At 42.7% G+C, this 72,089-nt stretch overlaps 1 protein-coding gene across 1 annotated transcript; it reads right to left on the bottom strand.

Moving 5' to 3' along the window:
- Positions 1-18,419: 18,419 nt before the first annotated feature.
- Positions 18,420-49,267, bottom strand: LOC149466461 (catechol O-methyltransferase-like). Its single transcript, XM_089672473.1, has 5 exons — positions 49,162-49,267; positions 43,261-43,448; positions 30,264-30,457; positions 26,248-26,379; positions 18,420-18,733 (listed from the first exon to the last, which is right to left on the bottom strand). Exons 2-5 carry the CDS (start codon positions 43,415-43,417, stop codon positions 18,548-18,550), a joined length of 669 nt encoding a protein of 222 aa, XP_089528599.1. The 5' UTR covers positions 43,418-43,448; positions 49,162-49,267; the 3' UTR covers positions 18,420-18,547.
- Between the last annotated feature and the right edge of the window lie 22,822 nt (positions 49,268-72,089).

The raw sequence follows: 72,089 nt of genomic DNA on the forward strand, positions 1-72,089 counted from the left end.
CCTCCGTTCACACACATGTAAGACATACAAACAAAAAGAAAAAGGAAAATGACACCCCTCATTCTCTGGTGTAGCTGAGAAGCTTCTTGCAGTGGCTTGCGTGCACCCAGTTGTCTCGTCCCTCGAGCTTGAGTGAGGTAGGTGTCGTCAGCTGGACTTGGTATGGTCCGGTGAACCGTGGCTCGAGTCCGGTTCTTTGATGTTTCTTTAGGACGACCCAATCACCTGGCTCAATAGAAAGAACACCTGTTATTGTATTTGGATCGGGGAGCGATTCGCGAACCCGATGGTGTATCTTCTGCAGCTCCCGTTGCAGAGATTGCACATAACCTGTAAGCTGTGAATGCAAAGACAACAACTGTTGAGGAAAGTACAACCCTGTTTTGGGAGGTCCCCCAAACAACACCTCGTAGGGTGACAGCCCATGTGGTTGCCGAGGGGCATTCCGGATGGAATAGGGGGCAATGGGGAGACACTCAGGCCAAGGTTTTTGGGTATCGGAAGACGTTCAACCTTACCGCTACTCTCGGGGTGATATGGGGTGTGTCGCCGCTGACTCCAGTTCCACCAAAGAGATGCAGTCGTGTCCTTTGGAAGAGAGATTAGTAGTGGACAAAGAAGACATGTTAGCAGAAGAGGTGTTAGTATTGTTAGTCGTGTTGCAAAATTCAGCACTGTCATTGTTGTCCTCCCCCCCTTCTCATCTTCCGACACAGGAAGAAGAGAAGCTGGGTTAAGAATAGTGCATCGTTTGATAGTGAGGTTAGTAGGGGTTAGGAGGGCTTTCCCCTGAGAGGGGTACCTTGCCTTGGATGTCCTGTTTTCGCAGGACCGTTCTTGCTGCACCGGTGTCAGTGAGGCAAGGGAGGGGATATTTTAATTCCTCTAGAAAAAGATGGATCTGGGCCGACACCGATTTGTCAACTTCCTATGAGAATTCATAGGAGTTACTTACCATGGTGGTCATAGGGGCGGAGGACTCATCAGGAATGAACTGCCACCGACCTTTAGGTAATTGGGGACAGCTCCTCCTCATGTGCCCCGTTTGGTGGCACTGGAAGCACCTGGGTGGGGGCCTATTCTTCCTGTGACCCAGATCCCTTGGTTTTTCGTGTGGGGTCTGGGACATAAGAACTTTGGCCTTGTCTTGTTTTCTTCTATCCATTTCCCTCTCTATTGCCGCAAGAGTGGAAAGGATAGCAGGGATAGACATCTCATTATATTCGGGTCGGGCCAGAACCAGCCTTTCCCGAATTTTAGTATCGATGCCTTCCAAAAATTTGGCCCGCAACAGAATGTGTGTCGCGGTCACCTTTACCCCTTCAGTTGGAGCATCAGGTCCAACTTCCAGATCCGCATCCAGTGCCGTCTGCTTGAGACGGCGCCAGAAGCAGGCGCTTTCCTCATTAGGACCCTGGGTGAGCTTCATCATGTCCGTAGTAGAGGTAGCACCATACATTTCTGGAAGCTTTGCCTTTAGCTGTGTACAGAACTCTTTGCCCCCTGAAGTCATCTCCTCATGCGTGGTTATAGAGCACCCTGCAATCACTGTACTGGCCACTTCCATGCCCACCTTTGCCCGTAGGATCTGTGCACAATCTGACCCGCTCATACCATAGCTGAACTGGTTTTGTCCAAACATTCAAGCAAATCCTCTCGGATTGACTCGATAGTCCGGGAGCTCAGCCAGAATAGTGCGGATCTCTGCCGGGGTGAAGGGGACATGCCAAACTACCCGTTCCCCTAAAGTCCGTTCCCCCTGTTCATTGGGAGGACCTTCAAATTGCTGCACCCTGACTGGATAGGCCTCGGTCCGGGAAGAGTGCAAGGGCTGGCCCAGCATCATCGGTGGGCTTAGATTAACCACCTCGCTTACTGCACCTTCAGGTTTGAGGTCCCTCAGATCAGGGTATAGCTGGGGGGGCAGGGGTCTGATCAGTGGTTCGTAGCGCTTTGATGCAATCCGCCCTGTTTTTTAACCGGGTGTCTATTCCCCTTGATTCACAGATAGTCTGCAAATCGGCTGTTGAGTAGGCTTCATAGTTGGAAACAGAAGGAGCTGGGGTGAAGCAGGGAGAAGGGAGAGGTAGAGGCAGAGGCTGAGGCATAGAGACAGAAGACACAGAAGGTATGTCAAGAGTGACGTCACTAACAGAAGAGACAGGTGCAGTTATACTTATCTCAGCCACTGTTGGTTGTTGGGGGACCCCAGCAGACCCTGATCCTGCCTGCCTTAGTAGAGTCAGCCCTGAAAGAGCTTCTTCCACCTCTGACACTGGATCCTCCTGTTTTATTCCCTCTGGAGGCCAGGTATACATCACCTGGTTCTTCCGGACAGACACCAGTTTATGTATGCCTTGCTTCCCTAATCGGATTGACCTGTGAAGCCATAGCTGTGCGATCTCTAGTTCTGACGCCTGCATCCGTGGTCCAAATTCAGAGATGAATTTTTCCCACCTCCATGCGTCAAATGTACCTTCCCGGGGAATTTCCCATCTGGTACCCTTCGACCATTTATTCCACCTTTTGAGGGGTTCTGTAGACTTCCCCCCCAAACTCACCTTCATCAGTTGTGCAGCTGTCCTTACCCTGAAGAGGGCTGGTTCCCCCTCTCTCTTCATGGACTGACTACTGCCCATCGTGACTAGTCACTGGTATATATCCCGCGTCCGGGTACCTGTTTACCCCCTGGGGCACTCGGTGGGATCCTACCGAGAGGCCTGATTCCACCACTTTCCCAGCACAGCGTAATTTATGTGATACTTATCGATCACCCGAAGCGCATCAAGTGGCGGTCAGACTGAGAGCACACCTCCCACTCCCACAGCGCAATTTGTGTGATCCTGACCACCCGAAGTGTTTGTGGTAACCAGGCTAAGCGTTACACTTCCCTGGACCGCCCACTCGCACAGCGTAATTTATGTGGTTCTCATCACCCACTGTGTTTGGCAGGCCACACCGCACAATGATGAAAGTGGCTTTTCTCTCCCTGCACACAGTAGCTAACACAAGTCAAAACAAAAAGAGGGGTTCTTGGATGTTACTTAGGGGTCACTGGTTGGGCAGAAACCTGCTAACTGACCTTTAGGAAATTTGTGTAAAGAAAAAACTTTCCTAATACACACAGAAAAAAAACTCTTTTCAACCTGAAAAACTGTTAAAAAGGACAAAGTGGATCCTTATGAAAAACACGGGACGTTTCACAGTAAAACAATTACACAGAGGTAAACCGAAAAACTGCGCCAAAAGTAACCTTGTTGCTGACGCAAAAATCACTCCTATCAGCACCGCTAAACGATCCACGTTATACACGCAATCTTTACTGCAACCACCTAGAACCGTTTACACAAAAAGTCTGCTGGACGCGGAACACGCGACACAGCAGCTTAAAACAAACCCGCTTTACAATAAGGAACTACTTTTAACAGGAAAAACACAAGAAAAACATAATCACTATACAAGAAATCTATGTGCAAAAACCCAGACTACACCGCGCTCACTAAATGTGGAACACGTGAAGGGAAAACTCGCTTAATACACTTTAAATTGGCTGGCAATACGCAAATTTAAAGCTAAAAGCAAACAAATGAAACTGTAAAAAATTTGGATTAAAAACACAATATGGGTCAAATGCATATAGGAAACTTCATGCACATTGCATAGAGATTACTGCACATTTGGTAGCCAACAAAATGGCCACCAAACAAAAGGAGTCCATGTGGTTTCGTCAAGAAAATGACCCCCCACAGAGAAGCACATGGTAACACTAGGATGACCCCCCACAGGGAAACACACGGCAGACTCTAGCCTCAAAATTGCCTCTTACATAAAACAGACTTTTAGACAGAACATACACTGGACAATTACACAACAATATGAAGTACACATACAACACAATTTGGCACAATCACAGAACGGACATAAAACACCAACATATCACACTAACATGCACATGTAACAGAAAGGACCCCCTGCTGCATGCTTGCTGGGAGCAGTAGTACCACAAAACATTGTACAGACCACATAACACAGATCTTACAACAGTTAACAATTAACCTAAGCCTTTCAGCACTGTAATAATTACCTCACGTGGAGGGGGGTAGAGCAATTACCACAGTACCTACAGCCCACAAATACTTACCTAACACTATGCAACAACTTTTACCCACTAAAACATATACCCGTTTAATTTTTGGTTGGAAGATTTTTAAACTTGACCAAATCCAGCCAACCAAAACCCACCCCTCTGCTGCTCTCCGCAGAGACAAACCCTTGTCTTTCACCCACAAATCAAGAGTTTAGGACAAAAAACGAGGTCCTTGTTAAGCGGTATTTCTTGTTAGCTAACAGAGAGCGAAATCAGCCACACGAACACGCAAAAAGCGATCCTCTTAATGGCAGAGAGACCTGAAATGTGCCGGCATACTTTTTGCTAGTTCATGATAGTTCATTTCCCCCCCGTTCTTTGTTAGCTATGCAATAATACGCGTTAGTATCCACCAGGCTCGCCAAACTGTCTTGGAAATTCGCTTTAACGAATTTCTCCTTACCGTGAGTACTCGCAGTTGGATGCGCAGAAATCCCCCATAAAGCTGTGCGAATCTCGCTTACCACGACTGCAGCCAAACTACACGATTCCTGCCCATCCAAATACTTTGGTTCTGTTGAATTTGTGGGTGATTGGAGCTCCGTTACCCTAGAATGATCACACGACACTCTAAGGCTGGTTGCAATCCACATAAGGGCCGGCTTTAGGCTCAGCTCTCTGTTTTATTAAGAATACACACATGCCCCCCACATGAATAAAGTCAATCCCTCCCACCGAACAATACAATGGGGATTGCCTATACAGAGGATGTACATTCCAATTGGAGCATAGCCTTTGCTATTATCTATCACTGGTCCTCCCCCATGAGTCTTCTGAGGTCAGCAGACTTCCTCCCCTTCCCCCCTATGAGCCATCTGAGGTCATATTTCCTGTCCTACTAGCTTCTATTGGTATGCAAAATTCTCTGCACAAGCATCTCCCTAAAAATATCAGTCTGTACCTGGATGGGCCCGATACGATCTTTATTAAAACACATCCATCCCAGATACAGTTCAGATTAGTAATGGGTTGTAAGATATGCATAAGCCTACACGTGGAGTTCACACCGCTTGCGCATTGCGTTATGAAGCCCACGTGGTACCATGCTGCTGATATGCAGATACAGGCCCACGGTCTACTGACAGCAGCATTCGCATGGAATGCCGTGGTGGTATACACGCCGGTCTATAAGCGCAGATCTGCCATCTCATCCACTACCAAGCTGAGTACTGTAATACATACATTGTACATGCGCATGGCCCAATTGCAGCCTTCAGAGCTTTAATTAAGCCACACGAGAGACATATGAATAACACGAATATATGACACATTTAAAGTTCGACCAACAATACAAAATTTCCATGACAACGTTAGGTTTGCCATGTTGAACTTCCAGTGACCAGTATGAGAGAGTGAGAGTGATAACACCAAATTTAACACACCTGCTCCCCATTCACACCTGAGACCTTGTAACACTAACGAGTCACATGACACCAGGGAGGGAAAATGGCTAATTGGACCAAATTTGGACATTATCACTTAGGGGTGCACTCTCTTATGTTGCCAGCAGTTTAGACATTAATGGCTGTGTGTTGAGTTATTTTGAGGGGACAGCAAATTTACACTGTTATACAAGCTGTACACTCACTACTTTACATTGTATCAAAGTGTCATTTCTTCAGTGTTGTCACATGAAAAGATAGAATTAAATATTTACAAAAATGTGAGGGGTGTACTTACTTCTGTGAGATACTGTATGTCTGCATAACCATCTGTACCAGATTATTTGACATTTACTACCCTTGATGTTTGGCCTGGAATTGCAGGGGTGTCACTAGACCTAGATATACAGAGCATATGCCCAGGCCTCTGACAGGGTGTCCTTGGTGAGTGGCACCCAGCCTGATGCAGTCAATGTCATGTGGATGTATTTCCCATCAGAGCCTGCCTGCCTTTTGGTGCAGATGTCATAGAGTGTATCTTCTCATTTCTCAGGTAAGTAACCTGCTGACACCAATTTAACAGTGTCAGCAAAGGGTCTTCATCCCACATACACTTACATTTGGAGTGGTCTTTAACCTACTGACACTAATATAAGAGGTAAGAGTCTTTATGCCACTAACCACTGTATGCTATGTTGTATGCTGCATACTCCTAACCACTGCACTTTATGCACTGTGCTGTACATTACATAGTCTTGAGCAGCTAACACTATGTGCTGTGCGGTATGTTATATACTCATGACCACTGCATGATATACAATGTGCTAAATATTACATACCCATGATCATACCACTTTATATACTCTGTTGCATGTTACTTTCTCCTGACCACTGCACCAAGTAACCAATATTGTATGTTAGATAGTCCTGACCACTGTGCCATATAAACAATGCTGTACATTACACATCACTGAGCACTGCACTAATTATCCTATGTTGTACATTGCATTCTCCTGACCCTATAATGCCCATATAATGCTAAGTTGTATGTTACATACTCCTTTTTGACTGCTATACTTTGTTAGCTTTACTGTGACATACTCCTGACCATTGCACCCTATATGCTATGCTGAATGATACATAATCCAGACCATTACACTCTATATAGTATGTTGTACATTGCATACTTCTGACAACTACATATCACATGCTATATGAAACTGTAAAAAAAAACTTAAAACGCCACCCCAAACAGAATTAACAATTTCCACCTGGTAACAAAAAAATGTTATTGACAATTGCACTGCTGCTATTCAGTAAACCAATATTTAATGTGCAACACACCCATATAAATAGTGTGATGAACAGCATTGTTGTGACAGATTAATTTATGCCACCACAAGGTATTTTGTCACATAAATATTTGGATTCAACATGCGGTTTTTTCTTGTGGGACTCTTTTGAAAAGGGTGTATTCATGAGGGAATTTGTCAAATAAATATTTGTATCCAATGTGTGTTTTCTTGTGGGACTTATTTGAAAAGGACTTTATATTGCACTTACCTCACAGTTGTTTTCTTTTATAAATGCGTTTAAGGCATATGTGATTAATAAGCTTTTTATTGTTATTTTCACAAGCATGTGCACTGCATTTTTATTAATAGTGTATTAGAAATATTATATGCCATGTTGTATGTTGCATATCCCTGACCACTGGGCACTAGTTAAATAGTCCTGGCTATTAAATGTTCCTGTGCACATTTTTGTTGTCAGTTCCTGGTTTTTAAATATTCCCTGTGACCTGTCTATTTTATTGATGTTCTCCTTTTAAATTTAAGCCCATCTTTCTGACCATGATTCATGTTACACCTATATAACCAGGCCATTTTTTTGTGCTACTTTAACCACTTGCCGACCGCGCATAGCCGAATGACGGCTGCACCGCGGCCGGCTAGTTCTGGGTGGACGTCATATGACGTCCTCCCAGAACGCGCTCTCCTGCGCGCCCCAGGGGGCGCGCACCCGGCGATCTCCGTGATCGCTGTGTCCTACGGACACAGCTGATCACGAGATGTGGTGAAAGGCCGATCCCACCGGCCTTTTACCACGTGATCAGCAGTGTCCAATGACAAGCTGATCACAGGAAAATGCAAGTGCCGGTTCTCGGCTGCACTTTCCTCACGCTGTCAGATCGTGAGGAAAGTACTGCCGAGAACCGGCAGTTGTCAGAGCGGGGATCGGCACCGATCATCAGGGCACTGATGATCAGTGCCCTGATGATCGGTGCCCAGCAGTGACCCCCGCAAGTTCCTCCCAGCAGTGCGCCCACTAGCCCCGCCCACCCATGCCCAGCAGTGCCCCCACCTGTGCCCAGCAGTGCCCCCACCTGTGCCCAGCAGTGCCCCCACCTGTGCCACTCTGCAGTGCCACCTACATGTGCCCAGAAGTGCCACCTACATGTGCCAGCAGTGCCACCCACCTGTGCCCACCCACCTGTGCCCACCAGTGCCACCCACCTGTGCCCACCAGTGCCACCTACCTGTGCCCACCCACCAGTGGTGCCCACCAGTGCCGCCCACCAGTGCAGCCCAGCAGTGCTGCCAGTCAGTGCCACCAGTCAGTGCCCAGGGGTTGTGCCAGTCAGTGCCGCCAGTCAGTGCCCAGAAGTGATGCCAGTCAGTGCCGTCTATCAGTACCCATAATCAGTGTCACCTATCAGTGCCGCCTATCAGTGCTGCATATCAGTGCCGCCTATCCGTGACCCCTAATTAGTGCTGTCTATCAGTGCCGCCTATCCGTGCCACCTCATTAGTACTGCCTATCAGTGCCCTTTAGTGCTGCCTATCAGTGCCCATCAGTGCCGCCTATCAGTGCCCATCAGTGCCGCCTCATCAACGCAAATCAGTGAAGAAGAAAAAATACCTGTTTGAAAAATTTTATAAAAGAAACAAATAAACTTTTTTTTTTTTTTCAAATTTTTTGCACTTTTTTAATTTATAGCGCAAAAAGTAAAGCGCCCAGTGGCGATTAAATACCACCAAAAGAAAGCTCTATTTGTGAGAAAAAAATGATCAAAATTTCATATGGGTACAATGTTGCATGACGGCGCAATTGTCAATCAAAGTGCGGCAGCGCTGAAAGCTGAAAATTGGCCTGGTAAGGAAGGGGGTATAAGTGCCTGGTAGGCAAGTGGTTAACTGCCAATTGCTCAGGCATGTAACGCTGTGCCCAAATTTATATAATTCATTTTCACACAAATGGAGCTTTCTTTGGGTGGTATTCAGGGGCGGACTGACCATTTGGAAACTCGGGCACTGCCCGAGGGCCCGGGGTCAGTAGGGGGCCCCATGAGATGCCCCTGGTACCTTTTTCATAGGCTTTTTTGAGGTTGGCCAAGGACACAGGGGCCCCATGATCCCCTATTGCCCGGGGGCCCCATGAGTTGTCAGTCTGCCCCTGGTGGTATTTGATCACCACTGTTTTTTTTTTCAATTTTTATTATATAAATGAAAAAAGACCAAAAAAGTAGAGGAAAAAAACCTATATTTTCTATTTTCTATTGTCAAACATATCCAATAAAACCAAATGTCTTCATAAATTTAGGCTAAAATGTATTCTGCTACATTCCAATAAGTGTATATTAATTGGTTTGTGTGACAGTTAAAGGGTCTACAAATGATGATTTATACATTATATTTGAAAAATTATCAATCCAGATGTGCTGATGGCCTATCTAATTTCTTGAGGCCCTTAAAATGTCAGGACAGTGCAAATAACCCCAAATGACCCCTTTTTGAAAGTAGATAGTCTGAGGTATTCAGAGGCATGGTGAGTTTTTTTGAAGCTGTAATTTTTTTGTAAATTATTTTGGAAAATTAAGATATTTAATAATTTTTGTCACAATTTTTTTTTTTTACATATTGTTACCAGTGCAGTACAGTGTCCACATATGCTTGGTGTTGCAGTAATCAGGGATACTGACTAGTGACAGTATGTTAATAAATAAATAATAATAATATTTTTTTATTATTATGATTATTATTCAGGATTTATATAGCGCCAACAGTTTGCGCAGCGCTTTACATTATAACAGGAGACATTATAGCGACAATACAGTTCAATACAAGAGGGTTAGGAGGGACCTGCTCCTTGGAGCTTACAATCTAAGAGGGAGAGGCTAGTGGTACAAAAGGTAGTAACTGTGGGGGACGGACTGGTAGGAGGAGTAGAAGATTCCATTATTAGCTGAGGGCAGGATAGACTTCCCTGAAGAGATAGGTTTTCAGAGATAGCCTAAAAGTGAGCAGGGTAGGCGATAGTTTGATAAATTGGGGTAGAGAGTTCCAGTGGATGGGGAAGTTCTGGAGAAGTCCTGGAGATGAGCATGGGAGGAGGAGACAAGGGAGCTAGAGAGCAGGAGGTTGTGCGAGGAGCAGAAAGGACTGTCTGGGTGATATTTGGAGACAAGATTGGTGATGTAATTAGGGGCAGAGTTTGGCTTTATATGTTATTGTTAATGTTTTGAATTTTATCCGTTGGGCAATGGGAAGCCAGTGGAGGGATTGGCAGAGAGGGGTGGCAGATACAGAGTGGTTAGTAAGGTGGATGAGTCTGGCAGCAGCATTCATGAAAGACTGAAGAGGGGATAACTTGCAATGAGGTAGGCCAATGAGGAGGGAGTTACAATAGTCAAGGCAAGAGATAACAAGGGAGTGAATAAGTTGCTTCATAGTTTCCGAGGTTATGAACGGGCGTATCTTTGGAGATGTTGCTGAGGTGAAGTCTACAAGAATAATTTTTTATTCAATTTTTTAAAACATTTTCTTACTATTGTTTTCTATTTTTAAATTTTTTTTTACATTCTGTCATCAGAGTAGTTCAGTGTCTCCACAGTGACACTGTCCTACTCTGGGGAGGGGGATGATCAGGTTTTTTTTGTTTTTTTTTTACACTTTGATAGCTGTTACAGTAATGATCATTGTAACAGCAATGCTTTGAACTGTCATGAATCAGTTTCATTCATAACAGCTGTACTTACTTAGTATTATGATTTAATGGTACAGGGTGCAGTGATTGGCCCACTGTACCATGTTATAGCTGTGGGCCAATCACAACACTACAATACTAAGCACAACTGTTATGAATGAAAGCCATTCATAACAGTTTTGTTAACACTGAGATCATGTGATCACATAGCAATCACATCCCGAATGCTCAAAGCAGCCAGGTACAGCAATCTACGCCAGTGCGCATGTGTTGAGTGACGTAGGCCTCCTAGTGTTAATGAGGAGGTGGAGACTCAGCTCCTTGCATAGATCGAAAGGGCTGTAAGGACTGGGACAGTGATAATAATGGGGGATTTTAACTACCTGGAAATTGACTGGAGTAATGGCACTGCAGGAACAGTTAAAAGGCAAAAATGTATAAACCTACTACATGACAATTTTATGGTACAGTTCATAGAGGCCTCAACTAAGAATGATGCTCTGCTGGACCTGGTAATCTCAAACTGTGCAGAGCTTATTACGAATGTCCACATAAAAGAACAGAAAAGTGAAACTGCTCAACTTTAATTTTCCAAGGCTGAGAGCTGCTCTCCAAGACTTAGACTGACAGGGAATATAGGCATCGATGAACACAACACAGAAATGGGAGTTATTCAAAAAGACTGTATGTGAACACACTGCAAAATATATTCCCATGGGCAACAAGTTAAAAATCAAAGGCTAAAAATCACACCTATGGCCAAAGTTAGAAAAGCTATAAATAATAAGAAAAGAGCTTTTATTAAATATAAAAATGAAGGAATGCTATCATCATTTAAACCTTACAAAGAATATAACAGAATATGCAAAAAAGGAAAAAAAGGCTGCAAAAATTGAAAACGATCGACAGATTGCAAATTCACGGTGCCTGTGCCACTCCAAAATAACTCTTTACTAAACTAAACCAAAATTAATATGAATATTATAGTAATCAATTCACATTGCCTTTGCCATTCCAAAATAATTCTTTACTAAACTAACAGTGAGAAAAAAATGTATAATTATTACCATAAATTAAGTGTCACCCTTTCTCAGCAGCTACGCACCTATTGCCACTGTCATATCTTATAGCAAAACCAAATAATGTAACCAAAAATGTGCAGCACTGATTAACGGAAATAACTTAATCCCATATCACATAAAATAGTGTATAGACATTCATACAGTTGTGTTCAAAATAATAGCAGTGTGTTGAAAAAAGCGAATAAAGCTCAAAATCCTTCTAATAGCTTTTAGTTCCATACACACAAATACATTGGGAGCACTACACATTCTATTCCAAATCAAAACATGAAGAAAAATATATCAAATTTGTGTTGTTCCTCTAAAAAAAATTGAAGAAAAGTGAATATAAGACTGTTCAAAAAAATAGCAGTGTTTGTATTCTTCTTTACAAACTCAAACATTCACTATATAAACTGAAAAATGTTTGAAGATTTTGCTTTCCTTTGAATCACTTAATTAATATTTAGTTGCATAACCACTGTTTCTGAGAACTGCTGTACATCTGTGTTATATGGAGTCAACCAACTTCTGGCACCTGTGAACAGGTATTCTAGCCCAGGATGATTGGACTACATTCCACAGTTCTTCTCTATTTCTTGGTTTTGCCTCAGAAACTGCATTTTTGATGTCACCCCACAAGTTTTCTATTGGATTAAGATCCAGGGATTGGGCTAGCCACTCTATAACGTCAATCTTGTTGGTCTGGAACCAAGATGTTGCACGTTTACTGGTGTGTTTGGGGTCGTTGTCTTGTTGGAACACCCATTTCAAGGGCATTTCCTCTTCAGCACAAAGCAACATGACCTCTTCAAGTATTCTGATGTATTCAAACTGATCCATGATCCCTGGTATGCGATAAATAGGCCCAACACCGTAGTATGAGAAACATCCCCATATCATGATGCTTGCGCAACCATGCTTCACTGTCTTCACAGTGTACTGTGGCTTGAATTCAGTGTTTGGGGGTCGTCTGACAAACTGTCTCCGGCCACTAGACCCAAAAAGAACAATCTTACTTTCATCAGTCCACAAAATGTTGCGCCATTTCTCTTTAGGCCAGTCAATGTGCTCTTTGGCAAATTGTAACCTCTTCAGCACATGTCTTTTTTTCAACAGTGGGACTTTGCGGGGGCTTCTTGCAGATAGTTTGGCTTCACATAGGCGTCTTCTAATTGTAACAGTACTCACAGGTAACTTTAGACCTTCTTTGATCTTCCTGGAGCTGATTGTTGGCCGAGTCCTTGCCATTTTGGCTGTTTTTCTATCCATTCAAATGGTAGTTTTTCGCTTTCTACCACATCTTTCAGGTTTTGGTTGCCATTTTAAAGCATTTGCGATCATTTTAGCTGAGCAGCCTATCATTTTCTGCACTTCTTTATATGTATTTCCCTCTCCAATCAACTTTTTAATCAAGGTACGCTGTTCTTCTGAACAATGTCTGGAACGACCCATTTTCCTCAGAATTTTAGAGAGAAATGCAATGTAACCAGCATGTACAACATTTGCTGCCTTCCTTCCTTAAATAAGGGCAATAATTGCCACTTGTTTTTCAAAGAATGAATGACCTCACTAATAGAACTCCACACTGCTATTATTTTGAACATGCCCCTTTCAATTAGTGATTCAATTACACAGAATCAGCAGCATGCATGTCATGACTGTTGGGTCTGTTGGATTTCTATTACTCTACTACACCTGCTAGTAAATTTATTGCCATGTAGAAATATAATTTCTACCAAAAACAGTGATTGATCAGGTTAGTGATGTCTGACTGCTATTATTTTGAACACAACTATAAATGCTACTAGATCAAAAAAACATAAAAGTCCTTTGTTATAAATTAATTAAACTAAGTCCAATTTCTTAAATATGTGCCACTACTTTGTGCCAGATCCAATTACATTCAGTGACTGTACCGCCACTGCATAGTACTGTATTCTCAAAACATTTAATAAACTCTTTAAAATTGATCAATATGCACTCATTTGTTCCAGGTGCTAGATCACACCAAATATACACAGCATGTATTGTAAATCCGGCAATCTTGTGCAATAACATCTCACAGCTATATGAATAACGCACTTTACTGTTTCGATGAACATTGTGATGTCATCCAAAGGTCCTGCCCCTACGAGTTTCTTCACCACACACGTGACTTCTTATGATAAATCACCTGAAGAAGTCTCATGTAAACAGTAAAGTGGGGTATTCATGTTGCTATGTGAATGCTAGATGGTCTTCATTCCATTTTCCTTAAAGCAGAGTTCCACTCACACTGTAAAAAAGTCTGACTTATAAAAAGCAGCCATTCACCTGTCCCATAATCCCGCGGTGTCCTGCCCGCAGCCTGTTTCACTAGCCATCCTGTGTTCCAGGCTCCTCTTCAGTGCGGGCACCCACACTTCACAGGTCTTCACAGCCTGGTTCCCACTGCGCATGCACAAGTAGCGCTGTGCTTCCTGAATGGCCCTGTAGTCTTCTGGGACCTGTCACGTGTTCCAGAAAACTACGGGGAGTGAAGGTAGGAGGACTTCTGCTTCCGATTGCCTATGTGATCACAGCAGAAATGGAAGTGGGTACCTGTCAATTTCGAGTACCCTCTCCCCAAAGGTGCCAATCCTTAATGAGGAGCGGGGGGACCAGTCTTTAAAGCAGAACTTCCCCTTTTGGGTGGAACTTCGCTTTAACATAGAGATGTCAGCCAACACACCAGAAACAGAGGGTCTTCATCAGAAGAAAGGGAATGTCAACTATCTGCTTCACAAGATTCCAGAAATTGAAATACTGGATCTCGCATACCCTAATTTAAACTGTATATTTGTTTAATGGTAAATAATAAAAACAATTATGCCATGTATATTTGTAGATAGAAAAAAAATGTGTCTCCAAAGTAACTATGGTTTAAATAGGCATATATTCAGCCACAAAAAACTGTTATTCTGCATTCAATCCGTATATGAAATATACTATTCAGTTTTTCATTTTAGTATTCTAATCTGTCAATTTGCAAACACCTAATAGTTATATAGGATGGTTAATAGAATACCTCCAATGGTTTTTAAATAGCTTGCTAGTTCACAAGTATGTGGGTTTTTACAACTCAAAGCAAACCCATACATCCTGCGGGCTAAACAGATAAACACTAGCAAATTCCTTGACCCACACAAATAAGATGGCTGGAGGAATCCCCCCATCGGGACATTATATTCTGACAACGACACTATTATGAAAGTGGGTTTATCTCACAACCATACCCTATTTTCTACTTTGCTAGCAAGTTAGATTCCATGATACACTGTATTGCCAAAAGTATTGGGACACCCCTCCAAATAATTGGATTCAGATGTTCCAATCACCTCCATGGCCACAGGTGTATAAAACCAAGCACCTAGGTATACAGACTGCTTCTACAAACATTTGTGAAAGAATGGGTCACCCTCAGGAGCTCAGTGAATTCAAGCGTGGTCAGGGCCGTCTTTAAAGAGGGGCAAAAGGAGCAGCTGCCCTGGGCCCAGTCATAGTTGTGGGGCCTAAAGCAGCTGCTCCATACTTGACAACTGTCCCAGTTCACATTCCCTTGTCCCTTGAAGTCTTCATCCCATACTGTGTCCCGATATCTAAGTGTAAATGCTGTTACTTATGCTGCCCAGTTCTGCCCTATTGTCATGACTCACATGCAGAAGGTGTCAGCATTCACATGTAAATCACTGGCATTCATATGTAAAAAGAGGAAGGTTGCAGCATTAATATGTAAATATCAGTGGCATTCATGTGTATGTTATGCCCCCTCTGAGGTTCCAGCCACCATCACCTCTGTTGCCCACTGAGGAGGTAAACCGGGCATGCTTGAAAGTCCTACCTGCAACTGTGGTCACATCAGCCTGTTCTACAAAAGGTAAGCAAAGTGTGTGTATGTATATAGAGGTAGGCAGAAAAGGAATTACAGTTTCGGGTGCACAGGTGAGCAAGGAGGAGATGTACAGAGATGAGGAAGGAAGGAAGGTGCAAAGATGAGCAGAGGAGGCATGTGGAGTTAAGGTGTGTGTGGGGGGGGGGTGTTAGAGTGAAGAGGATAGGGGAGGTTTGGGGTGCAGAGGTTAGCAGGTGTCGGGTGATGTCAGGAAAGTGATTTTGCATACATTCCCGACATGCACAAATGTGAACATAGGCTAAATGGCCCAATTACATCAGTGGTCAGTGTATATCTTCTCATTACATTGGCGCTTGGTGTAGAATCCTTTCAATGACACTAGTGGTCAGTGTGAATGTCCCCCTTACATTGTTAGTCAATGTAAATCCTCACTTTGGTTGTCACTGTGAATGGTCCTTTTACATTTGTGGTAAGTGTAAATCCCCATTACATTGGTGGCCACTGTAGAAACTCCTCTTTATATTGGTAGTTGGTTAAAAACTCTAACTTGCATTTGTGGTCAGTGTCATATCCTCTTTTATATTGGTGGTCCATGTAGAAGCCTTCCTTAAATTGGTGGTCAGTGTAAATTTCTCCTTACATTGGTGGCCAATGTAGACATGTATTGGTTGTTGGTGTAAAGTCCCCCATTACATTGGTGGTCAGTGTAAATTTCTTATATTGGTGGTAAATGCAGAATTGCCCTTACACTGGTGGTCAGTGTAGATTCCCGCTTACATTGGTGATCGATGTAGAAATGTTACCACCCATCCCCTTCCTTGCACTGCCACTGACCCCGTCCACCCCAAGCACTGCCACTGATCCCATCCTCCCAAGTACTGCCACTGATCTCATCCCCTCACCAGCACTGCCACTCATCTCATCCTCCCACCAGCACTGTCACTCATCCCTTCTGTCCCACCACTGCCACTGATCTCATCCTCCCTACCACTACCACTGATCCCATTAAACTCTCAGCACTACCACTGACCACACCCTCCACCCAGCACTGCCACTGATTCCAGGAGTCCTAGAATCCTTAGGAGTTGTCTATTAGTGGGTCCCCTCACCTTCCCAGTCCATGGTGTACAGGCAGTGAGGAGATGATATGCTGTAACCTTCAGCAACCAATCAGTAAGTTGTAATGATGTGCTGTAACCTCTAGCAACCAATGGGTGAGCAGTTATGATGTGCAGTAAGCTCTAGCAGCCAATCAGTGAGCAGTAATAATGTACAGTACCCTCTAGCAACCAATCAGTTAGTGGAAATTATGTGTAGTAACCTCTAGCAACCAATCAGTGAGCCATAATGTGTGCTGTAATCTCTACCAACCAGTCAGTGTGCTGTAATAATATGCTGTAACCTCTGGAAACCAATTGCAATTGCTGCCTGATCTCCTAAAGAAGCTGATTTTGAATCTAGCTGCTATTTAATGTATGTCTCAGAGCAGGTGGAGAGCAAAATTACATGGGGGGGGGGGAGAAAGAAAATGTTTACCCAGGGTCCAATCAATATTAAAGACAGCCTTGAACGTGAGTACTACCTTGGCAAAAAGTCCACGCATGAAATTTCCTTGCTACTAAATATTCCACAGTCAACTGTTGGTGATATTATAACAAAGTGGAAGCAACTGGGAACAACAGGAACTCAGCCACGAAGTGGTAGGCCACGTAAGATGACAGAACAGGGTCAGCGCGTGCTGAAGCGCACAGTGTGCAGAAGTCACCAACTGTCTGCAGAGTCAGAAGTTAAAGACCTTCAAACTTCATGTGGCCTTTAGATTAGCACAACAGTGCGTAGAGAGCTTCAAGGAATGGGTTTCCATGGACGAGCAGCTGCATCCAAGCCTTACATCACAAAGTGCAATGCAAAGCATCGGATGCAGTGGTGTAAAGTACGCCACCACTGGACGCTAGAGCAGTGAAGACGTGTTCTCTGGAGTGATGAATCACGCTTCTCTGTCTGGCAATGAACATGTCTGGATTTGGCAGTTGCCAGGAGAACGGTACTTGCCTGCCTGACTGCATTGTGTAAATTTTGGTAGAGGGGGGATTATGGTGTGGGGCTGATTTTCAAGGGTTGGGCTTGGCTCCTTAGTTCCAGTGAAGGGAACTCTTAAGGAGTTAGCATACCAAGACATTTTGGACAATTCATGGTCGCAACTTTATGGGAACAGTTTGGGGATGGCCCCTTCCTGTTCCAACATGACTGCGTACCAGTGCACAAAGCAAGGTCCATAAAGATATGGATGAGTGAGTTTGGGGTAGAGGAACTTGACTGGCCTGCACCTCAACCCAACAGAGCACCTTTGGGATGAATTAGAATGGAGACTGCGAGCCAGGCCTTCTTGTCTGACATCAGTGCCTGACCTCACAAATGCGCTTCTGGAAGAATGGTCAAAATTCCCATAGACACACTCCTAAACATTGTGGACAGCCTTCTTAGAAGAATTGAAACCAGGTGTGGACTGACCATTTGGAAACTCGGGCACTGCCCGAGGGCCCGGGGTCAGTAGGGGGCCCCATGAGATGCCCCTGGTACCTTTGTTATAGGCTTTTTTAGTTTGGGCAAGGACACAGGGGCCCCATGATCCCCTATTGCCCGGGGGCCCCATGAGTTGTCAGTCCGCCCCTGGTTGAAGCTGTTCTAGCTGCAAAGGGTGGGCCAACTCAATACTGAACCCTATTGGGATGCCATTAAAGTTGTGCGTGTAAAGGCAAGCGTCCCAATACTTTTGGCAATATAGTGTAGAGCCCAAGCCTTCTAAACACTTTATTTGGCTATATTTGATTAAATCACACTTTTTGATAAACATTTTCTTTATGGGACCCTACCATCTGGTCAGTCCTGATAAAATGTGATGATTGGGAGGTATAGGATCAGCTTTAGAGGCCTGTGGAAAGGAAAGGAGTATTCATCTGCAGGAACGGTTTAAAATTTTACCAAAAATTTAATGATTTTTATTAAACAAATGTACATTTTATAAAAAAATTAACAAAAGTCATTTTTCCCCTGTCTTTATAACTTTGACTTAGCAACACAATGCACATCTGAGAAATTATAAGTAATCTCTAAACACAGCTTTCTCTAAAGCATCATCTACATTCATATATTGTGCGTGTGAGGGGTAATTAGTGCAGTCATATCGTCCAGAGGTTCTGACGTGTTCAAGAAAGTCTGGAATCCCTGGATAAACAACATTGTCAGCCAGCAAAACAGAGCCTTCCTTCAGCAAGCGACATTCCTGAAGAATGTAAAGAGAAATAAAGGAAAAGAATACATCAACAATTATAATTACAAAATGTTTATCCCAAAAGCAAACAAAGGCAGATCTTACGTACCATGTTCTAAGGTTGCCAGCCCAAAATGTACATGCACATCGAAGAGCCCTGGTAGGCTTTAAGTTCCAAACTATTTCTATTTTATAAATTAGTTTTTTTAACTTTTTACTTAATTTTCTAATGGCACATACTGCATATTATGTGTCTAAAGTGCTTAACTTTTAAATTTTTTTAGTGTCTGCTCTTTTATTAGTATTATTTTTTTGGGATGGTATATAAGACAATTGAGGCCTGGATGTCATTTTTGACAATTGCTTAAGGCCTTGGTTGAAATATGTTTACGATTTGATTACCAAATACATTTTTAAGCTTGTTTTATATTGACGGAACTCCTAATTTAACCTCAGACATGAAATATGAACAAAGCATATCCCTCTATAGTGTTTACTTGTCTCAATTAAGAGCACTAAGTGTCATTTCTGTCTGCTGCTTCCTTCCTCTGCTATCATCAAGAATCACTTCTGACAAGTTTTCCAGACACCAAGAGAAAAATGGTGATAGGGGAGGGAGCTCCAGCAGATTGACAACCTCAGCTCTGTTCCTGTGAGCTGTGTGAAGGGGGGGCGGGGTGTCTCTTCCCTCCAGTCAGATCTCAGAGCTCTTCAGAGTGTAATTTCAGCTCTCCACCCCCTTTTTTCTGAACCCTTAGACAAGCTTTATGAATTTAGCACCTTGAAGGGATGTAGATAAGAGAAGACTGAAGATAGACATGTACAATCTATGTAAGAGGATTTGTTTAATTTCTATCACCTGAGGCCAGTCACTTCACTGGGTACATATATGGATTTTAATCGCTTTAATACAAATATACCCTGTGATGAATTTGCATTAACTTACTCATAATATAGTGACAAACTTTAATAACCTGCACATCTATACATCATCATACATGTAGTGCCCATCTCCAGAGGGCTCACTGATTTGCGCTAGGTTCTTTTCCCCAGTCAGTGTAGGGTCAGCCAAGCGCATAGTAATAGTCACTCCTTCTGGCAAGAGCAGTCTATGGAGTGCTTTTTTACATGCCTTATTGCAAAATTAAACTTTGATAGGGAGACGGGAGCTGTGGAATAATCCAGCAATACTAGAAAGCAATAAGAGGGCACTCACTTTGTAAAGCTTCTTAATTCAGTCTCTATAGTAGCAACTAAGGGAATGTGCAACCCTGAGACGTCATAAGAAATGTCCCAGTTTGAGCAAGCTCTGGCTCTGATGCTCAAGGGATAGTAGCAGCAAACAGTCACTAGAATCCTACACTCAGGTCTGTACTTACAATGTCCCTGGATACTTGGATGTCTCCTTTCAATGTTATCCAGACATTTCTCCTGTGAATTCTCCAGACCAGATCCTCAGTGAAACTCCCTAATTAGTTCCAGAAAGTTGTTAGCAAGATATTCCCCCAGCTCTAGCACACATAGAACCACAGCTGAGGCTGCCCAGAAGCCCTTCAGACTGGGAATTTCTCCTCCTGGACAAAAACAGGGCTACCTCAGGCTGACCTGAACTTGTGATGCAAGGGGCATCCCTTTAAAGAGGACTCACAGTTACTAAACCTTGGAACTTTATATGCTGAGTATTATGGTCCTTTCAGAGAAAGCTATTTGATTTTATTATATGTTTATGTAACTGACATCATTGGTACCCCTTCGTAGGGGATACAATGCGAGACCTGTGGAGTGTGGTGGTTTTTGTTGTTTTTATATAGGTCTTTGTCTAGTAAAGGAGTTGTTCATGTGCCTTTGACCGCCAGCCCTATTATTTAATATAGGTATAACACAAAAACCCACTAATCCTGTTGAGTCCATAACTAATCGTTTTAGTCCATTTTAACTTTAGATTAGGAGACAGCCAGACAGATTGGGGTAGAGAGTTCCATAGGATGGGAGAAGCTCGGGAAAAGTCCTGGAAGCAAGCATGGGAGGAGGTGACATGGGAACTAGAGAGCAGAAGGTCTTGCGAGGATCGAGGAGAGCGGTTTGGTTTATAATTTGAGACCAGGTTGGTGATGTAGCTGGGGCACAGTTGTGGATGGCTTTGTAAGTTGTTAGTATTTTGAATTTTATTCATTGGAAGCCAGTGCAGGGATTGCCAGAGAGGGGTAGCAGACAGTGAACGGTTGGTAAGGTGAATAAGCTTGGCAGCAGTATTCATAATGGACTGGGGGAGAGGGGGGATAGTCTATCTAAAGGTAAGCCAATGAGGAGGGAGTTGCAGTAGTCGAGGCGAGAGATAACGAGGGAGTGAATTAGGAGCTTTATGGTATCATTGGTTAAAAAAGGGACGTATTCTGGAGATGTTGTGGAGGTTGAGGCGGCATGATTTGGACAGGGATTGGATGTGAGCCTGAAAGGATAGTTCAGAATTCAGGGTTGATAGTGGTGCTATTGATCCTGACCAAGAAATCAGGGGAAGAGGCATGTGGGGGCGGAAATATTATGAGCTCAGTTTTGGATAGATTGAGATTTAGGAAGTGGTGTGACATCCAGTCTGATATGTCTGTTAGTAAATTGGAGATATGTGAAGAAACTGATGGAGTAGAGAGATAGATTTGTGTGTCATCAGCATAGAAATGGTATTGGAAACCATGGGAAGCTATCAGCTGACCCAAGGAAGAAGTGTAGATCGAGAATTGGTGAGGTCCAAGGACAAAACCTTGGGGGACACTGACAGTAAGAAGAATAGGAGAGGAGGAAGTAGAGTTGTAAGTGACACTGAAGGTGTGGTGAGATAGGTAAGATTCGAACCAACGGAGAGTACAGTCACGGAAACCAAGTAAATAGAGTTTTTTGAGGAGGGGGGGGGGGGTGGTCAACTGTGTCAAAAGCAGTGCAGAGGTCTAAGAGTAAGAGTACAGAATAGTGTTCATTGGTTTTTGTAGTTGGTAAGTCATGGGCTGCCAGACAGCAGCAGCTCCTGAACTTCTGGAACCCTGCTCTCCATTGTTTCAAACTATTTATCTACGCCCTTCTGGAAAGTTCCCCATCCAAGGATTGGCTGGAACCTGATAAATATTCAGGCAGGGTGAATTGAACTTCTGCTCTAAGCTCTGGAAGCTTCTTCCAGATGCAAGGGAAAGCAATCAAACTCCCAGCCTGTGAGACCCTGAACAAGCCAGACTAAACAATTACTGCACCTCTAAATACAAAGGAGCCAAAATAAATTTGCCTAGCCACCTTTGCTAAGAGGGTGCTACATCAGTTTGGACCTTTGTAGCAAAACCCTGTGTTGGTCCATTTCTGTAGAACTGCCCCTAGCTTTTAGCAAATTGTTTACTCCTGATTTGTGCCCGCAGCTCAGAAGCCTTGGTAGAAGAGGATTCTATGTTATAAGAGAGTTACCTTGTGTTTTTACATACGTTTACCATGTCCCAATAGTGAGCTGCCAATTTGCAAGACACTGTCAGGTTGAAGAGAGATACATGTTAAAAGAGATTTTCTTTCTAGAAACTGATGCCACATTGTAGGAGACAGGTTACAGGAGACTGTTGCCATGTTAGAAAATACTGATTGCTGTCATGTTATAATTCACTTAACATGAGTACAAGCAATTTCCCAGCACTTTCTGCACATTTAATATATAGATTCCAAGTTCCAATCCTAAACTGCACAGTAATACTATGTAACTCCATTAATCAATTCTGATCATATGATCCCTAAGAGCATATGACCCACAGCAGAAAGTCACATATTATACTGTATATTTGGTCTAGACCTTTCTTCAAAGGAAAGGATTGCACATTGGTGAACAAGTACAACTGTGCAGATGCTGGTATTCAACATACTAATCAAAATAACTAGGTCTGTGAGGTCACTGCTCCATAATTTATCTTTACTTTTCTAAATAAAATTACCCAATATTCAATGAATAATTCTCCTTGCTCCTGTTGTCTGCAACATTTTAGGTCACTGTGGCATTTTTTTTCTCTTTCAATAGATTTTTTTATTGGTTTTCAAAAAAAATATTACAGATTATTTGTCATAGCCTTTTGAAGCATCACATCAACAAAGCAGCAAAAATCCAGTCAACATATTATCACTTTACCATAGTTAGGAATAAATGACATGTGCATTGTATCTGTCACCATTATAGCTCTGTCCTTTAATAAAGTTCTGTAACAACCAAGAAGAAAGTTTAGTCACTACCTAAATAGTGTTGGTTTTAAATTTGCTAAAATTCCCAATGTTATAACTGAGCTCCAAAAAATGCTCCTGAGTTGCTCATCCAATACTGCATATGAACTGAGAACAGGAAAAAGAAGACAAAGAATAGAAAGGATAAGACAATGTCATGGAGGCAGATAGAAGGGGGTATAGATTTTACAAAATCTTTAATTGTAAGTGTATTGTGCACCTTAAACTTATCTTCCCTAGAATTAAACTGCAGGGAGTTCTTTAACCAAACTCTCTATAATAATGTATTGACTAAAAAACAGGATTTTAGCCAGAAAGGCAGACAGAAATACAAAATCTGTGCAATTAGATTTATTGATGTTAAAGTTTTGGTAGTTCTGGGCACTGCAAAGATACTAATATTGTGAAATGTGATTACATACCACTAACCTAAAAAAGTCACAAAACACTGACGCACCCCATATCACTTGACCTTTATGCCCTACCTGAACACTAGCCTAAACCCTACAAAAATGAATACAGTGAGCCCTTTAAAATATGTAAAGCCAGATCCTTTTCTTTTCTTACATTTTGGATAGAGTGGTAAGGGGTTATATTCCCTGTCATATTTTTAACATTGTCTTTTCCCTTCTGGATAAATTTACCCTCTGTGTTTGTCCCCTGTGACTATTGTCACCGGGAGTGATAATTTCTATTACCTATTTTTTTCCCTAGACCTGTAGTGCTTTCTTAAACAAATTTTGCAATAATATTTTTGTGACAAATGCAAACCATTTTCTATGACCTACTCTATCCTATTTCCTTCTTTTATTTAAAACAAATTTCTAAAATAAACCCTGATTACACATACCTGATTTATACTGAATGGCTGCCTGTGCCTTTGCAGCCAGTCTATAAGACTTCCTGCAGACAAATGCTGCCAAGAACCACAGTGCAGGCCAGAACCAGAGATTTCTAAGAACCAAGAGCAGGTAAGTGTAATAGCAGGTGATTTTAGTAGTTTAGGTTAGGTACTTTAGGGGGTGGTAAAATTGACTACTTACTTGAGTTTGCCAGTAATAATATACTAGCAAAATTAGATGTAGGCAGGATCTGCACAGGTCTGCCTTTTGTCCATCTCAATGTGGTGGTTTTCCAAAGTGGCAGTAGACAACCTGTAAGCGGGTTACAATTGAACTAATTAGGTGCTGCCCCGGGCAGGGGGGATAGACTTAATGTTTTTCCCAGGTTTTTGTTTGGTGGGTTTCTTTGGGTCTTACCTACTGGTCCTGTGATATAAAAGAGGGACAGAGGTCTGGAGCAGAGAGCCCAGGAGCCCTGGGGCTGTGGTGAGCAGGAGCCAAGAGCCCTGTTTTTGGTCAGTGAGAAGTGCAGTCACTGAGAAACCCACAAGATGTTGAGGCACTGAGATCTGGGGTTTGCCCCGAAGACACCTTTCATTGGGGAATGCCACTGATTGAACCTTTTGCACATGGACATGGCCTGAGCTAGGATTAGGGATATAAGGACAATAATTGTTTTATTATATTATGAACTTTCTTTGCCTTGCCTTGTGCCTAGTCTGGGGTCATTACAATGGGTGCAATGTAAGTAATTGGCACATTTCTACAGCTGTAGGTCATTAGTATATTGGGATATGAAGAGACAGCACTTAAGAGTCATACTGGTGCAGTACAGCAAATGGTTACCTTGGGTAACGGTGGTCTACAGTCAGTTAATGCAGCCTGTCGGTAGTGTGTACCTGTTATATGTGGAATGGCCTCTAGCAGCGAGGGGGATGTTGTCAGCACTCCTTCCGCTTGCAGTCTGTCTCCCACAGCAATGAGAGCAGACTCGCACTGCAGAGGTCCCAATCCTATACAGAGGTATGGAAGCTTAAGAGTCAAGTCAACAGCATGTGTGGAGCCCACACTAGGTGCAGGGCAGGGCCCACTTTACTACTGGGAACATTAGTGGAAAATGCTGGACAGGTGGTTGTGAACAAGGCTCAGTGTGTCCCTCCTAATTGCAAGATGCAGTGGAAAGATGTACTTTTACATGGGAACCTGAGAGTTAACAGGAGTACAGTTATGGTGCAAGTGTACATGGTGTACATTCATCTCTAAGAGTAGGAGTCCACCTTAAGGTTGAGTATTCCCCCAAGGCATTGATGAAAATGGCACAGAGTAAAAGGTGCCCCATATGTGAGGTAGAGATCCTGTTACAGGTGTCTAACGTAGCCCAGAAGAACCCACCCCAAAGTAGGCCTCTCCTGTGACCCACACTTGGCACCCAAAGAGTAAGGGAACATGGAAAGAGAAACAATCCCTTGCCCTACACTTGGCACCCAACAAGTAAGGGGAAAATGAAATCTGTGAACTACTGTGTCTGTTTGCTTAGCATGATATGGAGGCAGGTCTATAGGCTAAATATTTGAAGCACTTATGTGATTTGCAATCTGGCAACAAAAGGTTCCATTACATGAGTCCTCTGCTGTATTGCAGGAGGCTGACAGGCAAGTGTACCCCCAAGCAGAGGGCTGTATCCTGAAATGAATACAAGCACAAGTCACTATAGTTTTCCGCCCATGATTTAAGCTTGAGAAGACAACTTTGACTGCATGAGGCTCAACCAATTCTACTATACTTAAGAATAGAGGCTGGGGCCCAATGGCATGTGTCACATATTCAGGTCTCCCACAGTGTTCACTAGCCCCTTTTGTAGGCTGTAATGTATTCACTGCCAGCCTATTACCTCTGATTAACATCAACAACATGTCTCAATCAGGAGCTGGAAGCACTGACTGAGCCTGACACGCAGTGTACAATTTAATGTGTCATCAAGCCTGTGCTGTGATTGTGATTCTCACTATAGCCAGAACAATGACTCTATACACACACATGTACAAACATACAAATGAGAATGTGTATTATCTAAGTGTGTTCATGATACAAAAACTAAGATTGGAAATGGTGGTTGAAGCAGTTGGAGGTGGGGTGGAGCATGAGAAAGGGGTGTAGGAAGTAATATTTACTACCTTGTTTAGGGCCCCATTTGGCCTTGATTAGCTCTGATTAGTGCCATATAACTACACTAAGGATATGGGCTAAAACATTCTCTGTATCTTGGCTGTAGGTCATTGAAAAGTTACCTTTAGATGTTTTCCAACAAATTAATGATCAAAGTGGCAGACCTATAGCATTATACCTCAAAAGGCAATATTGTAACCTTCTATCAGCCACTTGGTAGCAATAACTGATAGTATAACACAGCAGTAAAATAAACAGGGGCAGCTTCACTCTAATATTTACCTCCAACAGTATGGTGTCTGCCCGGTATCTGTCCTTTGCGTGGTCCAAGAACACGAAATCCAAAGCATCCACATTATACTTTTGCCTTAACTGAGGAATGATGTCAGCAGTGGACCCTTCTAGCACCAAAACCTAAAAATCAAATCCATGTAAGATCAGATAAACATGCTATCTATACATCAACATGATATCTATACATCAACAAGCTCTGATTTAGGCATCATATACACTGGGCATTTATTAAAACTTCAGGCAGTTTATGCCTAGGGATGAATACCCAGAACGCAAGCAGTCGGCGTTCCTAGCATTCATCCCTGGGTGCATACTGCCCTAAATATTTGTACTGCTAGGTGCATCATCCAGCTCCAACCAGCTGCAGCAGCTGTCACTCTCTCATAGAGTTTTATAGTCTGCCACCAGTGGGGATGGATGGTACATCTGTTCTTTCCGCCCAAGCCTAAATGCTGGAGACTAATACTTTGGGGCTAAATGCTGAGTTTGCATGAGGCCTAAAAGGTATTCCTCCCCAAAACCAAAGGTTGGAAAATGTGCTGTGCCTTTTTTCTATTATGTGGATACATACAATTTAGTGTCACACACTTCTTTTGGTTCTCACTATGCTTTTGTAAACAGTAGATAAACACATTTACTAGTAAAACAAACAGAAATTTAATTATTTATTACAGGTATTTATATACCTGTAATAACCTCTATGCAGTGCTTCACATATGATAAATTCACATACATTTGTTGGAAACCATTAATTTTGCAGTATGCAATTCACTACAGACATAATTTAAAGGACACTTGAACAACGAATCAGAGTGCATGGGTTCAATTGTGGGGGCCACTTGTCCACTGCTGCTAATATAAAGCTAATGAAAGTATTGAATGTAAGCCCAAAAGAACAACGCTATGGAGATTGTGGATAGAATCAATATTCACCTCCCATGGAGGTGTGCCTTTATTGGTCAAATGGTAAAATAGTTGTGTAACCCAACATGCGGTAAGATAAATTCCCAGGACTGTGAGGTGGAATGTCCGCTCACTTGTGTCCCCGGACCGGGAAGAGACGCTTGTCCTCAGTGTGTTCCTGGACCAGCCGGGGATCGCGGCTCTCCGGAAGTGACGTCACTGCAATCGAGACTGAAGTGGAAGTAGAGCCCTGGGAGTGAGACGCAAGCTTGGCTGGTGACCATGCGAACACGTTTTGTGCGCATGCGCTTTGTCAAGTCTCACAATCCTGGGACTTTATTGTACCGCATGTTGGGTTACACAACTATTTTAACCATATGACCAATAAAGGCACACCTCCACGGGAGGTGAATATTTATTTTATCCACAATCTCCACAGCGCTGTTCTTTTGGGCTCATAGTTTAAAGGAAACCTATCATAAAATAATAAATGAGCTGCCATTGGTGACATTCCTTTTGAAAATGCTAGATACCTGTCTGTCATGCTGACACTTGGGCAGTTTCTAAGCCATTGGCCTGCACAAAGTAAGGCATGCTGGTTTTTCTCCCACTGATTTTCTGCATGATTGTTTTGGTTCATGAATCAGGGGTACTAAAGCCAGAGTCAAGCAACAGCAATGGCAACCCTTTTCACATATCTCTTTATTAGGGTATACTTTAATAATTGGTATCTGATGCAAACTTGAATGTTCATTCTACTCTGACCTCTGACACCAACGAGGCATTTTTGTCCACACAACTGCCACTCACTTGATATTTTCTCTTTTTCTGACCATTCTCTGTAAACCCTAGAGATAGATGGTTGTGAATGAAAATCCCAGTAGATCAGCAGTTTTTGAAATACTTAGACCAGTCTGTCTGGCACCAACAACCATGCCACGGTCAAGGTCACTTAAATCCCCTTTCTTCCCCATTCTGATGCTTGGTTTGAACTTCAGAAAGTCATCTTCACCACATGTAGATGTCTAAATGCATTGAGTTGCTGCCATATGATTGGCTGATTAGCTATTTGTGTTACCAAGCAAATGAACCTTAATAAAGTGGCTGGTAAGTGTATATACACTATATTGCCAAATGTTTTGGGACACCCCTCTAAAATATTGGATTCAGGTGTCACAATCATCTCCATGGCCACAGGTGTATAAAATCAAGTACCTAGGCATGCAGACTGCTTCTAAAAACATTTGTGAAAGAATGGATTGCTCTCTGGAGCTCAGTAAATTCAAGCATGATAGGTTGCCACCTGTGCAATATGTCCATCCTTTGAAATGTTCTTGCTACTAAATATTCCACAGCCAGCTGTTAGTGGTATTATAACAAAGTGGAAGCAACTGGAAACAACAGTAACTCAGCCATGAAGTGGTAGGCCAGGTAAAATGACAGAGTGGGGTCAGCGCATGCTGAAGCGCACAGTGTGCAGAAGTCCCCAACTGTCTGCAGTGTCAATAGCTAAAGACCTCCAAATTTCATGTGGCCTTCAGCTTAGCAGAACAACAGTGTGTAGAGAGCTTCATGGAATGGGTTTCCATGGCTGAGCAGCTGCATCCAAGCCTTACATCACCAAGTGCAATGCAAAGCGTCAGATGCAGTGGTGTAAAGAATGCTGCCACTGGACTCTAGAGCAGTGGAGACATGTTCTCTGGAGCGACCAATCACGCTTCTCTGTCTGGCAATCTGATGGACGTGTCTGGGTTTTGGCGGTTGCCAGGTGAACGGTACTCTCCTGACTTCATTGTGGCAAGTGTAAAGTTTGGTGGAGGGGGGATTATGGTGTGGAGTTGTATTTCCAGGGATGGGCTTGGCCCCTTAGTTCCAGTGAAGGGAACTCTTAAGTTGTCAGCATACCAAGACATTTTGGACAATTTCATGCTCCCAACTTTGTGGGAAGAGTTTGGGGATGGCCTCTTCCTGCTCCAAGATGACTGCACACCAGTGCACAAAGCAAGGTCCATAAAGACATATGAGTTTGGGGTGGAGGAACTTGACTGGCCTGCACAGAGTCCTGACCTCAACCCAATAGAACATCTTTGGGATGAATTAGAATGGAGACTGCTACCCAAGCCTTCTTGTCAGTGCCGTACCTTACAAATGCACTTCTGGAAGAATGGTCAAACATTCCCATAGACACACTCCTAAACCTTGTGGACAGCCTTCCCAGAAGCTTTTATAGCTGCAAAGGGTGGGCCACCTCTATATTGAACCCTATGGACTAAGATTGGGATGCCATTAAAGTTCATGTGCGTGTAAAGGCAGGTGTCACAATACTTTTGGCAATATAGGATAGATAGATAGATAGATAGATAGATAGATAGATAGATAGATAGATAGATAGATCGATCTCAAAGTCCCAGTATATTGATTTGAAAAGATCTGTGTTAAAGTGTTAGTAAACCCAGGACCCTGCATTCACTATATCTGGTCAGTACACAGAACATGGAAGTGCAATTATTTTAATACATATAAACTGCTAAATACCTTTTCTCATCAGCAATTAGAGCAGTCTTGTGACTTCTATCAGTGTCCAACAGAACACATGTTTAAGATTGAAGGAGGAGTTTTCATTTTGCTCTAGGAGGATGCAGGACCCCTGACCTCTGTCTGGATAGTGCTGATTGGCCCTATGATGATTGCATGCACTCTCCCAAGAAAAAAAAAAACTGTCTCTAGCAATACACACCAAACTGAGCATGTGCAGAGTGACTCTACATGATATATCTTATCAGGAGATAAGAGGGGGACACTGGAAGAAGGGAAGTATCACAGAAGTCAGGATCAAACATCCTTTTTACACAATGCAGAGGATAAATCCTTAGGTTCCACAGTGTGTATAACAAGCATGCTTTACTGCATATACAGACTGATTTTATTGTGGGTTTAGTAACACTTTAACATAATAAAAATGGTTTATTGTTATTCGCACAGAGCTGCATATCTCGATAAACTCTGCTTAGGGAAATGAATGACATGTACGTCATCATGGTTCTTTGCTGACTGGGTTTGTTGAACTTTGAAATTTGCTGCAAGCCATCTGTTAGGTATACCGTATCCTGAACTCCTGCAAATTCAATCATCTGCTTGGCTACAGCGGCATGAACTGGATTCAGCTCCACGGTGAACATCCGAGCTCCAGGCTTCAACAAGCGAGCTATTCGTATGGCAGAATATCCGCAGTATGTACCCAGTTCCAGACTTACTGAAGGATCTGTCTCTTTCACTACTTTGTCCAGGATCAGGCCTGAGAAAACACAACGGATACAGATAGTAGCTCTGCCACACAACTCACTTTATACAGGAATTATAGGCAAATGTTAACAGTTTTATTCTAGTTATGAAAAAAAAATTTTTTTAAACAGCACAGTGTAACAGCTTGCAATCTGTCTTTGTATTACCTTTCCCCAATCCCTTGCACAGCAGGAATCAGGATCACCTTAGCAAGGTACTCATTAGAAGTCAGTCTGGCTCCATTGCAGAGTGATGCCAACCTAATATGTTTTCATATTGTGCTTTCCCTATGATGGGTAAAGCAACAGGTTCACTTCAAGGCTGGTCTGTGCAACAGTTTACATTTATCCACAACCCCCCTCCTCTCCGCTCAACACGAGAAGAAAAAAAGGAGCCTCAGTCAATCCTAGCCATAGCATCACAGGGATATATATATATATATATATATATATATATATATATATATATATGTATGTCTCTCCTCACCCTATAGAACTGGTGCCTGGTAACAATTACCTAGCACCAGAACTGTCAACTAGGAGAAAGGACAGTTACAGGAAGTACCAGGTATTTCTCTTCAATCCGACATAGTAAATGGAATATTGTGTGCGTGTGTGTATGTATAGAGGGAAGGAAGGGGGGTGATGAAGGGAAAGTGAGTAACAGTATTAATGTCACCAACGAAAATATTTTTTTCATAATTTTCGTCAGCGGCATGTTTTAAGTGACAAAAACTAGACGAAAATCGATTAGAATTTCCATCAATTGCTGAAGGCTATGACGAATATCAATTTCCAATTTTTTGGCAACTAATGACAACAGAACAAAAATGAGGGTCGCTTCACATATATGCGAACTGGATGCGTTTTGAACCACACCCAATTCTCATGACACATAAAATAACATTGGCTTCTGCTGTGCCTGTACACATACTGTATATGCAGTGCCCAATTCAGTGCGATTTTCTGAGCAGTGCGGTCTGGTTCAGATGCAAATTACAGGCTCACTGACTTCTATGAGAACCTTCTGATTTGCACGTCATCCATTTTAAACACAATTTCAGCACGGTTCCCTCTCTAATCACAGAATTGGCAGCTATATCAAAAATCCTGTCCTGAGCAACATCTAAACCTGTCCTGAACCTAAACATCTACTGTACTTTGTCAATCCACACTGAGGGAAGGACATTTACCCACCTGTGTATGAAACTTTGTTTTATTTTATTATATTTATTTTATTATAAATATGTTATATTTCACAACAGCTATATCTGTGTCTGTAGTGCATGTTCAAAAACCATATTATTATAAATAATAATGTAATTATATTTTTATTACAGGAATATATACGGAGTTTGGAAATTCTAGAGAAATGCTCAAATAATGCATTACAGTTGAACTAAACCCATTACATTATAGTCGACTAAAATGATTTTAGTCAACTAAAATTTGCTGGAGATTTTAGTCGACTAAAACAGCCTATTTCAACCAGAGTTCCCAGGCACCCTGGGGTGCCCTGAGGTTTCTTCAGGGATGCCTTGTCAAAATGCCTAAAAATTGTCCAAAAATTGTGTACAAGCAAGAGGTGGATCAAGCCTGCTTTTTAGTGACATATAGCCACAGGTTTTCATTGTGCACCATTACGACCTCCTAGCTGCCGGCATCCCAACAACCAATCACATCATCAGTTAAGGAGGATGTTGGTCGTCTGCAAAACATCCTAGTTTGACCCTCCCCCACCCCTCTCCATCACTGCTGGGGTCAAATTAGCTCAGTGATGGAGAAAAGCTTACGGAGAATAGAAACATTAGAATACTAGTCAGTACCAGGGTGCAAAAGTGTATTTGCTTTGGAAGAATAAATCACCTCTAATTTTGGGTGTCCTATGTGTGTGAATGTTGACGCATTATGTAAAACCATTAGAATAGTTTTTTACATTTTAGAATGGGGTGCCTCGAGACTGTTTATGATTTTAGAGGGTGCCTCAAGTCTGTCCATAATTTTAGAGGGTGCCTTGAGACAGTCCATAATTTTGGAGGGTGCCTTGAGACTGTTCATAATTTTGGAGGGTGCCTAGAGACTGTCCATAATTTTGGAGGGTGCCTCCAGACTGTCCATAATTTTAGAGGGTGCCTTAAGCCTGTTCATAATTTTGGATGGTGCCTAGAGACTCTCCATAATTTTAGAGGATGCCTCAAGGCTGTCCAAAATTTGAAAGGGTTAATGAAAAAAGGTTGAGAAAACTGGACTAAAATACAGCTAAAACAATTCAGATGACAATGTATAAAATTTAAAATACTAACCACAACATACAAAGCCATCCACAACACTGCCCCTAACTACATCACCAACCTCATCCGCAGATATTGTCCAAATTGCCCGCTCTGCTCCTCCCAAGACATCTTCCTCTCTAGCTCCCTCGTCACCTCCTCCCACGCTCGCCTCCAGGACTTCTCCAGAGCCTGTTTCATCCTCTGGAACTCCCTACCACAGTATATCCAGTCAGACCCCACCCTGTCTGCCTTTAGGCGATCTTTGTAAACTCACTTATTCATGGAAGCCTACACCACCTCTACCTAAGAACTGTACTCGAGCCACCTCCATCAGATCATCCCCTGCAGCTATCACCTTTTGTACCACCTCCCCCTTCCTTTAGATCGTAAGCTCCACGAGCAGGGCCCTCCTATTCCTTCTGTACTGAAAAATATTGTGATCGTATTGTCTCCCTTTATATTGTAAAGTGCTGCGCAAACTGTTGCCGATATATAAATCCTGTATAATAATAATGACTAAAATAAGACTAAAACAATTCAGATGACTAAAATAGGACTAAAACTAAAACAATTCAGATGACTAAAACTAATCTGTGAAATATAAATCGGTATCCAAAATTAAGTCTATAATACACGGTGATATAATAAAATAAACACCCTGTGTAATGACATTTAAAAGTCCCACTTTCACCCTTGAAAGTCCAAAAATAATATATAAACCTTTCCAGTGTGAAATTTCAAGAATCAAAATCCAAAAATTATTCATCCAAATTCTGATTCAAAATCACTGTGTAACTCCAAAATTGCCTTCTTTTTTTGGAGGTACATGGCAATTTTGGAGTTACACATTGGTTTTTGAAATTTCACTGACACTGGAAAGGATTATATATTATTTTAGGACTAAAACAATTCAGGTGACTAAAATAGGACTAAAACTAAAACAATTCAGGTGACTAAAATAGGACTAAAACAATTCAGGTGACTAAAATAGGACTAAAACAATTCAGGTGACTAAAATATGGTTAAAACTAAAATGGCATTTTAGTCGAAATACTATGACTAAAACAATCTCAAAATTTGATTTAAATATTAACACTGGTGAGTAAAAGCTGCTACAGGGACAGCGTTTTAAGGGCTTTTTGACACGTGTGGCTGGGGGGTTGTAAAAGCAGATGGCTAAGCACCACCTGCCTGAACACTAAACATTATAGCCGCTCACAGCTATAAACATGCTGTGGCTGTGATGCTGTGTTTTGTGGCAGAGATTAAACCTAAACAGCACAGTGATTTTGGCGGGCAGAGCTGCTGCTGAAAACTACTAAAGGCAGTTCTATGGGGCTACACCAGACCCACACCACAGCTGTGTGCAATGCATGCAATTTTGGTGCAGTATAGTGGCAATTATAGGCTTAAACCAGGCAGTGAGGCTGCAACATATTGTCTCCTCACCGCCTGTCACACATCTAAAAAACTAACATTTTACTCTGCTGTGCAAAAGATTTTGGGTACGTTTACCAAAATTAACCCTGTCTATACTAGGCTGCCAGATCTCAATGTCAGTTGTAAACTATATTTGAACACTGATTTACTAAATCTGGAGAGTGTAAAGTCTGGTGCAGCCGTGTACGGTAGCGAATCTAATTGAACAAGCTGAAGTTAGAAGCTGATTGGCTGCCATGCACAGCTGCACCGGATTTTGCATTCTCCACCTTTAGTAAATCAACTCCAATCTGTCTTAATAAAGGGTTGACTATGTAGAAACTGGCCTTCAAATATGTATGTTAATGAGGGGAAACTCATTGTGTCCCTCTTTGTCAGTGGGGACAGACTGAGTTTCTTCTCAATTAAAGTTATTCAGAGTAGTTTGAAATCTGCTCAGGGTCTTCTCCAAAAAAAAACAACTAGACAGGTAAGAAATGTTTTTTTTTATTATTTTAGGTATGTTCTCTGAATGGGAATACACTACCAATATATAGTGGGGCTTTCTCAAATTTGACTGCATAAATGGATGTACACTTTAAAGTTACTCTGCCGCTAAAGAAAAAAAACCTGTAGGTATAGAGTAGAGGGACCTAGAGGAACACTGTCCTTATGAGCAAATCCTTATGAGTGAATGTCGAAGCTTGCTACTAGCCCTCCCATTCTTTTTGGACTATAAAGGAGCAGCCTCACTGGCCTATAGAAATGTTTAGGAAGTAGGTAATGTTGGAAAGTTTCAGCACATCATGAAATGCAAAGTTTTGCCTATCAGAGCTGCCAAGGATTCATCTATACAAGCTGCACTACACTGCAGGTATGTGTAGGCAGCTCTAGGTTGGCAATAAAATGAGGAGAATATAGAGTCTACTGTAACAATGTGATGATGCTCACTCATTATTAAATCAGCCAGCAAGGAAAAAACTTTCTATTAGACTAGGTTCACACTTAAGTAGCTCTGTGAATCACGTTTGCGCAGGCATGGCAGCCCATTCAATTGAATGGGCTGTTGTGCCTGCGATTCATGCAGGAAAAAGGTTCCTGCACCTTTTTTAAAACACAACCACAAGGAAATGGTATGATGCTTTTGCACCATGCGATTTCCCACAACCAAAAATGCACTGTGTTTTCAGATGTGTGGAGGTGCCAATAAAAATTAATGGCCACCCTGCACATCTGCAAAAGAGCAGCGCAATTTAGTTGCGGGTGGTTGTGAGTGGGAGAACAGGTACGATTTATACTCTGTCCCGCACCCCAACCACCAACACAAGTGTGAACCTAGCCTTAGTACACAGTGGCAGGGGCGGACTGACCATTTGGAAACTCGGGCACTGCCCGAGGGCCCGGGATCAGTAAGGGGCCCCATGAGATGCCCCTGGTACCTTTTTCATAGGCTTTTTTGAGTTTGGGCAAGGACACAGGGGCCCCATGATCCCCTATTGCCTGGGGGCCCCATGAGTTGTAAGTCTGCCCCTGCACAGTGGTGTAATTATGGTAGGGTTGTGTAAATAACAAGAATGGCTGAACAAAATTATACATAATTTCATAGGTGAAACACACGTCATGTACAGTGGGGCAAAAAAGTATTTAGTCAGCCACCAATTGTGCAAGTTCTCCCACTTAAAAAGATGAGAGAGGCCTGTAACTGACATCATAGGTAGACCTCAACTATGAGAGACAAAATGAGAAAAAAAATCCAGACAATCACATTGGCTGATTTGGAAAGAATTTATTTGCAAATTATGGTGGAAAATAAGTATTTGGTCAATATCAAAAGTTCATCTCAATACTTTGTTATATATCCTTTGTTGGCAAGGACAGAGGTCAAACGTTTCCTGTAAGTCTTCACAAGGTTGGCACACATTGTTGCTGGTATGTTGGCCCATTCCTCCATGCAGATCTCCTCTACAGCAGTGATGTTTTGGGGCTGTCGCTGGGCAACACGGACTTTCAACTCCCTCCAAAGGTGTCAGGAATGGACTGGCCAGCAATGGTGGGACTCACCTGCCTTATGAGCTGCAGTACCAGGGATGGCCAGGGGGTGCTCCCAGCAATCAGAGACTCAACCTTGCAGCCAGTCAAACACCTGGAACTGATTATACTGGTGTATTTAAGGGATGGCCAGACCTGCAGACTCTGCCTTGGTGTGTGTTTCTCCTGGGCCCTGTATCCTGTTCCTGCTCCCTGTTCCTGTTCCTGTCTGATTCGTTGCTGACCCTGCTTTGATCCCTGGCTTTGTCTGACCATTCTCCTGCTCCTGATCCCTGGCTTGTCTGACCATTCTCCTCTGCCTGACCCTCTGTACCACGCTGCCCGCTACCTGCTGAACCTGGCTTGTGACCCCGACCATTCTCCGCTTGCTCCCCCTGTACCTACCTGCCCGATTGATATTGACCCAGCCTGCCTGACGACGCTTGCATTGTATGTACTGTCATCTGTGAATGGTTGGTTTGGTTCGTTTGCACGGTGTTATGTTTTAGTATTGCACTGCGTTTATGTTTGTATTGTTAGTGTTAATAAATTATATTGTTTATAACATATCTGAAGCCTGCGTTTCCCTGCGTCAGTCACATACCTCTGGTCATACCCCGGGAGCCCTGAAAAAAGGTTTTCTATGGGGTTGAGATCTGGAGACTGGCTAGGCCACTCCAGGACCTTGAAATGCTTCTTACGAAGCCACTCCTTCGTTGCCCGGGTGGTATGTTTGGGATCATTGTCATGTTGGGAGACCCAGCCACGTTTCATCTTCAATGCCCTTGCTGATGGAAGGAGGCTTGCACTCAAAATCTCACGATACATGGCCCTATTCATTCTGTCCTGTACATGGATCGGTCGTCCTGGTCCCTTTGCGGAGAAACAGCCCCAAAGCATGAGGTTGCCACCCCCATGCTTCACAGTAGGTATGGTGTTCTTTGGATGCAACTCAGCATTCTCTCTCTCCTCCAAACACGACGAGTTGTGTTTCTACCAGTTCTATTTTGGTTTCATCTGACCATATGACATTCTCCCAGTCCTCTTCTGGATCATCCAAATGCTCTCTAGCAAACTTCAGACGGGCCCGGACATGTACTGGCTTAAGCAGGGGGACACGTCTGGCACTGCAGGATCTGAGTCCCTGGCGGCGTAGTGTGTTACTGATGGTAGCCTTTGTTACGTTGGTCCCAACTCTTTGCAGGTCATTCACTAGGTCCCCCCGTGTGGTCCTGGGATTTTTGCTCACCGTTCTTGTGATCATTTTGACCCAACGGTTTGAGATCTTGCGTGGAGCCCCAGATCGAGGGAGATTATCAGTGGTCTTGTATGTCTTCCATTTTTTAATTATTGCTCCCACAGTTGATTTGTTCAGACCAAGCTGCTTGCCTGTTGCAGATTCAGTCTTCCCAGCCTGGTGCAGGTCTACAATTTTGTTTCTGGTGTCCTTCTACAGGTCTTCACCATAGTGGAGTTTGGAGTGTGACTGTTTGAACTTGTTATCAGTATAAAAGACACCTGTCCACAACCTCAAACAGGTGCCATTGATACAGGTAATGAGTGCAGGGCAGAGGAGCCTCTTAAAGAAGAAGGTACATGTCTGTAAGCCAGGAATTTTGCTTGTTTGTAGGTGACCAAATACTTATTTTCCACCATAATTTGCAAAAAAATTCTTTCCAAATCAGCCAATGTGATTGTCTGGATTTTTTTCTCATTTTGTCTCTCATAGTTGAGGTCTACCTATGATGCCAATTACAGGCTTCTCTCATCTTTTTAAGTGGGAGAACTTGCACAATTGGTGGCTGACTAAATACTTTTTTGCCCCACTGTATGTACAGTTAGCTGTTTGGCTTTATTACACTTATGATTAAACACCCAGAAAATAATGTAGAGGCTTACAAGCTATGAGCTGCATGTATTCTATTGTAACTAAGTATTTAAAAAAAATTAGTGCCAGGCAAATGAGTTATGTAGAAACAATAAACCACTAAAAGAAAAGGGTGTAACATTTGTTTAACGCTAAATTTACAGTTTAGCCTCTCCCACCTAAATTCCTCCTGCAATTGAGTGTGCTTGCCAACACCTTAAATGCTTTTCTGGAATGCTCAACTACTGCTAACATCCATCTGTGATCTATGTACACTACTTAGATTTTTATTACTACAGCTATCCAGAATGAGTTATCCACTAAATAAATTGATGATATAGGAATTCTGTATTCTTTACCATTATGTGGCACTAAATATATGCACTATGACCTCATTTATAAGTCTCTTACAAATATTCAACCATTCTCTGCACAGATACCATATTCTATATCTATTGTCAAAGTCTCCTCTTGGTTTAGTTGAAATTTTGTTTGTAATTACAAAACTCAGAAATGGGAACACCTTTCTTTTCAGCATATATGAATGTATAAAATGCCAAAAGGCAATTGTTTGTTACAAATATCATAAGCAAGGGCAAACTATCCCAAGGGCAAACAAATCAAGATATTTAAGGATATATAGAGATATACACATACATATATACACACACACACACACAGTTGTGTTCAAAATAATAGCAGTCAGACATCACTAACCTGATCAATCACTGTTTTTGGTAGAAATGATATTTCTACATGGCAAATAATTTACTAGCAGGTGTAGTAGAGTAATAGAAATCCAACAGACCCAACAGTCATGACATGCATGCTGCTGATTCTGTGTAATTGAATCACTAATTGAAAGGGGCATGTTCAAAATAATAGCAGTGTGGAGTTCTATTAGTGAGGTCATTCATTCTTTGAAAAACAGGTGGCAATTATTGCCCTTATTTAAGGAAGGAAGGCAGCAAATGTTGTACATGCTGGTTACAGTGCATTTCTCTCTGAAATTCTGAGGAAAATGGGTCGTTCCAGACATTGTTCAGAAGAACAGCGTACCTTGATTAAAAAGATGATTGGAGAGGGGAAAACATATAAAGAAGTGCAGAAAATGATAGGCTGCTCAGCTAAAATGATTGCAAATGCTTTAAAATGGCAACCAAACCCTGAAAGACATGGAAGAAAGCGAAAAAATACCATTCGAATGGATAGAATAGCCAAAATGGCAAGGACTCAGCCAACAATCAGCTCCAGGAAGATCAAAGAAGGTCTAAAGTTACCTGTGAGTACTGTTACAATTAGAAGACGCCTATGTGAAGCCAAGCTATCTGCAAGAAGCCCCCGCAAAGTCCCACTGTTGAAAAAAAGACGTGCTGAAGAGGTTACAGTTTGCCAAAGAGCACATTGACTGGCCTAAAGAGAAATGGCGCAACATTTTGTGGACTGATGAAAGTAAGATTGTTCTTTTTGGGTCTAGTGGCCGGAGACAGTTTGTCAGACGACCCCCAAACACTGAATTCAAGCCACAGTACACTGTGAAGACAGTGAAGCATGGTTGCGCAAGCATCATGATATGGGGATGTTTCTCATACTATGGTGTTGGGCCTATTTTTCGCATACCAGGGATCATGGATCAGTTTGAATACATCAGAATACTTGAAGAGGTCATGCTGCCTTATGCTGAAGAGGAAATGCCCTTGAAATGGGTGTTCCAACAAGACAACAACCCCAAACACACCAGTAAACGTGCAACATCTTGGTTCCAGACCAACAAGATTGACGTTATGGAGTGGCCAGCCCAATCCCCGGATCTTAATCCAATAGAAAACTTGTGGGGTGACATCAAAAATGCCGTTTCTGAGGCAAAACCAAGAAATACAGAAGAACTGTGGAATGTAGTCCAATCATCCTGGGCTGGAATACCTGTTCACAGATGCCAGAAGTTGGTTGACTCCATGCAACACAGATGTACAGCAGTTCTCAGAAACAGTGCTTATACAACTAAATATTAATTAAGTTATTTTAGAGAAACAACACAAATTCGATATATTTTTCTTCATGTTTTGATTTGGAATAGAATGTGTAGTGTTCCCAATGCATTTGTGTGTATGGAAATAAAAGCTATTAGAAGGATTTTGAGCTTTATTCACTTTTTTCAACACACTGCTATTATTTTGAACACAACTGTGTATATATATATATATATATATATATATATATATATATACACACACATACATAAACTATATTGCCAAAAGAATTGGGGCACCTGCCTTTACACACACATGAATTTTAAAGGCATCCCGGCCTTAGTCCGTAGGATTCAATATTAAGTTGGCCTACTCTTTGCAGCTATAACAGCTTCAACCCTTCTGAGAGGGCTGTCCACAAGGTTTAGGAGTATGTCTATGGGAATGTTTGACCATTCTTCCAGAAGCGAAATTGTGAGGTCATCGAAAAAAGGCCTGGCTCACAGTCTCCACTCTAATTCATCCCAAAGGTGTTCTATCGGGTTGAGGTCAGGACTCCACTCCAAACTCACTCATCCATGTCTTTATGGACCTTTCTTTGTGCACTGGTGTGCAGTCATGTTTGGGGCAACAAAGGTGGAAGTATGAAATTGTCCAAAATGTCTTGGCATGCTGACACCTTAAGAGTTCCTTTTACTGGAACTAATGGGCCAAGCCAATCCCCCTTCCACCAAACTTTACACTTGGCACAATGCAGTCAGGCAAGTACCGTTCTCCTGGCACCTGCCGAACCCAGACGCATCCTTTAGATTCCCAGACAGAGAAGCGTGATTTGTCACTTCATAGAACAGGTCTCCACAGCTCTAAAATCCAGTGGCGACGTGCTTTACACCACTGCATCCGACGCTTTGCATTGCACTTGGTGATGTAAGGCTTAAAAAGCAGCTGCTCAGCTATGAAAACCCATTCCATGAAGCTCTCTATGCACTGTTATTGTGCTAATCTGGAGGCCACATGAAGCTTGGAGGTCTTTAGCTATTGACTCTGCAAACAGTTGGCGCCTTCTGTGCACTCTGTCTGCTTCAGTATGCGCTGACCCTGATCTGTCATTTTATATGGCCTACCACTTCATGTTGTTCCCAGTTGCTTCCACTTTGTTATAATACCACTAAACGTTAAGCGTGGAATATTTAGTAGCAAGGAAATTTTACAGATGGACTTATTGCACAGGTGGCAACCGATCACAGGACCATGCTTGAATTCACTGAGCTCCTGAGAGCAACCCATTCTTTCACAAATGTTTGTAGAAGAGATTTTCATGCCTAGGTGCTTTATCTTATACACCTGTGGTCATGAAGGCGATTGGAACACCTGCATCCAATGATTTGGAGGGGTGTCCCAATACTTTTGGCAATATTGTGTATATATCCTAGCAATATACTTCATTTTGATCTCTTTTGGTCTGTTAAATATGCATTTGAAAGCTTTTATTTGATAGCTTTTCAATAGTCTTTGTATCCCTTCTTCTCCGTAGAAACAGTATGATGAGAGGGCATTGTCACCTTAGGGCAGGGGGTGTGTTACTGCAATTATCACATCTAAGGACTGGTAAGCTGCTTGAGTTTAGATATGAATTAAATATATGTTAAAGCCAAACTCCAGAGCATTTGTTTTCTAAAGTATTGAATTAGGTGGGGGAAAGGTTAAAACCTCTGTCAGTTTTTTTCTCAGATCTCATTCTGATTTATATTTGGTGACTCAAACCCACAACGCTGCCTAATGTACGGTTAAAAAATACATAGGTAGTAATACTATATAGGGCTCAATGTGTTGCTGGGTCCTATCCCATTTTTTTTACTGTGGTTAGAATTACTTCTTTATTTTACACAGATATAGGAAGACTTGATCACTAAATACAACAACAAGACTTTTTCTACTCTAGCTTTAGGTGCACAAACATAACCATAGTCCTAGATATATCTTGTGTATAATAATAGACTAATCTGGTCTTCCATCAAAGAATGCAAAATCGGTGCTGACTGACTATGCAATCTGCTTTTATTTTAACACTTTAAGTATGAAAACATGAATCCATTAGTCCATTAGTACTTTTGCACACAGTGCCACAGGGCAGTTTATTGAACAGTACAGCTTATGAAGTATAGGACTGTGGACTGCAGTGTTGGTGCTCTATGTTGATGCCTTAGCTCCCTTTAACCACTTGCCCTTCAGAGGATTTACCCCCCTTCCTGACCAGGCCACTATTTGCGTTACTTTAACTGAGAATTACGTGGTCATGAAACGCTGTGCATAAATTAAATTTCTGTCCTTTTTCCCCACAAATAGAGCTTTCTTTCAGTGGTATTTGATCACCTCTGCTGTTTTTATTTTTTGTGCTATAAACAAAAAAAGACTGACAATTTTGAAAAAAAAAAAAAAAACAACATTTTTGACTTTTTGCTATTAAACATGTCCAATAAAAAAATAAAAAAATCAAATTTCGCCATAAATTTAGGCCAAAATGTATTCCGCTACATGTTTTTACTAAAAAAAAATCCTAATACGTGTAAATTGGTTTATGTGCAAATTATAACATCTACAAATGGCGGTATGTATACTGGAATTTTTAGTTTTAGTAGGAAATGACTAACTGCCACTGATATCCCCAGTGACACTAATACAGTTATCAGTGCTAATAAAAAGCACTGACCCTGTACTAATGACACTAGGCAGGAAGGGGTTAACGTTTGAGCGATCAAAAGTAGTGATCTGCTATGCAGAGAAATAAAAAACAGCATGTCCTTGCTGGCAGGAGAGAGACCTGTGTTGTTTACATACAGGTCTCTCCCGTCAGCTTTGCTTGGTGTTTGCTGGGTGCCGGGACCCGGTGATCGACATACCTAGCTGCCAATGGTGGCGCAGGTAGGGCAGCACGCTCCCTACCCAGAAATGCAAATCACAAATATATATGTGATGTTGTGCAGCCCTGCTGCCTTGTAGCAATATTTCTGCTATAGGGCGGCAAGCAAGCGGTTAACCTTTGTTATTCCTTTTTGTGCTCATATAAGGTGCTAATGTGAGCACCAAAAGGCTGTAAGTCATTTTTGAAGGCATGCACAATGTAAGAAATATGTACAGTTCCAAATTATGTTTACTTGGTTTACATGGATGGTGTGCCGCAAATGTGCTAGAAATTCGAAGAGTAATAAAACATTTGTATTAAAATTAAGAGGAAAGTCTGAAGATGTATTGGTCCTCACCTTTCTCATCTCCAACGTTCATGGCCCATTCTTTATGTCTGCAGTAATTGTCTATGTTGTCTACAACACTCTGAGGGTCTCCACATACTGCGTTTTCCAGGGCAAACTTCAACATTCTGTGTTCCTTCAAATTATTTTCCATAGCTGATTGTTTCATCCACCAAATAAATTTCTACCAACAGTGAATACTGAAAATGATAAATGTGGAGATTGTTATAAAGCTGAACAAAATTATGTTGGTTTACATGTAGTATGAATTTACTTTGCTTTAGTACCATACTTTATTATATCAGATCCAGCAAATTTAATAGTGTAACTCCTCTACCTGTTGCATAGTATACATTGAATTTTATAGGAAAAAGTTATATGGAGTCATGAAGTTGCAGACTTTTTTTATCCTTGGTGATATTGTGATTTGGAGTCACATAGGGACATAGGAACGTATATTTATACTGGTTGTTTATACAGTTGATTTTCACATATTTTTTTATTATTTCATTGTACAAAGAGGAGGGAAAGCCTTGTATAGTTTTACACATTTTCAATTCATCCATTTTTATATTTATACAGAGTGGCTTACAATGGGATTTGTTAAATTGTTTGGAAGGGTTTTATTTGATTATTAAAATTGTTCTTTTATATTGAAACAAATGCAGACAAAGATATACAATATTAGTACAGAGGTTACAGTAATAGTTGCGTGACTTATATTGTTTTTACATGGTAATTTTAACTAAATGGATACATCGCATGACTATTTCTTAAAACAGGTAGGATAGCACAGAACTAGGGAACCATATTATTTTTTAATATGCTTGAGCAATGTGTAGCTAAATAATATAATAGTGGTGAAGCGCTCAACTAAAATAATCAAAAAACTAGTGCAATACCTCCTTTGTAAATATACCCTGGTGATATAGTGATAAATGATACCTCTTAGACTAAAAATTATACAATGGTAACTAGTGCAATCTGGAACCTGGAACCGGAAGTACGTCACCCCTATACGTCGACGCTTTGCGCCACGATCACGTGGCTTCCTGAAGAAGCCACGTGATCGTGGCGCAACGCGTCGACGTATAGGGGTGACGTACTTCCGGTTTCGGACGCCATCTTTGGACACCTGTATACACCCATAGTAGATGGGAACTGCTTTACTTTGCTGAAAGGACATGTGAGTGTAATGTTCTACTTTACCGATTAAGTGCATTAAACGGTGTTGCACTATGGAGATGTGATTTTGTTTTCCATATGCGCCCTGTATCTGTGTCCATTCTGTGAGGGGTATTGAAGTGTAACTGACTGCCTGGAGGAGGATCTTGAGCGGTGAAGGCAGTGGAGGAGAATTATATCTGGCAGAGTCCGTTTGGTGAGGGGAGCTATTGGAGTATTACTTACTGCCTGGAGGAGGATCATGGTCGGTGGAGGCAGTGGAGGAGAATAAATCTGGCAGAGATATATTTATATATAGAAAGCACTGTGACCCGCAAGGGTCGAATGTGGAAGGTGAGGGGGCATTTTGGCTATCATTGAGGGGAGTCACGTCAAGATTTCACGAAGAGCACTATTGCAGCATGGAGTGATATTATTTGAACACTTTTTTTGCACAGTGTGGCATCACTATCTTATTTGATTTTTATTTAAATTGGTTTGATTTATTGTATTTGAGTATCTCTTTTTGCATAGGTTAACAAGTAATAATCGTTTATCACTACATCATTAGGGATTTAATATACAGTGATGGGGATATTGCACTAGTTACCATTGTATAATTTTTAGTCTAAGAGGTATCATTTATCACTATATCACCAGGGTATATTTACAAAGGAGGTATTGCACTAGTTTTTTGATTATTTTAGTTGAGCGCTTCACCACTATTATATTATTTTGTTTCACACATCTTGCGGTATAGAGGATAGGTGATAGCAGCTTACTCACTAGGTTCTGTGGAGCGCAGGGGGATTTCTATATATTTATTTTCTGATTAATGTGTAGCTAAAGTGACACCATCATGAGAGATGTACAAGGGATGCAATTGCTAGTGTCCTTAAAAAATGTTAGCTGAATGGATGTGTCTAAGTTAAATACTTTTTATTACAGACCTAGAACAAGCAAGATGTAAATGAGTGTCAGTATATTTGTTCCAAGTCCTTGATTCCAGAGCATTAAAGCCAAAACATTGACCAGACATCCAGGGAACTAGAATTCTCAAATGAAAGTTCAGAAATGGCAGCCTTCATTATGTTCTCATGACAGAATCCAGTAGTAGCCAATCTCCCCAATGCTTCAAAATGGAGAAGCAGTCAGAGACGCTCCCTTAGTGAACAGCTGCCATTCTACTGCAAGGGTTCTGCTGTTGCATGGGTAACCCCACAGAGATAGAACGGTGCTGTCTTTGAAACAGAAAGCCCAGCAGTGACATTTAGCATTAATACACAGCCCCAGTACTTGTCTGTGATATTCTTGCAAGGAGACAACACTGCAACTCTTTTTTTCGTTTTAAGAGGTTTTTAAATTACAAATCAGGACAAGAGAAAAAAATATGGCAGAGGGAAAACAATGGCTGCTGCAACTCTGCAAGTCAGCAAATGAGTTTTGTCATGTTCCCAAAGAGGTAGGATCACCAGGTAATATATTAACAATACCAAAGCAGTTGGAAATTAACATTGCATAAAGCTATATGGTGTCACATGATGAATAACTTATGAAATATTACATTTATACTTAATGTACATTGTAAATAAGTAGTCATTTTGCAATATACTTCTTTTTTCATTCCTTTTTTTAAAATGATCATCAATTATAGGAGGACAAGTTTGGCCCTACAATGGACTCATTGGCCGAATCCTACACTGTGAAAGAGAGGAGTTTCCAGACAGTAGTGAAGAGGAAAGTAGTATACTGAGCAGAAACAGATGTGTATCAACAAAAAAATGTCCTACCTGATAATGAGGTCACGAAGAATCAGTAAAGGTTTATGGATGCTGCTGAGACAGTACAAGAGAGGTTTGCAGCAGTGGGGCCTACATTTTGCATTATTACAATTTGCCTAAAATGCACCCAGCTAGTAAGCCTTGTTTAAGCTGACAACGTGCTTTTGTGGACTGAGCGTTGTCAGCTTCCCAGTGTCTTTTGCTAAACTACTCAACCTCTCCCACTCTCTGATCTCTACTAGCAAAGGCTATAAGATAAAAACTAGGAGAGTTGTTTGCAATAACACTGTAAGTAGGGGGCACAGGACAGCAGAGAGTTTTTTGTAAATATTAGACAGATATAAGAAGAGACTTTCAATACACAATAAACAGACCAAAAGAGAGCGATAGAGATAAGTTAATATTTATGGAGTGTATACACTTTAGCTTGAAAAAATTGGTATTAGTTTTTTTATTGCAATAAAAGACCATGTATGTCTTTAAACCACTATCCTGCCTCCTAGAATTTTTTTCCTAATTGCACACTGACTGCTGTGCATGCACAGCTAAGTGTACATTTCCAGCATCATACAGAGTCATGTACACATAGACAGGAGTTACATCTTTTGTGGCCAAACAGTGGAGAAGGCAGAAGACCCCAGGCCTGAAAAAAGCTCGGAAGATGGCAATGGTGGTTATGGAACCACAAGAGGGAAGGCCGAGCTTGCATTGCTGGAGGGAGAAACACGAATGTAAGCCTGCCATAACATGCTCTTAAGGCAAGCGCTCTGGGTGTGGAGGGGGGCTCAAATAAGTACAGTTCCACTTTAAGGCTAGGTTCACATATGTGTGGGTGGAGCCGCTGCGGATCCGCACGAAAATCCATGCAGTCGCACCACCTGCACAGAGAAATGCGGACCCATGGGTGGGTGCCATTAATTCTAATGGCACGCCGCCCGCACTGGAAAATGCAACCGCGCTGGGAACTGAGGTTCCCGTGCGGGCTACGTTTTCCAAAGAAGTGCAGGGACTCCTTCTCTACATGTCAAATGAATGGGCTCTCCTGCCCGCGCAAAAACATGGCCCGCACGGCCACATATATGTGTACCGGGGCTAAACGTATCAGTGAGGTTCAAACCCTGTTTCATTAATATGAATGTGCTTATCCCTAGTACTGACTGCTGTAGATTGACAAATATTGAAATCTGCTAAAATGCTTTGGGTTACTGTAAATTGCTCAACATAATTGCTTTGTTGATCAAAATCTATATACTGTAACTATGGTTAAACATGTTAACTTCCAGTCCATCAAGGGCAGGCATGTCGAATTCTGGTAAATCAGTGGGCTGAATTGAGAGCCTGTTGTGGGCTGCAACTTTCACATTTCAGAACAACACTATGTCACTTTGGAATTTAATATTATAGTAAAGATTGCAACTTACAATATTTAATTACATAGAAAGGGGGCATAACACATTTCCTGAAATATTTAGCTACAAAACTATGTAAAGGCTCATTCACACTTGTCTTTATTTCTAACTCTTGCCAAATTCCCCTATAGCGTTAGACAGGCGTTTGGGAAGCGTTTTTAATGCTCCTCAAAATGCTCACCAAATGCTCCCCAAATGCCCTATGCGCAGTTTTGAGGCGGTTGATAGGCGTTTGACAAGCGTTAAAACCGCACCACAAACACCTATAATGAAGTTAAATGGTATTAACGCTCCTCAATCGCACCGCAAACACCTGCAAGGCGTTTGAATTTTCAGAGGCGTTTGAGAAGTGTTAAAAACGCTTCCCAAATGCCTGTCTGACACCTGCTAGTGTGAACTGAGCCTAAGAGGTGTGACTAATCAACTGGAGAACAGACGGGTATATTTATTTTGTATCCTCGGGCCTTTAAAAAAAAAAACTTTTTGGCCTGATCTAGGGTGTTCACTAGAGATAAGGAATTGCTATACAGCATGCAAAGTATACCGTTCATTTTTGTAAATACTGAGTCAAAATTCTAAATTTGACACATTCGGACAATATCTGCACAGTTGATGCATCAGTCCCTCAGTTTCCTTCATACAGTACAATTTTGTGTAGGATTTTTACTGCTTCCAATTCCCAGTATGGACATTAACCTTTATTTCATTAGCAACCTCAGTGTTCTTTTTGTAAATGTCATATAAACCTCAGTCCTATTAAACTATTTAAACTCTGAAAATCTAATGTATTATTGGTTTTAGGTGAGAAATGTTCTATGTTCTCACACAGTACACAGCCAGGTTCAAATTTCCATTCCCTGTCATTTTCTGGGGCAAGATTGAACCTGATTGGTGGCCGTGGGCAGCACAGAACAGTTCTTGTGTAAGACAATAATACATGAGGCCAAGTGAGGTTACTGTACAGCACTGCAGTTATAATGTTGATCAGTCTACTTCTGGAAATGTCAGCTAGCATCAAAGACACACCGAATACAGCAACCATGGCTGTTTGATGTTCTTCTGCAGTGCACGGGGTTTTGGTTTTTTTTTTCAAATAAATAGCTTCCCTCCTACAGACAGGATTATTATTATTATACAGCATTTATATAGCGCCAACAGTTTGCGCAGCGCATTACAATATAACGAGAGACAATACAGCAACAATACAAGAGGGTTAGGAGGGCCCTGTTCCTTGGAGCTTACAATCTAAGAGGATCTTAAGTTGTTCAACATTGCCTACATAGGTAAATGTTGGGTTAGGTAAAGCATGTTCTCCCTGTGCTTGTGTGGGTTTCCTCTGGGTACTCCGGTTTCTTCCCAAATGCCAAAGACATGCAGGTAACAATAGGCTCCTGTCAAAATTGGCCGTAGTATGTATGTGTATTTATGTGAGATATGGACCTCAGATTGTAAGCTCTGATATGTATGTAAATTGATATAGATATATATATTTATTTATATTGATGGTGCTATACAAATACCTGCAATAAATAATAAAAGTTAACAGTTCCATTACTCACCAAGGCAGCCCTGTGCTCATTCAGCAGTATAGACCTCAGTGAAAGTGTGATATAACACCTATCCTGAAGCATTCACATACTAGCACAGTGTTAGATTACACAAGCCTCATTGGGTGTGAACACACCAGTATGCAGCAAGACTTTTTTTGGGGGGGGGGGGCCTGGGGCACAGTTGAATCTCCACCCATTTATTATAATTGCTATGTTAAATAAATCACTAAGGAGGGCACTGACTGCGAGTCACTTAAACACATCACAGGTACACGTCTTGTGGTGAGTAGAAGTGAACCTATATTTGAAGATCATATCGGCTGAGTACATTTTTTTATGTAATCAATTAAAAATGTTGTTTTTGTATACTAGTATAATCTCTTGGAGATGCTCACCAAATTTGCTACACAATAGGGATGTGCAAAACATAAAAGTGAAACATTTTCGGAGTTTTATTTGCTTGATTTATAAATCCTCCTCTACACTTCTTGGGTATGCATTTGGTTTAAGTAAAAATTGTCACTCCAATGATAAATCTAAAATTTATGGAAGTTGGCTTCCCAGAATTGTTGGTGCAGGGATCACAAATTCTTTGCCAAAAAAGAGGTGGCCTGATCTGCGCTAGACATGCTCCTGATATTGTAACTTGTTTAGTAATGCCAATTCCCCACCCCCACCCCATCTTCAGAACATAACCAAATTTAGAATTGCTTTACATAGCATACATACACCATTTCACATTTTTCTGCATGCTGTAATGGTGAATTTCCATACTTACACCACTTTATTTGCCTTGAGAGCAGTTTGTATGGGTGTTTGGAGCATCTCTTTTCTTTGGCACATTCCTTGGTAGGAAATGATGGTGCTTTGACAGGGCCCATTTAAAGGGACACTGTCACCTTGCTTTCTCATACCTGGAAATGCTACAAGGTAACCCTGGTATGGTGCGTATGGGCAGGTTAAAAATATCTCTTTATCAGTAGTAATCTGGCAAACTAGGTCCTGTAGCAGTTAGAAATATAATTTCCCTAATCATACCTGCCCATTCATACAAATACACAGGGCAACAGCAAACAACTATGACACACAGGCCTGAGCTGAGCCAATATGAAGTCTATTAATGTTAACCTCTCTTTCTGAAAATGCTGGTTGCCTTGCTACCATGCTGTTCAATGATTTTCATACTTTCAAATGCACTGACCAAGAACAAGTATACAGACCAAGATTTCTGACTTCTTACTGACTTTCAAATTTGCATGCCTGTTCCAGGCCAGCACATCAGAGTGTATGGAAGCTAGAGACTGCCAGGGAACTAGTATTCTTTGAAAAGGGTCAACAATTACAGCCCAGGTTTTTTTTCCATATAGGTGAACTGATGCAGCTCATAAGTACTGCATACTGGATTCCCTCTCTTTACAAGGGCATGCCAGTAACCATTTTCACCAACAATAAGAAGCACATTGACTATCAGTTATATTTACCCAACAATAAAGACAAGACTTTGTCTATGCAGAACAAAGCAACCAGTTTGCTTTATGGCCAATACTTGCCTTCTCTTTGCTCCTCAATGCTCCTTTCACAGCTGGGAATGAGGAGAAGAAGCCCAGTGCCGATCCTAGTAGGGCTAAGGACTGTTTCCCACCCAAGTGTGACAGCACTGGGCTCCTAAATGGCCAAATGCCAAAAGCCAGCTCACAAAAAGTCACATGCTTCCAATGCTGGGGATTACTGGGTAATTCTCTTCACTAATGCAGGGAACAGGATGAGGGTGGGAGGTGGGGGACAAGGTGAGTAAAAGCTGCTGTACTGTATATGACAACTGATTGCCCCTGTACATGTGTATATATTGATCACGTTACTATTTACGTGGTCTACTGTATTTTAGGTTCTGCAGGTGTGCTTAATATCTGCATCACACAGATAAGTCTATATGTTAGAGTTACCATTCATTCCTGTTTCCTAGAGACAGCCCCCATTGTGAGGGATCGGTCCCCAGAAATGTCTATCATTGCAAGCCGGGCACCATAAACATTGCAGTGCAAAGGCTCAAACCCGAGTTACACTGGGCGAGCACCGCTTGAGTGTCAATCCATGTTACCAAACATGCACAGCCCACTACAGCTGTGCCATTTTGGACTGAGCGCGAGTTGGCGGCTGCACACTGCAATATTTACTGCAATATGCAGCTGTAGATATGTGTGACTCGTTTAATTTTGATTTGTTTTTAGGACGAAAATGTTGTTTTTGGAAAAATTGAAGAAGGTTATAATGAGACAAAAAAGTATTTGTTTCATTCAGATTTTATAATTCGTTCGATAGATATCGAATTCATTGTGAATAGCCGTGTCCCTAACAACCATAACTTATCTGCTATCAGCAGGGAATCCAGTTCGTAAATAAACAGGTATACTGTATATATGCTATATAGTAGAGTAGGATTTGCAACACATGTCATATGGTTAAATTTAAAATGTTACTAAACCCAGGACCCTGCATTCACTATATCTATACTCCCACAGTACACAGAACATGGAAGTGCAATTATGTTAGTGAATATAAACTGATAAATACCTTTTCTCGTCAGCTGTTAGAGCAGTCATGTGACTTCTAACAGTGTCCAGCCTAGCACTAGTTAAAGCTTGCAGGAGAAGTTTTCTTTCTGCTCTAGGAGGATGCAAAACCCCTGGCCTCTGTCTGGAAAGTGCTGATTGGCCCTATGCTGATCACATGCACTCTCCCAAGAAAAAGTAAACCCTCTCTAGCAATACACACTAAACTGAGCATGTGCACAATGGCAACGGTTCAGTCTGTCTTATCAGAAGATTAGACGTGGACATTTGAACAAGCTTTTTTCCAAATTTTTTTTATTCTTGTGTTAAAGACAGAGATTTGTAGAATAACCACTAGCAGGAGGTCTCATTGGCTCAGAACAGTTACCCTTTTTCATAACTGTTGAGATAAAGAGTAAGCCAGATAGGAGTACATTGCCTCAATGAGGGTACAGAATCACAGGCTTGGACTCCCAATTGTTGCAATAGCGACTAATCCCTTCTTGAAACCTCTAGGCCTGGTCTAAATGTAGCAGAGATCATCACTGCAGACAATCTTCATCAGAGAGCTGAACTCACCAAACATTTGGCATCCACAAACATCTTTATTGCGTGCAGAAGGGTTGAGGAAAACACTGATGCAGTAAGGCCTGGTTCACACTAGTGCGAGTTGGGCAGCCTGCATTTGCTCGGGCACGGCAGCCCATTGATTTGAATGGGCTGCTGTACCATGTGAACCACAAAAAAAAAAAAAAAAAAAAAAAAAAGGAGCTGCACCTTTTTTTTGACCATATGGTTTCCTTGTAATTCCAGCACCCCCTTTTGAAAGATGTAACTTCCTTTCTTCATCATTGTGAGTTCCTCTAATGTTCCTGTAAGATGCTCATTTAGATTCATAAAGAAATGTTCCTTTTGACTTTCAAACACTTCAAATACCAACATTTAGGCTAGGTTCACACAAGCCCGCACTGTGTGTTCCAGTTGTTCCAGTTGCAGGTGCAGGAATCGCATCAATTCCCGCACCCACAACCACCTGCTGCCAAATCGTGCTGGTTTTGTGAGATGCATGGGGCTGCCATTCATACTGAATGGCACCCCCATGCATCTCAGTCCGCAGTGTGATCGTGGGTGCTGTAACTACAGGAAAACCACACTGAGGCATGGACTCCACTAGACCTCTGAATGTATGCTGTGGTATCTAGCACCAAGCTGTCAGTAGCAGATCCTTTAAGTCCTGTATGCTGCGGTGTGGTGCCTCCAAATTTTGGACCCGTTTTTCCTGCACATCCCACAGATGTTTGGTTGGACTGATATCGGGAGAATTTGGAGGCCAAGTCAACATCTGAAACTCATTGTTGTGTTCCTCAAACCATTCTTGAATGCATCAGACCAAGCCACCTTCATTCTATTGCTACATGGTCAGTCCAGATGTTACCATTTCCATTGTAGACATTTTTTGACATGTGGCTGTTGACATGGGTCAGCATTAACATGATGGAACATTAACTGATTCATTGATGGTCAGTGTCAACATGATTGAACCATCATTAACTTTTTAAGCAATTTGAGTTACAGTAGTCATTCTACTGGATTGGAATACAAGGGCCAGCCTTCACTCCCCAGGTACATCAATGAGCCTTGGCCTTCCATGACCCTGTCACAAGGTTGCCTGTTTTCCTTCCTTGGACCACTTTTGGTAGGTCCTGACCACTGCAGATCTGAAGCATTCTACAAAAGCTTCAATTTTGAAGATGTTCTGACTAGTCATCTAGTTATTACAATTTGTCCCTTGTCAAATCTTTTGCAAATCCTTATATTAGCCCATTTTTTTGCTTTCAACAAATCATATTCAGAAAAAGCATGTCCTCATGCTCCCTAATATGTCCCAACCACTTTCAGATGCCATTGTAACAAGATAATCAATGTTTTTCATGATACCCATCAGTGGTCATAATGTTATGGTTGATCGATTTATATACTGTAGCAGTCTTGCTGAAGGCCATCAGTATGTTACATATACTAATGTCAGCAGTAACCTTTAATACATTACATTAATTTAAGCTTCTTGTCGAAGAAAATATTTTTTCTATGAGAAAAAGAGGAGTAAATGTCATAAGTTATTTAGCAATCTCAGTGTTACCTGAAGATATGGACATGAATGGTGGATTCTGTATGTTGCTTCAGCTGTATTATATGTTAGAGTAAGGCCAGCCTCTGGTTTTAGTAAAGCTGTGTACAGAGTTCAGTGTACTAAAGGCACACTGTACACATTTTATCTCTCCCAAGTCCTGGTAAAAGCTGCTTTGAAGTCAACAGTCTACCTTACTGCTTTAGGTTTTTGTACAGAAACAACTTTCAAGCAAATGTCCAAAGTTCACTCCTGGGGTCCTTAAACTTTTGAGCATGCGAGCCACATTGTGGACTTTTTGTGAAATTTTTGAAAGGCAAAAAAAAAAAAAATCAGTTTTATAAAGAATTCCCTCTTACATTCATGAGTGGTCATCAGTGTCCCTGTTACATCCAGGAATGTCCATCATTGTCCCCCTTAAATTCAGGACCATCCATCAGAGTCCCTCTTACATCCAAGAGTGCTCACCACAGTCCCTCTTACAATCGCGATTGCCCATTATAGTCCCTCTTACATTCAGGAATGCCCATCAGAGTCCCTCTAACATCAAGGAGTGCCCAACAGTCTTCCCATACATCCAGGAGTGCCCATCACAGTTCCCCTTACATCCAGGAGTGTCCATCAGAGTCCCCCTTACATCTGGGTGTGCCCATCAGAGTCCCCTTACATCCAGGAGTGCCAATTGAAATCCTTCTTACATCTGGGAATGCCCATCACAGTTCCCCTTACATCCAGGAGTGCTTATCAGAGTCCCTCTTACATGCAGGAATGTCCATCGGAGCACCCGCTACATCCTCTTACACCCAGGAGTGCCCATCAGAGTCCCCATTACATCCAGGAGTGCCCATCCGAGTCTTCCCTTACAACCAGGAATGCCCATTAGAGTCCCCTTTACATTCAGGAGTGCACACCAGAGTCCCCCTTACATCCATTGGTGCCCAACGAAATCCTTCTTACATCTGGGAATGCCCATCAGAGTCCCTCTTACATCCAGGACTGCCCATAAGAGTCCCCTTACATCCAGGAGTGCCCATCAGATTCCCCTTTACATCCGGGATAGCCCATTATAGTCCCACTTACTTCTGGGGAGTGCCCATCAAAGTCCCCCTTACATCTGGGAGTGCTCATCAGAGTCCCCCTTACATCCAGGATTGACCATCAAAATCCCTCTTACATCCAGGAATGCCCACCAGAGTCCCTCTTACATCGAGGAGTGCCTATCCGAGTCTTCCCTTACATACAGGAGTGCCCTTCAGAGTCCCCCTTACATCCGGGCGTGCCCATTATAATCTCCCTTACATCCGGGAGTGCCCATCAGAATTCCCCTTACATCTGGGAGTGCCCATCAGAGCCCCCCTTACATCCTGGAGTGCCCATCAAAATCCTTTTTACATCCAGGAATGCGCATCAAAATCCTTCTTACATCCAGGAATGCCCATCAGAGTCCCCCTTATATTCAGGAATGCCCATCAGAGTCCCCCTTACATCCAGGAGTGCCCATCAGAGTCCCCTTTACATCTGGGAGTGCCCATCAGAGTCCCACTTACATACAGGAGTGCCTGCCACAGCCCCCCTTACATCCAGGAGAGCCCATCAGGAAGACTGGAACATGGTTCTGGCTGGCTGGCAGTGATTGTCAATCTCCGTAGTATGATACACAAACCAGTACATCCACTGCCTGCCAGCCAGAGCATTTTCATGAACACTTGCTGCCTGTCGGATAAAACCTTGCATCGGGCCAGATGTGGCCTGTGGGTATTAGTTTGGAGACTCTTGGTCTAAAGGTTCACTTTAATGCCAGCCTTACAAGCTGCAATACGTGCTTATTACTTTTTTTGCTCCCCATTGCTCTGTTCAGCCAATGGAAGCAACAAGAGGAAGCTCTCTGTAAGTCAAACACAGGACTGTGGATTACCCCCCTGCCCTCATGTTAGGATGCTGGGTCTCTGAGCAGACACTCGCTGAGCGCTGGCACTGCTATGTGGGAGGAAGGAAGGTGCATCATTTTTCTTGACCCAAGGTGAGCTGAACAGGAAAGCAGGGTATTGAAGGTAAGGTGAGTTCACTAAAGTGAACCTGTTGCATTGGAGAAATGGAGAAAGCTTGCATTTTCTTTAAAGTTACATTCACAAAAGGCAATTAGTGGATTCCTGTGCCAAGAATTAGCATATAGAGCGATTACCTGCAATTAGGGACAGATAATTGGACCTTTAATGCCTAAGATTGTGGCTACCAGATCATCTGTCCCAGTCCGGGGATTTTAAATCCCTGCTCTTCTCCTTCTTTGTCAGCACTTCCGGAATGGACCAGGTCGATTCTGATTGGTCAGCAACATCAATGTGGCCAGTGCCCACCAATCAGAATCAATCTGGTCTGTGCCAGAAGGGCTGCTTTAAAATCCCCAAACTGCTGGGGTCATTGCCGAGTTGCTGACAGCTCAGCAAAGCCCATAGGTAAGTACAGTAGGGACTTGGGGGGTGAGGAGGGTGTTTGGTATAAGTTTACCTTTACATTTTTTCAACACTCAGTCCTCTGACTAGTGACATTTTATCCTGGAGTCCTCTTCTTCCTCTCCCTTGTGGTGGTACTAGGTGATCTTCTACCCCCCCCCCCCCCACCACCACCACTTTTACTTATACCTAGCTTAGTGCAGCTTAACAATCCTCTGGCTGGTTATGTGATATACTGGGGTCCTCTTTTTCTTCTTCCTTGTGGCAGTGGTTGGCAGTTTCAATACTGCACAGAAGGTCGCTGACATTATAAAGTCAGTGTCACTCTCTGTAGTATTATACTATGAGCCCAGGTCACTGTGGTGACGCTCCCCAATAGACTGTGTGCATGACAGCCTGGGTTCATATGAAGTACAAAGAATGATGATGGTCATTATCCCACCCAGAAGAGGAACGGCATAAGTCAACAGAGTAGAACATCTGTGGGGAACAGCCCCGGAGACAAGAAGAGTATTGCAGCGAAAGTTGCGTTTTCATTTTCAAGCATGCATGATTATTTTTTTATTTAAACTGCAGTTCCACTATAAAGCTGAAAGCTGGATAAAATCAAAAGTTATACTTGCAGTGGGTCACCCCCCCCATCCTTCTACAAGGGTTAAGTGCTCATTCTTGTTCAGGGGAACGTTAAAAAGCAGTTTACTTATCTTATTTCTCACTCCCCTTCTGACAGGGTGGTTGGAGCACCCTCCATGTACTCATAATGCAGGGCTGCTGCTCCTGCATTGTATATGATGGCTTCAGGGTGCCTGCGATTGACGGAGTGGTGAAGACAAGCGGTTTCGAGAGATCATGAAACAAACAATATGGTAAGTAAAAGTGCTTTTTATGTTTATGTTTTTATGTTTAAAAATAAGCATTTAATTTTTGCTGTTTGAGAAAATTCAAATCAATATGCTGCCTTAACACAATGCAAATTAACATGCAGTATAACAGATGTCAACAAGCATACGTTAACGCCCCACAACAGTAGAAACCCAGCCTTAAAAACAGATATCTGGGTCTTCACTATCCAAATCAGTCAGGGTTTATTCCTTCTAGAGCGACGGCTAATAATATTCGCAGACATTTTTTGAATTTGCAAATTCCGGTGGACAATCCTGGGGGGAGGGCAATTTTATCTTTGGATGAGGCCAGGGCATTTGATAGTGTGGAATGGCCTTATCTATGGGAAGTATTGTCTAGATTTGGCTTTGGTTTCAAGTTCATTAGTTGGGTGCGTCTTCTCTATGCAGCCCCTAGCGCCTGAATCTGGGTTAACGGGCATTTGTCAGATTTATTTAGGCTGCAGAGGGGGACGAGGCAGGGCTGCCGTCTCTCAGCCCATTTGTTCGCTTTGGCGTTAGAACCTTTGCAGATTTTGGTGCGATAATCTCCAGACATCGTTGGTTTTACAAGGGGTGTTCTCTCGGAAAAGATATCTCTTTATGCGGATGACACACTGTTATATCTGGGCGATACTTCCACATCTTTAGATGCTGTTATGTCCCTTATTGAACATTTTGGTAGATTTTCCAGCTGTAGCCTCCCTAGTGGTCTGATTATCAGTATTTCTGTGCTCAAAGCGGTACATTATTTTCAATGGTTTTTTGTTGTTTTTTTTATTGTAGGCCTGTAATTCTTAGGAATAACTGACTGAAATCTGTCCGAACAAGAGTCTAGTAAACATCCCGCGTATGATAAAATTTGAACCACAAATTCATACATTATAATATAATAAATAATCATAAAAATAATAATATAATAATAAAATTAAATCAATAATGTAATCAAACGAAAAACACTGAAATTTGAAATAGAGCGCCAAGTTCACACATCGCTGAGTTCAGTCGCAAAATCCTTTTCAGTGTCTGATGACGAATTTCCCTACAAATCATTATCACTCAATTCTGCAAGTGGTTCTAATTTACTATCGCTGTTCTCTAGCTGGTCTAAACCCGCTTTTGACCTAAAGGGACGCTTTTTGGATGCCATGGACATTTCTCAGTTTCCAGGCAGAAAGAACAGTAAAAATGCAGGCAGGGCACAGGACAAAGCACTAGGGACAAAATGTATGTGAAATGGTTTGATACAGTAATGTAATACTATCAAATTTTAGTGTATTGAGTGAATGTACAATTTTTATATTTTTGAATTTCAGGCCGGTTCCTTCCCTTGTGCATCCCGTACGTCCCGACGCTCCCAGGGAATGGAACCCAGAAGATGGATGCCGGCATCGGCCAGAGGACATGGCCTGGGACGCTGCAGGGGGGACATCGTGGGAGCACAGGACAAGGTAAGTGAAACAGGGATCGCTAGAGAAGCGCTACAGGGTATTCCCGAATGTATCTCGGGGTTACCACTTCTGGTACTGAAAGTTAACCCCAAGCTACACTCGGGAATACCGCCATTGAGGTTAAAATGAATTGGTAAATCGGTGTTAAATGCCCGTGGATCCTGTAGATCTCCCCCTCCCGGTCTGTGCACAACACATTGAAGTAGTGTCTACATTTAAGTAATTGGGGGTGGTAGTCTCTTCTGATCCTAAACAGTATATTTCTCTTAATCTTTTACCTCTACTCCAGCAGCAAAAATTTAAGTGTAACAGTTGGTGCAAACTCCCTCTGTCAGTGGTGGGTAGAGTCAATTTAATTAAAATGATTTGGGCCCCGCAACTCCTCTATATCTTTCATAATTATCCCATATGGATTCCTAAGAAATAGTTTAATCGCATAGAGACCCAGTTTAGGAGTCTTATTTGGAAAAAAACAGGTGGCTAGGATAAAATTGTCCAAGTTGCAATATGGCAAGGAGTCTGGGGGGCTGGCGGTTCCTGAGCCTAGACATTATTTTTGGCAGCCCAATTGCAGCAACTGGTTGGCTGGGATTCGCCTGATAATACTGATCCCATTATAAGGTTGATTTCCCTTCCTGACTCCACTATTTTGGCTCTTTCTCATCTTGAGATGGCTCTACCGGTCCTTCCATCTATGGCTCCGACCGTGGACCTCTTAAGGCATGTCTGGAGTACAATAAAAGCATCCTTTCAAATTACCGGCCGGTAACGAAGATGTAGACAGCAGCAAGAACGATGAGCGGGATATTGGCTGGGAAGACACAATAATCTGGCAAGGAGGAAGTGCATGGACATGGCTTTTATAGGAAGTTCCTGGGAGGAGCAAGGAGTTCAGGTTTCAAGGCAAACAGGGCCAAGGCAGGATCATCCAAAGAATTGTCAAGGGAGCTGTCCAGCATTTCAGGTGGCTCAATGAGAAGAAACATTGTCCTTCACTGCAGAAGGTCCAGGTTCAATCCCAGGCTCTGACAGGAGGGCTCATGACCTGAATTTCATATCTCAGCTGTATTTGGGGGGTAATCTTAAAGTCCTTTTCACAACTGCAAATGGAATTTACATTTACACATAAGCATTTTTATTGATATCTTCAGCAACGCCATGCGGTACAGGCTCAGTCTTTGCACTCTAATCTCACATTGACAGACTCGGTTTTTATTAAGGATGTCATTCAGTCAACCCATAAGAAGGGCATGATTTCTCATGTATACTCCCAGCTGTTGTCCACAGTACAGGATCAAGCTAGTCTCTGGAGCAGGGTACAGTGGTCCCGGGATATTGGAGAGTTTGCTGGAGATATCTGGGATGCTGCCCTGGAATCTGTTCCGGTGATTTCTCTTTCTCCCTCTCATAAATTGTCTCAACTGTTTACTGTATTCTCCATCGAGCGTATAGGACCCCTGTGCAACTGTACTGGTGTGGCAGGCGTGATTCACCTGATTGTCCGAGGTGTAGGGTCCAACAGGGTGATTTCATTCATAAGCTCTGGTGCTGCCCCAAGTTACATAGATACTGGAGTGAGGTTCTCCAATTTATTTCTCTAGCATCGCAATATACCCATCTCCCTGCTCCCATTTACCTCTAAACTCTTAGAACGCCTAGTCTACAATCGCCTGAGCTCCTACCTCACTGACAACAACCTTCTTGACCCTTTACAGTCTTGGGGTAAAATCAAAAGTTATCCTTGCAGTGGGTCACCCCCCCCATCCTTCTACAAGGGTTAAATGCTCATTTTTGTTCAGGGGAATGTTAAAAAGCAGTTTATCGTATTCCTCGCTCCCTTTTTGACAGGGTGGTTGGAGCACCCTCCATGTACTCATAATGCAGGGCTGCTGCTCCTGCATTGTATATGATGGCTTCAGGGTGTCTGCGATTGACGGAGTGGTGAAGGCAAGCGGTTTCAAGGGATCATGAAACAAACAATATGGCAAGTAAAATTGCTTTTTATGTTTACTCTAGACAAAAATAGGCATTTAATTCTTGCTGTATGAGAAAATTCAAATCAATACGCTGCCTTAACACAATGCATATTAACACGCAGTATAACAGATGTCAACAAGCATCCGTTTATTCCTTCTAGAGCGACAGCTAATAATATTCGCAGACATTTTTGAATTTGCAAATTCTGGTGGACAATCCTGGGGTTAGGGCGATTTTAGGGTCCGAGGTGTAGGGTCCAACAGGGCAATTTCATTCATAAGCTCTGGTGGTGCCCCAAGTTACATAGATATTGGAGTGAGGTTCTCCAATTTATTTCTCTAGCATCGCAATACACTCATCTCCCTGCTCCCGTTTACCTCTAAACTCTTAGAACGCCTAGTCTACAATCGCCTGAGCTCCTACCTCACTGACAACCTTCTTGACCCTTTACAGTCTGGCTTTCGCTCACTACACTCCACTGAAACTGCCCTACTAAAACTCACGAATGATCTACTAACTGCTAAAAGCAATGGCCACTACTCCGTGCTCTTACTACCTCTCCATGGCTTATGATACTGTCAGAGCCTGGGATCAAATCTGGTCCTTCTGCAGTGGGAGGCAATGTCTCTTCTCACTGAGCTAGCTGGATAGCTACCTTGACAATTCTTGGATAATCCTGCCTTGTGCCTTGATTTCTCTTGAACCTTGAACTCCTTGCTCCTCCCATGAACTTCCTTATAAAAGCCATGTCCATGCACTTCCTCCTTGCCAGATTATTGTGCCTTACCAGCCAATATCCGCTTACTGTTCCTGCTGCTGTCTTCATCTACGTTACCGACCTTTGGCTTGCTACTGACTATGATTCTGCCTCATCCTATCTATTACCATTGGTGACCGACCCTTGGCTTGTGACTGACTCCGCTTCTGTTTGATCCCTACACTGTTTGATCCGCTATTGGCTTCCAGCTTGCTCATTCCCTGGTGGGGTGATCCTGAGATCTGCGACCTGGTATTAACACACAGCCCAATCCATCTCCACCATTAGGAGCTCTGGTGAAAACCGGTTAATACTTAGACCCCGCACCTCAGGTGAGCCTGCGTCATTCCCAGTGGGACTTGCTGGTGTACCTATCCCGCTGGTTTCAGGTAAGCCTTACAACTGCTGTAGCAACTGGTCTCTGAACCTGACCGCATATCGTGACAGAATAATCTGTCCCAAACATGGAGGCCGCTATAGCAAGTGTTGTGAATCCTCTTAGGCAGCAAATTGCTGAGCTGCAGGAATTTGGGGTTACCCATCAGGAAAAAGTTGCCAAATTAGAAGGTATTGTAGATAAGCAACAGGGAGAGATTCAGGCTCTGCAGAGACAGCTGCTGAACCGAGATGATCCTAGCTCACATGCCCCAGCCCCAACCATCTAAGTTTAATGGAGACCGCCGCCACTACAGGGGTTTCCTTATCAATGTCGCATATATGTCCAGATGCACCGTGCTGCATTTCCTTCAGAGGAAAAGAAGGTAATGTTTACTATTGGGCTTCTGACTGGGGAAGCTCTGGCTTGGGCCTCCCCTTATATAGAGCAAAACCATGGCATGTTGTATAATTTTAATATCTTCTTGACCGCGATGAATCAGGTTTTTGATGATCCCAACCGTTGTGCTACTGCTGAAGCAAAATTGCATAGTCTGAGGCAGGGTAGACGCTCGGTCGTTGAATACACAGCCGAGTTCAGAAGTTGGATCACAGATACCACTTGGAACCTGCAGCACAAAAGAGCCAGTTCCGCCAAGGGCTTTCTGAACAGGTAAAGGATGAGCTTGCCAGAGTAGATATACCTAATGATCTTGAGGAATTTATCCAATTGTGTATCCGAATTGATCAAAGACTTACAGAAAGGAGGAAGGAGAGGCTGGGACTGTTTGAAGGTAATAGGGGCATGCATCTCTCTACTAGTCCATTTGTTCAGCAAGATTCAAGAGTCTCTCTGGGTTCTAACACTCCTGAGCCTATGCAGGTTGATGCAATCAAGAGATCCATTTCCATCCAGGAGAAAGAGAGAAGACGTTCAGAGAACTTATGTCTTTATTGTGGGGATTCTGGTCATTATGCAATTAATTGTCCTAACAAGGTTAAAAGGACTATTGCTGTGACTGATGTGATTGAGCCTGAACACATAAACTCCATAAGCCAGTCTGTCTCCCCACTGATTCCTGAAGAGAATAAAGTGAACTCACTACTTTCTCACTTTGTTATCCCTATTAAACTTGAGGGCCATGAAATCTCCTGCTCAGCTATGCTGGATTCCGGGGCGGGGGGGAACTTTATGGATATAGAGTTTGCCAACAGCAATAATATTCAAGCAAGAGATACATTTACTCCTATTAATATGGAGACAGTTGATGGGTCACCCTTATCTTCAGGACCTGTTACCCATAAAACGGTTTCCCTGGTACTGTTGTTTGAGGCTGACCATTGTGAGACCATCAGCTTTCAGCTGATTACATCACCCAAATTTCCCATCATCCTGGGCATTCCTTGGTTCTCCACTCACAATCCTGCCATCAACTGGAGAGCACGAACTATAGATTTTACGTCCTCCCACTGTAAAAAATATTGCAAAAAACCTTGCCAACCAAGTCGGTCTCCAACCAAGGAAGCGCTAAGTGATACAGTGGCTATCCAGTCAGATGACAACTTGCCCCCACATTACCATGAGTTCCGGGATGTCTGTGACAAGAAAAATGCAGATAAATTGCCCCTTCTTCGCCCATATGATTGCCCCATTGAGCTGCTCCCAGGGGCAGAAATACCTTTTGGCCGCCTGTTCAGTCTGTCAGAACCTGATCTAAAAGTACTCAGGGAGTGGATCGATGATAATTTGGGAAAAGGCTTTATTAGACACTCAACTTCTCCTGCGGGGGCAGCCCTGTTCTTCATTAAAAAGAGAGACTCCACCTTACGTCCATGCATTGACTACCGAGACATGAATAAAATCACTATTAAAAACCGCTATCCATTACCCTTAATCTCGGAAATGTTGGAAAGACTTCGTTCTGCTAAGATCTTTACCAAGCTTGATCTACGAGGGGCATATAACCTTGACCGCATTCGTCAAGGAGACAAATGGAAGACTGCCTTCAGAACCAGGTATGGGCATTTTGAATCCTTGGTAATGCCGTTTGGACTCTGCAACGCCCCTGCAACATTTCAACATTTTATCAACTATGTCTTTCGTGATCTTTTGGACCAATTTGTAATTGCCTATCTGGATGATATCCTTATCTTTTCTGATAATTGGGAGGAGCACCGCAAACATGTTTGCACAGTTTTTGAAAGATTAAGGGAAAATAGACTTTACATTAAATTGGAGAAATGTGAGTTTGAACAAACCCAGATCCAGTTCTTAGGCTATATCATTTCTCCGGAGGGAGTTAGCATGGACCCCGAGAAGGTCAAAGCAGTGGTAGAGTGGTCAGCACCCAGAAAATTAAGGAAATTCAACGTTTTGTTGGGTTTGCCAACTTCTACAGAAAATTTATAAGAAACTTCTCTAGAGTGATCGCTCCAATCACACAACTTACAAAGAAAGGGGTACCCTTTGTGTGGACCTCTGAGGCACAAACTGTGTTTGAAAAGCTGAAAACTCTTTTCACTTCTGCACCAATCTTGGTACATCCCGATCCTGAACTACCCTTTATAGTGGAAGTAGATGCTTCCAGTTCTGCCGTGGGAGCGATCCTGTCTCAGCGAAGTGATGAAAAGATGCAGCTTCATCCTTGTGCCTATTTTTCCCGTTTGATGTCTCCAGCCGAAAGAAATTACGACATTGGGAATAAAGAGCTACTGGCAATTAAGGAAGCCTTTTCTGAATGGAGGCATCTGCTAGAAGGGGCTAATCACCCTGTAACTGTTCTCACTGACCATAAGAATCTGGAATTTGTTCGCTCGGCCAAGAGTGTCTTCTAGACAAGCACGTTGGTCGTTATTCTTTTCTAGATTCAATTTTATCATTTCATATTGACCTGGATCGAGGAATGGTAAGGCCGATGCCTTATCAAGGATGCTGTCTGAGCCTCCCCTGGAGGGTAATTCCGAATGTTCGATCCTAACTCAAAAGAACTTTCTAGGGGCCACAAGTGCAAAGACATTCTTGACTCTTCTCAAAGAGGGGTATGAGAATGACCCACTTCTCAGTGATCCTCCTAGAGACATTAATCTTGAGTACAAGAATGGGTTTTGGACTCTAAAGCATCGTCGCTATGTACCTGAGTCGGCTCGGGTGGAAGTCTTCAAATTAGTGCATGACTCCAAACTGGCGGGACACTTTGGGATGTCAAAAACAGAGGATCTTCTGGCACGTTCCTTCTGGTGGCCTAGTTATAAAAAAGGTATCAAAAGCTACGTGGCCTCTTGTTTGACGTGCGCACGTCATAAGACACCCCGAGCTTCTCCTTTGGGGTTGCTCCAACCACTTCCTGTTCCATCAAGGCCTTGGGGGTCAATTTCTATGGCCTTTATAGTCGAATTACCTCCTTCAAGAGAAATAACTACGATCTTGGTAGTTGTCAACCTCCTTACTAAAATGGCTCATTTCATACCGGTTAAGGGGGTACCGTCTGCGGAACAAACTGCGGAGTTGATGGTTCGAGATGTTTTTAAATTACATGGAATCCCTGATGATGTGGTATCTGATAGAGGAGTACAATTTACTTCAAAATTTTGGAAAAGCTTTTGTTCAGCCTTAGGGGTAACCGTTAACCTGTCCTCTGCTTTTCATCCACAATCTAATGGTCAGACTGAGAGGACCAATCAAACTTTGGAACAGCACCTTCGGTGCTTCATCAGTTATCTTCAGGATGACTGGGTGGACTATCTACCTACAGCAGAGTTTGCCTATAACAATGCTAAACATAGCTCCACTTCCCAAAGCCCCTTTTTTCCTCAATATGGGGTATCATCCAGTTTGTATTCCGGATCTCCCTATCACAACTCAAATTCCTGCTGTTGCCAACAGATTAACTACATTGCAGGAGATTCAGGCGAAGTTGATCGAGACCTTGGGGAAGGCTCAGGAAAATTATAAAAGGGCTGCCGACAGTCATCGCAGATCACTTCCTATCTTTCATGTGGGTGACAAGGTTTGGCTATCTACCAAAAATCTGAAGGTTCATGTTCCAGCTGCAAAGTTGGGCCAAAAGTTTGTGGGACCTTTCCAAATTTCTGCTCAGATCAACCCAGTCACCTTTCGCTTAAAACTTCCTGACAGTATGAAGATTCACCCTGTGTTTCATGTATCACTTTTCAAACCATTTAATGAAAATCCTTTCTCTGAAAGAATTCTTCCTCCTCCACCTGTTTGAGGTACAGGGTGAAGAAGAATATGTGGTAGAGAAGATTCTTGATTCTAGGATGTTTAGAGGAAAATTGCAGTATCTTGTCCAATGGGAAGGATATGGGCAAGAGGAAAATTCTTGGGAACCTGAGGAAAACGTCCATGCTCCTAGATTGACGAGAAGTTCACCAGAGGTTTCTTCACAAGCCTGGTCCTGGGATGTCCTGTGAGGAGGGGAGTACTGTCAGAGCCTGGGATTGAACCTGGTCCTTCTGCAGTGGGAGGCAATGTCTCTTCTCACTGAGCTAGCTGGAAAGCTCCCTTGACAATTCTTGGATAATCCTGCCTTGATTTCTCTTGAACCTTGAACTCCTTGCTCCTCCCATGAACTTCCTTATAAAAGCCATGTCCATGCACTTCCTCCTTGCCAGATTATTGTGCCTTACCAGCCAATATCCTGCTTACTGTTCCTGCTGCTGTCTTCATCTACGTTACCGACCTTTGGCTTGCTACTGACTACGATTCTGCCTCATCCTATCTACTACCATTGGTGACCGACCCTTGGCTTGTGACTGACTCCGCTTCTGTTTGATCCCTACACTGTTTGATCCGCTATTGGCTTCCAGCTTGCTCATTCCCTGGTGGGGTGATCCTGAGATCTGCGACCTGGTATTAACACGCAGCCCAATCTATCTCCACCATTAGGAGCTCTGGTGAAAACCGGTTAATACTTAGACCCCGCACCTCAGGTGAGCCTGTGTCATTCCCGGGGGGACTTGCTGGTGTACCTATCCTGCTGGTTTCAGGTAAGCCTTACAACTGCTGTAGCAACTGGTCTCTGAACCTGACCGCATATCGTGACAGATACGGTTGACCATCTCCTCCTCCTCCTCAAAAAACTCCACTCTCTTGGCCTCCGAGACTCTGCTCTTTCCTGGTTTTCCTCCTACCTATCGCAGCACTCCTTCAGCATTACCTATAACTCTGGCTCCTCCTCTTCACTCCCTCTTTCTGTAGGGGTCCCTCAAGGTTCCTTCCTTAGACCCCTACTCTTCTCCATCTACACCTCCTCCCTTGGTCACTTGATAAACTCCCATGGCTTTAAGTACCATCTCTATGCTAATGACACACAAATCTATCTTTCTACCCCTCACCTCACCCCTTCAGTCTCCTCTCGCATTACTAACCTACTAAGCGACATATCGGCATGGATGTCACTCCACTTCCTCAAACTCAATCTTTCCAAAACTGAATTCTTAGTATTTCCTCCAGCCCGTGCCCCCTCCCCTGACTTCTCCATCAAGATCAATAACAACCATCAGTTCCTCCCCTCATGCCAGGGTGCTAGGTGTAATCCTAGACTCCCATCTGTCCTTTTAGCCCCAAATCCAATCGCTGTCCAAATCTTGTAGACTTCACCTACGCAACATCTCCAAAATACGCCCATTCTTAACCTCGGAAACTACTAAGCAACTTATTCACTCCTTGGTTATCTCTCGCCTTGACTATTGCAACTCCCTCCTCATTGGCCTACCTCATCGCAGGCTATCCCCTCTTCAGTCTATCATGAATGCTGCTGCCAGACTCATCCACTTTTGTGACAGAGGGTAGGCAGGATAGAAAACACAGAGTAGATGGCAAACTCACAAAGCTTTATTGGGACAAACAGATGACAGTCACGCAATAGAGGGACTTGCGGGGAGGGTAAATTTGCCAGTACAGGGTAGCAAGGAGGGACTAAAACACTTATAGTCCAACCCCAAAAGCCAAGGAAGAGTCTCTGTAGCAATTGTAATCCAACAGGGGAGGGGTGGGGGGTCAGTACAGGAATAGTTCAGGTAAAACAGGGAGAATGCATATACTCACGGATCCCCCAGGGTACCTGGTCTCCCAGGGATAGAAAGTGGAACACAGGTACCTGTTGGAGTTCGGATTATGCGGGTGGTCTCCCCTTTTGGACTGAGTCCTCAGGCAGCTGGCAGGCAATCTCTCCCCTGTGCTGGGGGTCTCAGGCAGCTAGCAGGTAATCTCTCCCCTAGACTGAGGGTCTTGGGCAGCTGACCGGCGATCTCGCACTCTCTCCCCTGGACTGGGGGTCTCTGGCAGCTAGCAGGCAATCTCCCTCCTTGGCTGGGGGTCTCTGGCAGCTGGCAGGCAATCCCTTCCCTGGACTAGGGGTCTCGGGCAGCTAGAAGGCAATCTCTCCCCTCGGCTGGGGGTCTCTGGCAGCTGGCAGGCAATCTCTCCCCTGCTCTGAGGTCTTGGGCAGCTGTGGGTGCGGTTCCCAGTTTGGCTGGTGGGGGTCTGCAGAGTCTGGCCCCTAAAGGTCCCGCCGCAGCTGGGCTCCTTTGGTGGCTGGCGCAGTGGTGAACAACGACCCGGAGCGCCCGGCATCAGCTTCTTAAGCTGATGCGGGATGCTCCCTGGTCGTCTAGGTAACTGGGGCGGGCCGGAGCTGGCGTGCCTCCTTGCCTGGTAACAAGGCACACCCCCTGGACAGGGGCCGCGCCTCTCGTGAGCGCGGCCTTTGTCTAGGGACTTTCGCAAGCGCGGGAACTTCCCGTGCCCGTGCTGTGGATGACAGGGCTGAGGTGGCATCAGCGAGATGCCGTAGCCCGGAAAATCCCTGCGGAAGGCTCGCACCTCTCCACAGAGAGGTGTGAGTCTGGCCACCTTCTCCTCTCTGGCCAGGGAGGGAGAAGATAGTAGCAAGGGTGGTGAAAGCCGCACCTCTCATCCCATGGCGACAGGATGAGAGGTGGAGGGGGGGTCACTGGACCACAGGGAGGAATCGGGCTGGAGACAGGGGACACAGTGAGGGGGCCAGGATGACACTGGACCCCCAGGGACATCAGAGGGACTGGTGCAGGAAATGATTTAGGGCAGTGGAGGACATGCAGCCAGCTGGCCGGGAGGGTGGAAGCCACAGCAATAGAATTTGGCCATTTGGCAGGGGTCCCTATACCGTGACAACTTTACTAACCGTTCTGTATCAACCACCCCTCTCTGCCAATCCCTCCACTGGCTTCCCATTGCCCAACGGATAAAATTCAAAACATTAATAATAACATATAAAGCCATTTACAACTCTGAACCAAATTATATCACCAATCTTGTCTCCAAATATCACCCAAACCGTACTCTCCGCTCCTCGCACGACCTTCTGCACTCTAGCTCCCTTGTCTCCTCCTCCCATGCTTGTCTCCAGGACTTCTCCAGAGCTTCTCCCATCCTCTGGAGCTCTCTACCCCAATTTAATAGACTATCGCCTACTCTGCTCACTTTTAGGCGATCTCTGAAAACCTCTCTCTTCAGGGAAGCCTATCCTGCCCTCAGCTAATACTGGAATCTTCTACTCTTCCAACCAGTCCATCCCCCACAGACCTTTTGTACCACTAGCCCCTCCCTCCTAGATTGTAAGCTCCAAGGAGCAGGGCCCTCCTATCCCTCTTGTATTGAACTGTATTGTTGCTGTATTGTCTCCCTTTATATTGTAAAGTGCTGAGTAAACTGTTGGCACTATATAAATCCTGTATTATAATAATAATATACTGTTCCCCAGGATCCCTTGCAATGTCTGTTGGGGGCACTGGACCAAGAACTGTTCCAACCAGGAGTGTATATTATGGTAACTAGACTTTTATATCTGGCTAGGAATTTGATAGCAAGGTACTGGTTATCATCGGCTCCTCCGACTAGTGAGCATTGGATAGATTATGTTAATTCTTTACTTCCGCTGGAAAAACTCACATACCAACATCGCAATACTTATCGTACGTTCCAGCAGGTATGGCAGGGTTGGCTGGATACACCTGGGCTCTCCCCTCTTCAATTGATAGTGGACTGAATTTTGCAGGTGTGATATTTTATATCAGGTGTGTGGCTCCTCCCCTTAGGGGAGATCATGTGCATCCCCCATTTTTTGCTTATGAGATGTCTCTGGTGAACCAGATGTTGTTGTTGTTGTTGTAGTTATTTTTATAATTTGTATTGTTTGAAGGCATGTTTTGGACTTTGTTCCTTTCCCCCATTTATGTTTACATCTGGACGGGAAGGAATAAAAGGGTAAAAAGGAAAAAGTAAGATATTGTCAAGACGGTAAAAAAAAGATTGCGCCGCGCTCCTATATATTTATATATACAGCTAAAGCTTCTAAAGTGTATCAAATAACAATGTTACCAAATGTGAACTGTGATTATACCACTAAATGCATATGAAATAATACATATAGATAGCATGCATAGTAAATAATCCTAAAGCAATAGTGCCTTAATGGGTGCCACGGTATAAACCTATGTTGCACCTGTATATAACTGTGTAAACTCTATATTAATAGTGCAAAAGCATATGTGCACGTGCTAATATTAAACAAATATATATACAGTCTTTAAAGTAAATGTGCAGGTAGATATTCTGTTCCTTTTCTCCGAGTGCTAGATGGTCTCCTTATATGCTCACCTCTATATTTGCCTGAATGAATCCAGGCAAATACGCTTATTATCCTTCCAGGATAGATGAAATGGGATGATGCCTTTGCTCTAGCCGTCCTATGAGGTGGACATGCATATGGATGGATCCTCCTGTTATCTCCTTTATCTCCCTGTGTATCTATGAGTACACTGAATAGCTCTCTTGGGATCTCCCAATTCCCCTCCTGGGGTTGTTTCCTCGTTCACTCCTCCTTATATCAGCTCATGGGATGTTTGGTCAAAAAGAGGAAAAAGCAGACCATAGTGTCTTATCCTTATACACAAGATGGATTTATTTCTGCCAATAACAGGTATAACTTGATGGTATGCAGCTCATATATGATCCAAGCAGGCATGAATGGCAATCAGTAGGTAAAAAGTAGGTAAAAATAAACCTCTCTGCAGCTGCCCCTGCAGTGCTGTCTGCCTGTGCTTGTGCTCGGATCTGCTCGCTTCTCCAGTGCAATGTCGTGACGTCAGAGCCCCTCCCCTACGCGTTGCGTCACAGGGTCATGTGACTTCATCAGGGGGAATTTGATTGGATCCAATCAAATACCATCAAGTTATACCTGTTATTGGCAGAAATAAATCCATCTTGTGTATAAGGATAAGACACTATGGTCTGCTTTTTCCTCTTTTTGACCAAACATCCCATGAGCTGATATAAGGAGGAGTGAACGAGGAAACAACCCCAGGAGGGGAATTGGGAGATCCCAAGAGAGCTATTCAGTGTACTCATAGATACACAGGGAGATAAAGGAGATAACAGGAGGGTCCATCCATATGCATGTCCACCTCATAGGACGGCTAGAGCAAAGGCATCATCCCATTTCATCTATCCTGGAAGGATAAAAAGCGTATTTGCCTGGATTCATTCAGGCAAATATAGAGGTGAGCATATAAGGAGACCATCTAGCACTCGGAGAAAAGGAACAGAATATCTACCTGCACATTTACTTTAAAGACTGTATATATATTTGTTTAATATTAGCACGTGCACATATGCTTTTGCACTATTAATATAGAGTTTACACAGTTATATACAGGTGCAACATAGGTTTATACCGTGGCACCCATTAAGGCACTATTGCTTTAGGATTATTTACTATGCATGCTATCTATATGTATTATTTCATATGCATTTAGTGGTATAATCACAGTTCACATTTGGTAACATTGTTATTTGATACACTTTAGAAGCTTTAGCTGTATATATAAATATATAGGAGCGCGGCGCAATCTTTTTTCTATCATTTATACACACTAGCTAAGTGAGTCAGTGCAAGTGCCAGCGCACCCCATACACTTGTAGAACTTATTGAACACCTCGATTCATAATAGCTCACAAGTATTCACCATAAATATTGTCAAGACGGCTTTGTATCCTTGTGGTCTCTGTTTTATATGATTACTATTTCTGTTATTCTGTCCATTATGGGATCTGCGTGTCCACATTGTTCTTATTATGTGTAATCCTCTTGATGCAGTAATGTCATTGTGGATTCTGTAATTACTGTTCTATTTTCTTACTATCTTGACAATAAAAGTTGTTTAGATTTTAAAGAAAAGCTTAATTGAACAAGCTGAGGTTAGAAACTGATTGGTTACTGTGCACAGCTGCACCAGATTCTGTGTGCACAGTTATAGCAAATCTCTCCTAATGATCTATTTATGCAGAAATAATTAAAGTTCTAAAGGG

This window comes from Staurois parvus, unplaced genomic scaffold (assembly GCF_062004578.1).
Source record: "Staurois parvus isolate SC_StPar_1 unplaced genomic scaffold, SC_StPar_1.0 ptg000129l, whole genome shotgun sequence".
In the NCBI taxonomy this organism is placed as follows: domain Eukaryota; kingdom Metazoa; phylum Chordata; class Amphibia; order Anura; family Ranidae; genus Staurois; species Staurois parvus.

What these genes read in the sequence shown, in the direction of transcription:
- LOC149466461 (XM_089672473.1), bottom strand. Translation starts at nt 43,417, where the DNA reads ATGAAACAATCAGCTATGGAAAATAATTTGAAGGAACACAGAATGTTG. An exon ending in TTGCAGGAGTTCAGGATACG is followed by an intron (nt 26,380 to 30,263) that starts GTATACCTAACA and finishes TTTGATTTTTAG; the next exon opens with GTTTTGGTGCTAGAAGGGTC. An exon ending in CAGACACCATACTGTTGGAG is followed by an intron (nt 18,734 to 26,247) that starts GTAAATATTAGA and finishes TACATTCTTCAG; the next exon opens with GAATGTCGCTTGCTGAAGGA.